Consider the following 72089-nt stretch of genomic DNA (forward strand, 5'->3'; position numbering starts at 1 on the left):
CTCCCCCTCTGTTCCCCTTCTACCTAGAGGGCACATATGTCAAGGAAATCAAACATGTAAAGAAAGAAAGACCCTATATATCAAAATATTCATATCAGCACTTTTTGCAGTACCAAAGAAACAAAAATGGAACCAAAATGGGGGTCCATTGAATGGAGAATGGTTGAATAAACTGTGGAATATTAATGTAATGGAGTATTTTCAGACTGTAAGAAAAAACCAATATGAAGAATTTTTAAAGTGGGAAAACTGCTGCTAAATATCTTTTTATTTTTTATTTTTTTAAGTTTAAATTTTTTTTTATTATTTAATGTTTTAGTTTTCAACATTGATTTCCACAAGATTTTGAGTTACAAATTTTCTCCCCATTTCTACCCTCCCCCACTCCAAGATGGAAAATATTCTGATTGTCCCATTCCCCAGTCAGCCCTCCCTTCTGTCACCCCACTCCCTCCCCATTCCCTTCCCCCTTACTTTCTTGTAGGGCAGGATAGATTTCTATGCCCCATTCTTTATATATCTTTTTTCTCAGTTGCATGCAAAAACAACTTTTTTTTTGAGCAACTGCTTTTAAAACTTTGAGTTCCAAATTCTTGCCCCTCTTCCCTCCTCACCCACCCTTCCTAAGAAGGCAAATGATTCAACATAGGCCCCATGTGTATCATTATGTAAAACACTTCCACAATACTCATGTTGTGAAAGACTAACTATATTTCCCTCCATCCTATCCTGTCCCCCTTTATTCAATTTTCTCCCTTGACCTTGTCCCTTTACAAAAGTGTTTGCTATTGATTACCTCCTCCACCTATCTGCCCTCCTTTCTATTATCCCCCCTTTTTTTGATCCCCTTCCCCCTACTTTGCTGTGGGGTAAGATACCCAATTGAGTGTGTATGTTATTCCCTCCTCAGGTCAGATCCGATGAGAGCAAGATTCATTCTGAATATCTCTTTAAATGCACAAAAGAGGACATAAGGATAGCAGAATCAAAGAGGACAGATCTGGAAGTTACATGTGGATTTTATTTCAAAAGGAACCCAAATTGTACATAGTGAAGATGCATAGTTTCATGTGCAATCAGCTTTTCCTATTCTACTTATATATGGAAATGCTGATTTTATTTGGTATTTAAGCTTAAGATAAATTTTTAAAAAATTAATTCAGAGTGAAGTAGGTATAATTAGAACAATATACAAATTTACCATAATAATGTGACTTGAAAGAACACAAATGAAGCAAAATTCTGAGTAATTGCCATGAACTATCTTGGTTGTACAATGGGAAAAGTATCAGATTTGGAGATTGGAGACCTGTGTTCAAATCTCAGGTCTATTATTTATTCACTGAGTGACCTGGGGCAAATCACTTCACCTTCCAGAACTTCCCTTTCCTGATCTACAAAACGAGGGAGTTGAACTAGGTGCTTCTAAGGTCCCTTCAAGCTCCGTGTCTATGAGCCTATGATCCTCTGGTCCCTGAGTTCAGAGGATGAAATAGGACTCACACATTTCAATAGAGAGGTAGGTGATTCCAATGTGGAATGTTGCAAAAACTGGGAGACATGATCACTCTGTCAGTTTGTTTTGCTCAGCTTTTTCTCTGTTACAGGGGAGGGCTCAATGTGTATGTGTATATGTGTGGGGGTATGTGCAGAATTGATAGTGACATAATAAAAAAGGATTTATTGATACAAAACTTATTTTTAAAGAATATGATTGTGCCTCCCTAAGAGAATTCACACTTTTATTTTTCCAGAATATGAACTACTTGGCTTCTTCTCTTCCATGACACTAAAACAATGAGGTATAAGGGGGTTTACAGCAACTCAGACACAGCTCTTATCTCAGGCTGCAACAAGGTGGCCCGGGTCAGGGATCCATCTTTGTCCTCCAAGTCTTTCCAAGGCTTTTGGCCAAAAGTCATAATGTGGGAAAAGAAGGAAAGATGGCACCCACGCAACTCATGCTTCTATACGTATCCTATATGTTGCTGCTATTGTTATTAAGTCATTTCAGTTGTGTCTGACTCTTCACGACCCCATTTCGGGGTTTTCTTGGCAAAGATATTGGAGTGGTTTGCCATTTCCTTCTCCAGTTCATTTTACAGGTGAGGAACCCGAGGCCAACAAAGTCAAATGACTTGCCCAGGGTCACATAGTTAGGAAGTGTTTGAGGCCCGATTTGAACTCAGGAATATGAGTCTTCTTGATTCCAAGCCCAGTGCTCTATCTACTGTGCCACCGAGCTGCCCATGTATTCTGTATATAAACACTGAAATATAAAGATGGCATTTTAGGACAGGCCAGAGACCAATAACCAGGTAATTGACATGTATCTAATACTTTATTTATATTTCAAAAAAAGGAAGAACAGGCATCCAGTAATGCCTCAGGAGAGGATCATGTGTTTGACAGCAGGAAGGAACCTAAGAGACCATTTAGTCAAATGCCTTCTTTTTACAAAAGGGGCAATTGAATCCCAGAGTGGTGAAGTGAGTGGCTCATGTTCACCACACAGGTCATAGGTGTTGGAGTCCAGATTTTTTAAGGGCTGTGTTGTGTGTGTTCTTCCCATGTAGATTACCTGCTAGCTATCTCTAGGTGTGCTCTATCTACTGCACCACCCAGCTGCTCATTTCCCTTATCTAAGCTTTATTTTCCTCCTTTGTAATGGAGACTAGCTATATAGTGCCAGCCATATCTGGCAAAAACAAATATCTCTAGCCTCCTACCTCCACCCTTCTCCAAAGGAGACTTTGATTCCTGCAGTGAGGGGAAGTGAGAGTTTGGGGCCAGAGACTGGCCAATCTTCTCTCTTCAAAGAGAGGGGGTACTAGGCTAGATTTATATCTGTCTGCTGTCCCCCTCCCCATAGATTGTTAGACTGTTAGACTGAGCTCTTGATTACTATTCTTTAATGAGAAAAGGGTGTCCCAGACTACATATCCAAGGCTCAACTTTCTTCTCACCCAATGCTAGTGCAACACCCATAATAAATGGCAAATAAATCCATTTATCCAAACAGAAATCAGAGAAAGTATACACATGAGATTATGTATCAGTGAATATATGAAAGGAAATGAACTCTCCCATTGGGAGCAAGTTTATTTCTATGAGAGGAAAAGACAGGTTGAGGTGGGGGGGCAGGGGTTGGGGGTAAAGGTGTGTGTGGGGGAGGAAGAGACACAGAGAGAGATAGACAGAATCTCAGATCTCATCCAAGGGGAAATTCCCCAAAGTCTCTAGTGTAACACACTAGGAATAAGGACATGATGGAGGTGTTTGTTGGTACTCTACATGTTGACTTCTTCCCAGAGTCCTTCCATCCCTTGAGGGATCTCTCCCTGAAGAGAATCTAGAACTATGTTCCCTCTCTCAAAGCCAGACACCAGGAGACTAGGCTCTCTCTTCTCCCAGCCTTTCACCAACTCTGCCCCTCCCCCAGTCAGTGAAGCATTGAGTAGTCAGTCTCCTCCAATGAGGAGAGTCTCCTGCAAAGTCACTGAGCTCCAGGTTCCATTCTTAACCCAGGTGCTCTGATTCCAGTAGCATGGCTCTTTCCACTCCACCATGATCCCACTCTAGCTAGCTGCAGCCTTTGGGGAATGAGCTGTTTACAACCTTAAGCATCAAAACTATTTTCGCTTCCACTTTGGATATAAATGTTTCTCAAATGATTGCAAAAGCTTAACTTGCTGGAGTACTTGACAATTTACAAAGCATTTTCCTTACAGCAACCGCAGGAGGTTCAATGATAATAGGATTTGGAGTCTGACAAGACCTTAGCAGCCTTCTGGAAAGTATCAGTTCTGGAGGCAATAGAGATCTGGATTTGAACCCATCTCAGACTTTTACTAGTTATATAGCTCAGGAAAAATCACTTAATCTCTCTGAGCTTCAGTTTCCTTCTCTGTAAAATGGGATAATAAGAACTTACCTCACAGGGTGGTTGTGAGGAACAGAGGATATCCGTCCCTCCCTCCCTTTGTGTGTTGTCTCCCCTTTAGATTGTGAGTTCCTGGAAGGCAGGAACTGTCTTTTTAAAATTTTTATTGGGCTGGATTGGATTGAATGCATGTGACTGCAAACTTTAAAGCATCATATATGTTAAGTTTGATTATTTGTATCTCTAGCACTTAGCATGTTGCCTAGCTCATAGGAAGCACTTCATAAATGCTTATTCCTAGTCAATAAACATTTATTAAGTGCCTACTCCGAGCCAGACGATGTTCTGGGCACTGGGAATGCAAGGAAAGGCAAACAATCCCTGCGCTGGAGGAACACATAATTTAATGAGGGACACAACATACAAACAACTATGCACAAATGACCTATGTACAGGATTAGGTGGGGCCAATAAACAGAAGGAAGGCGCTAGGATGGGGGAGGATGGGGAAAGGCTTCTTGTAGAAGGTGGGATTTTAGCAGGGATGGGAAAGGACATAAGGAGGGAGAGCAATCTAGGCATGGGGAATAGGGAAAATGCCCAGAAGGGAGAGATGGGAGTGTCTTGTTCTAAGAACAGCGAGACAGCCAGTGTCACTGGGTCACAGAGTAGGTTGAGGGGTGAGGGGTAGGAGAAGACTGGAAAGGTGAAAGGGGCAGGTTATGAAGGGCTTCATTCATTAATCCTTCCCTATTTCCAACCCCTCATTTTTACAAAGGAGGAGAATGAAGTTTACATAGGGGAGGTGAGCAGTGGATAGAGGGCCTGGTGTTAGCAAGATCTGAGCTCCAATGTGAACTTGGACGCTCATTAGCTGTGTGACCCTGGGCAAGTCACTTTGCTTCTGCATACCTCAGTTTCTTCAACTGTGAAACAGAGATAATAATAACCCCTACCTCCCAGTTGTTATAAAGATTAACTATGTCTAGCACATTGTAGGCGCTGTATAAATGCTAGTGATGATGATGGTGGTGGTGGTGACATGATGATGTCACTTGCCTAAGGTCGTATAGCTATGAGATGAGATGAGGGCTGGGCCCAAGTTTTCTGTCTCCAAATCCTAGTGTTTCTCCCACTGTTGAATGTAACACACCTCAGCACCCCCATTCTACAGATGAGGAAACACTGATTCAGAATAGCAGAGTGACTTCCAAGGTCACCCAGCTAGGAAGTGCCAGGCCTAAGACACAAACCCAGGTCTTCTGACTCAAAATCCATACTGCTTTCCTACACAATCTGCTGCCTCTCTGAAATGCAATGCAATCTTCCCTGCCCTCTTCAATTGAGTCAATGGAACACACTATAAACTATTCCTGATGACACCGGGTGATCATTATGATCACCCATTCTTGTCCACTGCTGTGATACAGTGGTGCCCTCAGGGCCTCCTGCGGCGTGTAGGGCTCTTCTCCCTTACACTCAGTGGTCCCAGATGTTCTCACAATCAGATAATCGAGCCGTTGGCCGGGAAGGCAGCACATGCTGCCAACAGTCCTAATGAGGGCATCAGCCTTTCTCTCCCTTCCTCCTCCAGGGCAGCTTGTAGGCAGCTCATAAAAACCAATGGAGCCCAAACCTCTGGGCTCCTGTTTTCTAAAGTGGTCCTTGTGCTGCATTGCTGACAAAGCTGGCAGAGGTGAGTAACAGAGGAGGTGAGCCTTCTATGTGGCCAAGCTGTACAGCTCTGGAGAAATCTGTTTGGTGAGCGGATGTTCCCCAGGGGCAGTGGCGGCCCCCAAGTCTGGTATGCGTTCCCTGCCTCTTGGGATCCTTTACATTCAAAGTTCAGCTCAGGTATTACCCCTTCCTTGTAACCTTCCTTGATTCCCAGTCACCCCCCCCCCAAAAAAAGAAACCCCTCCTCCTAATTGGAAGTAATTTCTCATTCCTCAAACTTGTCTCTAGCCATCATTGTTGTGTGACCCTCCCCCACGTCCCCAATCCCCACCTCCTCTGCTTTGGCCCCTATAACTGTGCATATCTCACAGATCGTTGCCCCCTCACCCTTTCTAATCTGTGCTTGTCTGGGAAACTACATAGAATGACTTACGGTGTAATACAGGACTATAGATTCATGCTCTAATGTCTGCTGCTGTCCTAACAGCCATGGAAATGAACAGGCCATTTCGTCCTAGAGCAGGAGGAATTTGGTGTGTCCTTTGCTTCTATGTGGGCCTTTAGGAAACATCAGACAAGGGGGATGATGATAATTCAGACAACTGGGTCTGGAGTGATTTGTGTTTTGAGTTAATGACAAATGTCTGTTTCAGAGACGCTATTAAATGAGCTAGAACTGACTGGTTTTATAGCTCTTCTTGGTATGGATGACTTCTCAGTTCTATATGGAACACCTGTAGCATCTAGAGCCTCCCTCCTCCATCACCCTCCTCCCACGTATTTATATTTATTAGTCATCTAGATTCTAGAGGACACAATAATTCAAAATAAAGGTATTTAATGAAATAGTAATAGAATATTCTTGCCCATAGGCTTGGGGCACAATTCACCCCAAACATCACAGGGGAAAAAAATGAATGTGCATTAGAACACCATAGTAGGCTGCAGAGTTTGTCATCAACTGGCTACTATGGAGTCTGCTTTTTCCTGGGTGTTATTCTCTGTTGGGCCTCCTTCCTGCTGAATATTACATTACCACGGCTTTCCATTGGGCTTTCCATGGCTTCTCTGCAGTCTTTGGCCAAGCATTAGCTAAGAGTACAGAGTCGACCTTTTCTCCATGAGAGGAAGAATAGGTTGCATTATCTTTCTTCTAGCTCAGAGCCCAAAGGCTAAACTGCTCTTTTAGGAAGACTGGGCCATCAGGCAAAAGGAAAGAGACTTTCTTCCCCAAAAGAGAAGGAGGTCTTTTTGCTCTGAAAGTCATAGCCTACAGAAGAAGTTGAGTTCTTTCTCAATATAAAACATTCAGCTAAATACAGAAGATTCAGCTAATTGGAACACATAGGCATTTATTTAGTCTATCTTTTGAATTTATTTCCTCTTCCTAACAAGATTAACATTTGTTCCAAACTTGATCTAGGGTTGGAAAGTCTTTTTAATTTTCACTTAACCTTCTATGGTGCTCTTATGACTCTAAAACCCATTTCAAGGGGCTTTGCCATAGAAATCCCCTCAAGAATTGTACAAAAGGTAGGCTATAAAATCCATTTTTCTTCCAAGAGTTTTGGAATTCAGCTAATCAAAGATTGTAAAGTCATTATCCTCCACCTTCCTTTCCTACATTTTAGCCTTTATTATCTAAGTGTAACTAGAAATAAATATGCCAGACTTTTAACCACCGTGGAAGGCTCTAGTACTGAGACCATAGTGCAGCAAGCAAGGGTTACTATAAACCCTTCTAAAGGTGGGTTGGCCAAGCAGGTGGTTCTAGAGCAAAGGTCCCCATGATAGCTTTGGGCATGAAGTCCAAATACTGTCCAATCAGTCCCAGCCTCAGGGATGGCCTCTCTGTTGTTGGTCTCTTGGTTGCCAAGCTGTTTTCAGGTACCATCTGCTGGGCTTCAGCTACTTAGCCTTTTCAGGACCATTTAACCTCTACAGGGCCACCTATTTCTCTCTGCTCCACTGCCAGGCAGCCAGCAAAGGCCAACAGAAACCTTAGGCCAAGACTCTTATTGCCACCTGTCTCTAGGTACTGAGTTGAAATCCTTAGTCTCAGACAACCATTTCTAATTTGAGTTAGAAAATTTCTTTTAACTCTCTTAAAAACTCCAGTTGTGAGGCTGCATCTCCAAAACCCATTTGGGAGATTCCACTTTCACTCCTCAAATCCTTAGGAGCTGTCTGTGGACTGGGGTGATGAGGCTCCACAACTGACTTGCCATAAAGTTAAGGACAAGATGGGCCATGGGTCTGATGCCTTATTCTTGCTTCCCATTTTTCCTTTTATTATTATGCATCTGCTACTGACATTTTTTTTTTGCCATGTTTAAGTCAGCAGAAACTTCTTCTTACTATTACATTAGCTTTTTGGGTTCCTATATGACATCATTAACTAATATTAAGCTTGCAGTCCTCTAATACATTGCAACATTTTAAAACAAATTTCTAGCCATACTTCCCTCATCTTGTATTATGCATTTGATATTCTTTCCTTTTAAACCCAGATTTGGGACTCTTACTATTTTATCTTTATTTAATTTCACCTTATTAGATTTATATCATTGTTCTAACCTACCAAGATCTTTTTTGAATCTTGTCTCTGTTGGCTAAGATGTTAGCATATACTCCCACTTTTGTGTCATCAGAAAATTTGGTAAGCATGCCTTTATCCAACTTATTGATAAAAAAATGTTGAACATTATTATAGGGCCAAGGACAGATTTTTTGGGCACTCCAACACAGAGCTCTCTGGGTGATACTGATCCATTAATGGCTAATTTGGGGGTCCAGTCATTCAACCAATTCTGAGTCAACCTAAGTATACAATTATCTTTCCCACATCTCTTTATCTTGTCCATAAAGTGGCATGAGACATTTTGTCAAATCTTTTGCTGAATTACAGGTATACTATGTCTCCAATACTCTCATCTCTCTAAATAATAGTCATGTTATAAAAGGAAATGAAGTTAATCTATTAAGGCCTATTTTTTATGAAGTCATGTTGGTTCTTTGTCTATATCCTCCAACTATTCCTTTAATAATATGTTCCAGAATTTTGCCAAGCATGGAAATCAATTTCATATAATATGATTTGAAGACCCTCTTTCTTTTTCTTTCAAAATCAGGACATCTTTTGTTCATTTCAAGTCTCCAGTAAAAAGATATGTTTTTGAGTTTTGATTCTGCTACTTTTCCCAGCTGTATGACAAGACACTTCATCATTCTGGACCTCAGTTTCCTTATCTGTAAAATAAGGAGTTTTGTAGCACATCTGTAACACCTGGGATCTGGAATAGATTTCAACCCTCCACCCCAGCCCCCCATCCGTTGCTCCCAGCTCCTACTGTCTTCAAGGCCTAGTACAACTTCTGCCCCTTCCACAAAGCCTTCCATGTTGCTCCTGGGTGAACATGAATTCCTAGGATCATAGCATCATAGATTTAAAGCTAACAAAGCCTTCATGGGTCATCTGGCCCAGTCTTATCAGATTAAGTGACTTATCCATTGTCATATAGACAGAACTTAGTTTTGAACCTTGGTCCACTGACCCTGGGTCTTTTCACAGCACCATGCTGCCTCTTCTCCCTCCCCCAGTTTTTCTACCCAATTTCTCTGGACCTCTTTTTTTGTACTTATTTTATTTCCTTGAATCAATCATTTGTATACTTCTTCCCCTCATCTCCCTTCCACATATTAGACGGTAAGCTTCTTGAGAGCAAGACGGATTTATAGTCATCTTGGTAGGTAGCCTCAGAACCTAGAACAGTGCCTTCTACATAGTAGGCACTTAAATGTTTATTGGATTGAAAGCAATTACCAAATAGTCTAGCTTTCAGATGAGTGACAGTTATTGGATCCATTCCTTCCATTAACTTCTTTAAAAACTATGTCAGCCAGATGGTCTTCTGTTGCATATTAGCGATTTGACCAAACCTGGGGCCAGAGGAGAAGGAGAGGCCCCATGTTGGCTTGGGGGGAGGGAAGAGAAGACACTGATTTATAAAGGTTCACCTTATATATGTAGGTAAAATAGGTAACTAACTGCTTGTGTTCTTTGATTTCAGAGACTCGGTGGAGGTTAAAAAAAATCTCCCCATTCCACTGATTCCTGAAATCCGACCGTTACAGTATGGTACAGATGAAAGACTGCAAGATTTGGAGTCAGAGGACTAGTGGGGCAGAATCCCACTTTCGTATTTACTACTACCTGTGTAACCCTGGGCACGGTACTATACTTTTGGGGCCTTAGTTTCTGTATCTGTAAAATGAAGGGATCAACTAGTTAACCCTGTCTCTATAGCTTTAAATTTTCAATTCTAGGGAGAAACTTTGATCCCCTCCCAGATGCAGATGGATGGGGGAAGGGAAGGGGGAATTTAAATATTATCAGTCAAATCCACTGAGTGGGGGTGAGGATGATAAGGAAGGTCACTGAATGCATTCAGACGGTGCCAGGGAGAGATAGGGGGCTGGCCACAATAATAATGGTAATAGACTTTTATGTAGTGCTTTAGGGTTATAAAGTACTTTTATCCCTCATTTCTCACAGTAACCCTGGAAAGTGATTGGGTGCTGCAGGGGTGATCAGTCTCCTTTTACAGATGAGGACTCCCAGCAAGTGTGGGGTAGAGCTGTGACTGACCCCAGGATTTGAGTCTACGCTCAGCTGTCATACCAGGGCCCCAAACTGCACCAGTGTAAAGCACCAGTCACGGAGCACAGAAGCATGAGGCAGGAAGGGCTTTGTGCCTTGCATCTAAATGGTTAGCATTTCCCTCTGACAAGAAGGCCCCAAGAGATGAAAAATATTTTTCCTTTTTAGAACCATATTCTTCCAGTCGCCATCACTAATTCCAAAGCCTGTCAAGGAGAAGGAGCAGCTGTTAAAAACTTCAAAGGGGGAAAAAATATCAGCACTGAGAAGTCTTTTTATTTTTCTCCCCCTTCCAAGAGAAGGCTCATTCCCCTCCCCACTCAGAGGGAGGGCAGACTGGAGACGCTTGCTAAGGTGCATTAACATTTCACCAAGGAGCTTTTGAATTGGGTTTTATTTCTTAGCTGAGGAGTGTTCAATGTTCTCTCTCCCACTTAATGAATACTTAACCCCTTAGAGTACCCCAATCAGGAGCCATCTTTGGGAATGGCTGTCCTACCAGAATAGCTAGCACTAGATGTCAGGCTTTGGGCTATGTTCCCTTGGGGAAGACAAGAGTGATTTCCACAGGGGCAAGGCTGGGCCAGCATCATAGGAATAGAGGTTTTGGAACTGGAAGGGGCCATGAGGATTAAATCCCTTCATTTTACAGATGAAGAATCCGAAGTGTGGTGGGTAATCTGCCAAAGAACGCTCAGGTTGTAAGTGAGGGTATTATTTCTTATTGCCTTGATGGAGTTGGGCAAGATACCCCCTTCATCTGGGTCATGATGATCTGTTAAATGTGACTAACCCATTCCCTACATACCTCACAGGATTGTTGTGAAAGCAGAGTATTGTAAACCTTAACTCATTTTTCTATATCCTTTTAAGGTTTAAGGTGTTCCCTCAACAATCATTCCTGAGGTCGTAATAGCAAAGTGGCAAAGGTGAGACAAAAATTCAGGTTTTCTGCTGTCCAATCCAGTGTCTTTTCTGCTTTATCATTCTGTGTTGGCTGCTTCTGGTGGTGGCCTTCATCCTCAGCCCAGTGCTGGGCATACAGTAAGTACTTAATAAATGCTTATTGACTTGACCCATGCTTGGCCTGGGTGGAAAGAGAGAGGATGGGCTAGGAGAGGTAGCATCCTGATTCTTATGTGGAGCAGTTGTAATTCTGCTTCTCCTGGCTCCCAGTTATAGACAACCTCACAGCTTCCCTTCCTTATGCTAACTGTTCCTGAATGCATATGCTCTCTTCTCTTCTTCCCCCTATGAATCTTGAAAGTAGCTTAGATTTTAGGCTCAGGTGGATGCAGAGGGGGATTCATCCCGTTGCTTTTTCCACCCCCACTCCAAGTCCTGCTCCCAGACAAAGGAGTGAACTCCACCACCCCTTTTTCCTCCTTTAAAATGTATTCTTTCTCTATTTTACCTCTAGAATTTGTTTTCTTCTTCCATAATCAGCTTGGTTGTTAGCTTCACAAGGGCTTCCCTGATTCTCCAGCTAAAGGTAATCTTTTTCCTGAGATTTCTCACAGAGCTTGATCTGGACCGCTCCTTTATCTCTTCCTAGTCTACCTTGTTTCAAACTCATTTCCTTTCTATTTGTCAGCCCCTACTAGACAGGGATTGCCATTTTTCATCTTTGAATATGTAACATTGAACCCAGGGTCTTGCATACAGATGGTATTTACATTTTAATGAAACTGAGTTTAATTTTTCCACCCTTGGTGTGATAAGACTCCATTTTCCTGCAATAAAGATTAGCCTTCCTTTAAAAGTCCCTTGGACATGATTGGCCTGGGCCTCCCTTGATGCAGCCTTCTAGTCACCTAAGGGCATAAAAGTCCCACCCATGTGGTCTCAGTTTCCTCCTATCTTGATGGGTGTCTGAAGACCCTGAAAGTCACCATATCCTGCCTTGCTAACCGGTTGCATTTCCATATTTCCATTCTTTGTTTTAGAACAAAGTACGCCTAATTTTTATTAATTGTTCAATGACTTGTAAATGCTTTATTTGGTCCCAATATTGAGCCTGAACTAACAGGATACTGGCATTAGTTTTGTCCCTAATATTTAATCACTGAATTTGTGAGGGGCAGGGATAGACCATGGTCAAACTGTGAGAGAGGCAGTCTTCCTTTGTGGCTGTAGACTCATAAAAAGTTTCTTTCTCTCTTCCCCTTCCCCAAGTAATCAATGTCCTCATGGTTTCTCTGCCCTTAGGAAGAATCATTCACACTTTGGCATGAATGATTGGTAATAGTGTCAACCCTGCTAGGGGAATTCAGTATCCAAGACTTGTGGAATGTCAGAAATAGAAGGGACCTTGGAAAATAAGACATAGATTGTTAAAGCAAGAGGCTACCTTAGAACACAGGGTTCCAGGATTTTGAACTGTGAGAGAGCTTAGAACATGTAATATCAGACCTGGAAAGGGCTTTGAGAACCCAACTAATTCTACCCTATCATTTTATAGGTGAGAATATTAAGACCCAGAAGTCACAGCGAATTAATGATAGAACTCTAGCCCAAGTATCTCAACCACGTTTAGGGTTGTTTACTCTATATTAGGGTTTCTTAAACTTTTTCCACTTGTGACCCCTTCAGCATTTTTTAAACTGTGACCTGTATGGGGTTCCCACCCACAGTTTAAAAAGTGCTGCATCATAGTCCATTTCCAGAAGTGGATTAACTCAATGTGAGAAGCACCTTTGAACTTGAAGATGACCTTGAAGTGTTGGCTATATTAGGAGAATGAAACAGCCTCCACCTCACCCCCTGCACCCCAACAAAAGCAAACTGATGCTTATTTTTGGAATATTTGTTGTCTGTCCAGTGAAAACCACCAGATCAGGGAACATCTGTTGGAGGCCATGCAATGCCCAATTCAGATGGCTACATAATTGAGAACATCACTTGTGCTCAAAGGATTATTTAAAAGCTTGCCCAAAGAATAAGCAGTTTCCCAGCTGTGTGTAGCCATAAGCAAGGGAGGCAACAGGGTGGAATAGAATGAGCATCAGGTCTGGAGTTGGAGGACTTTGGTGCCCATCTTGGCTCTGATATACTGGGAATGGGATCTGGAAGGGCTAACAACACTTAGGGTTTTAAGTGGTTGCTTTTCCCCATCAGAATAGGCTGTCTAGTGACATTGGGAAAGTCACTTTCTTCTTTGCGCTTCTGTCTGTTCTTCGGTAAAATGAAAGGGTTGGACTGGTTGAGTGCTAAGGTCATTCCAGTATTGACTCCTATAGATTCAACTTGTGTTTGTTGCCTCCTTGTTCACTGCTATGGAAGAGAAGCAAGCTTTATTTTCTCCCATTGTGACCAGTGGGCAGACAGGTCCATTGCAAGCCCAAGCTGTGCCTGGCTTTTCATTTCACTTGTTTTTGAATGGAATTTATCTGCTTAGACCTTGGATGGCTTTCATTATCTCATGCAAATATTGAATGCTCGCAGTGAAATTGCATTATGGCTGTTCCCAATTTGTTTTCCCACATAGATGGCTCATTTTTCAAAGTCCTGGACTGAGGCATCAAGACATGTCCCCTTTGTCCCTATGGAGTGGCTTCATGCAAATGACATTCAGAACTCAATCCCCTGGGAAATGGGAGAGAAAAGCAGCTGGAGGAGGGGAGAAGGAAAGGGGAGGAAATCAAGGGAGAAGGAGAAAAAAAGGAGGGAGGAAATAGAGGGAGAAAAAGAAATTGGATTTTTAAAATTTATATCAATCTTCACTGGAAAGACCTTGGGACTTGAAAGGAAGATGGATTTTAGTAGTTATGTGCCTTCCCCTCTGGCCTCAGTTTCCACCTCTCTGAAATAAGGGGATGGAATGAGATGATCCTTATGATGTTAGCAAACTCCAACATTCTATGATTTCATCCTTTGCTGCCAAGGTTACTCTTTACTTGTCCCGGCATTCACAGGCCCTCAAATACATTTTCCCTAAATCCTATTTGTCACTTTGGCACAGACTCAGAATCACCTGCCAAATCTAAGCCTGGTGTCCTTCGACACCAAAACAAACAAATATTAATATCAGTATCTCCTCCAAAGAAACATTCGTCAAAGGTGACAAAGGCTAGAATAAGTGATTCATTTAAAGCAATCAATCAATGAACGTTTACTAAGTGCCTACTATGTGCCTGGCACTGTGCTAAGCGCTGGTGATACAAAAGGAGGCAAAAGACAATCTCTGTTTCAAATGGCTCACAATCTAATGGGGGAGAAGACAAACAAACACATACAAACGAGCTATATAGGAAATAATTAATGGTGGTAAGATATGAGAATTAGGAGGGGTTGGAAAAGTTTCCTGTAGAAAATGGGATTTTAGTTGGGATTCAAGAGAAGCCAGTAGATGGAAATGAACAGGGGCAGCATTCTAGGCATCTGGGATAGAGAAAATGCATAGAGTAGAGGGATGAAGTGTCCTGTTCATGGAATATCTAGTGTCCCTAGATTGAAGGATACATGCTGGGGAGTAAGGTCTAAGAAGACGGGAAAGGTAGGAGGGGGCTAGGTTATGAAGGGCTTTGAATACCAGATTTTGGAGTTTATTGATTGGGGGGGAGGGGGAGGAGAAGGAATATGATCAGACTTGAACTTCAGGAAAATCGCTTCAGTGGCCAAAATGGGTGGATGGATGGACGGATTGGAGTAGGGAGAGACTTGAGGCAGGCAGACCTACCAGCAGGCTATTACAATAGTCCAGGCACAAGGTGATGATGGCTTGCACAAGAGTGGTGGCAGTGTCAGAGAGAAGGGGGCATATTCAAATAATGTTGCAAAAGTAACATTAACAGGCCTCCATAATGGATTTAGGGGTGAGGAATAGTGAGAAGCTGAGGATGACTACTGGGTTATGAGCCTGAGAGACTGAGAGAATGGTGTTGCTCTCTGCAATAATAGGGAAAGTAAGAGTAAGGTGGAGTTTAGGGGGAAAGATAACGAAGTCAGTTTTGGACATGCTGAGTTTAAGTTGTCTACTAGACCGCCAGTTTGAGATGTTTGAAAGGATGTTGGAGATTTGAGATTGGAGGTCAGTCAAAAGGTTGGGGCAGGATAAGTAGATATGAGAATCACCAGCAGAGAGACAATAATTAAATCCATGGGAGCTGATGAGATCACTAAGCAAATAGATGGAGGGAGAAGAGAAGAGGGCTCAGGCCAGAACCCTGAGGGCCCACCTGTGGTTAGAAGGAATATTATAACACTTCCACTTCAACCAACTGGGTGAAGGCGAGCAAGAAAGTCAGCATAATTGATTAGTGAAGCCAAAGGTATACCTTTGGAGCTCCAATACAGGCCAAGGTGCCATCTCAGTCCCCACCCCCATGTGCTTTTGACAAATGGCCAATGCCAACTGGACCAATTCTATGGAGAAAAGCAGTCATCTAAAGACCTCACTGTAGAGTTTCTAGATTAATTGTAGACCACTTCACATTCTCTTGTTAGGAGCAGAAAGATCATTTCACATGATGCATAGGATTACCTCAATGGTCAAGACCTGAGAAGAGAAGCCTAGAGCTGTTAAACATTTGAGTGGAAGTAGATCTTAGACTATTGAATTAAAGGCCAGAGTGACCTACCTTTCCTCCACTCACCCAGCTTGTGTTTAATGGGACGCAGGATCACATTCCATAAAGTCCATTGTCTTTTTTCTGGTTGGAAAATGGGTGGCCTTTTATGCTCCAGATCCCATTACATTTTCTCTAAATAGGCTGGATAGGTGGGCTCCTGAGTGCACAGCTCCTTGTTGGAGAGGAGACTCTAGCCTGAGTAAAAAGGGATGGGTCAGGACATACAAATATCCCCTTCCTGCATGAGAAATATTAGCTAGGACCCATGGCAATCCTTTTATAGCTCCCTAATTGATTCACTATCCCTCTCACCACAGTGGTTCTTCTTAGCCTTTTCATCTCCTCAAACCTCCCTCCACACTCTCAGCTAAATATCTGACTTCATACTTCACTAACAAAACCCAGAAAACTCCCTCTTCTCCCTTGCTCCTCATCTCATCACTTATATGTCTTCTCCCACATGTCTCCTCCTTCGCTCCCATTTCACATATACGGGTGGCCCTTCTCCTTGCCAAGGTAGACCCCTCTTACGCGCACTCTTGATTTCTTCTATCCTGCAGATTCTCAGTGTATCACCCTGCTAGAACTAATCTTCCATTTCTTGCCACTGGCTGCTTCCCTGCTGCCTACCCAAACATCTATGTCTTTATGATTCTTAAAAAACTCTTGCCCTCCCTGATAGCTACTGTCCTCTAACTCTTCCCTTCCATGACTAATTCCCTGAGAAAAGCAGTCTCCTTCCTGTCCTATCACTTTTTTTTTTTAAACACTTGGCAGTCTGGTTTCCAACCTTATCAAAACAGTTCTCTCCAAAGTTAAACCAATGATCTCTTAATTGCCAAATCGAATGGCTTTTTCTCAATATGCATCCTTCTTGACCTTGGCCTTTGACACTGTGGATCAATCACCCTCTTCTTTTAGGCACTCTTCTCTCTGGTTTCAGGGCACAAGTCTCTGCTGATTCTTCTACCTGTCTGACTACTTTCTCAGTTTCCTTTGGTGAATCTTCTTCCAGGTCACACCCACTAACTGGGTGTCCCACATAGATGCCTCTGTCCTTGGGTCTCTTCTCAATCTATATTATCTCAATTGGTGATCTTATCAGCTCCCCTGGGTTCAAGGATCATTTCTCAGATCTATTTACACAGCCCTAACCTCTTTCCCGAAGTCCAGATTCAAATCTCCAACTGCTTGTCAGACATCTTAAACTTAACATCTCCCAATCTGAACTCATTATCTCCCCCACCTCCCAATTCCTCCCTTGTTGCTGTTGAGGGAACCATTGTCCTCTCAGTCGAGAAACCCAGGCTTGCAACCTAGATGTCATTCCCAACTCCTTCTTTGCACTTGCCTTATGTATCTAATTTTTGCCAAGGGCTGTTGTTTCTACCTTCACAACCTCTCTCGTATTCACTCATCTCTGACACTGACACCATTCTGGTTCAGAGCCTCATCCCTTTACCCTTGGACTATTGCAATAGTCTTCTGGTTAGTCTCTCTGACTCATGTCTCCCTTTGCTAATCCATCCCCCACTCAGCTGCCAAAGTGATTTTCTTAAAAGTATAGGTCTGACTGCATCCCTTCCCTATTCCATAAACATCAATGGTTCCTTATTACCTCCAGGATCAAATATAAAATCTGATGTTTGGCTTTTAAAGCGTGGTTGTAAAGCAACCGGGTTCTTTCCTACCTTTCTAGTCTTTTTTATTCTTTTGTGTACTCTGTGATCCAGCAGTATTGACCTTGCTGTCCTTGGAATGGATCATTCTACCTTTCAGCTCTGCATTTTTAGAAATGTAATGCTCTCTTCTCAACCTTCATCTCCTTTGACTTCTCTGCAACCTTTGCCATTGCTGATCTTCTCCTCGATTTTCTCCTCTCCAGGTTTTTGTGACACTGTTTTCTTCTACATCTCTTTGTCTCTGTCTGATTACTCCTTCTCAGTCTCCTTTACTAGAATGTTATCCATATCACACCTGCTAATCATGGATGTCAGTCAAGGCTCGGTCCCAGGGCTCCTTCTCTTCTCCCTTCATGCTATCTCACTTGGTGGTTTCATCAGTTCCCATGGATTCGATGAACATCTCTCTGCTGATGATTCTTATCTACTTATACAGCCCTACCTTTCTGCTGATTCCCAGTCTCACATTGCCAACAATTAGACATCTCAGACTAGATGTTCTACAGATATCTTAAACTCGACATGTCAAAAACTGGATTCATTATTTCCTCCTCAAAACTTCCTTTCTTAACTTCTCTGTTACTGCTGAGGGCACTACCATTCTCCTGGTCTCTCAACCTCCCTTTCCCCCAAATCCAACCTGTTGCCAAGACTTGTTGATTTTTACCGTTGTAGCATCTCTTGTATAGGCCTCCTTCTTTGCTTTGACAAGGCCACCCTCGTCACCTCCTGCCTGGACTATTGCAATTGCTTGCTGGTTGGTCTGCCTGCCACAAGTCTCTCCCCACTCTGGTCCATCCTCCCCACTCAGCTGGAAAATTGATTTTTCCTAAAGGGCAGGTCTGACCATGTTATTCTCCCTTCCTCCAATAAACTCCAGTGACTCCCTATTACATCCAGGATCAAATATGAAATCCTTTGTTTGATTTTTAAAATCTTTCACAACATGGTCTTTTCCTACTTTTCCAATCTTCCTACATCTTAATCCCCCTCATGGCAATGCAATGGTCTCCTTACTTTTTTACCCATGTGATGCTCCATCAGCTAACTCATATAATTTTCATGGATCGTCCTCCATGCTGAGAACTCTCCCTCATCTCCACCTCCTTCAAGTCTTGAATGAAATCCCACCTACAGGCTTCTACAGGAAACCTTTCCCAATATACCTTAATTCTAGTGCCTTCCTTGTGTTAATTATTTCATATTTATTGTATGTATAGCTTGTCTGTATATATGCATTTGCATCTTGTTTCTTCCATTAGATTGTAAGCTCCTTGAGTGTCTTTTGCCTTTCTTTGTATCCCCAGCTCTTAACACTATGCAGGCCACATAGCAGGAGCTTAATAATTGTATTTTGGTTGTCTGATGGAATTCTTTCTGACTTCCCTCAAGACTCAGTTAAAATCCCACCTTCTGGAAAAAGCCTTTTCCTTGCTGCCCCTCCTCTTTTCTTTTTGACATCTCTAGTTTACCCAGTGTATATCTTGCACATACTTAATCGTTTCAGGGTTGTCTTCCCCCATTAGATTGTGAGCTCCTCAAGGGCAGGGACTGTCTTTTCTGCTTTCTTTGTATTCCCTGCACTTAGCACAGATCTGACAGATAGTAGGCTTAATAAATGCATATGAAGCATTTTGCAATTCCATCACAATGACTGGCTTCTTCAGCCATTTATTAATTACCTGCTCTATTCCAGCCTGTTATTGTTTGTCCTTTGTTCTTGAAGAGGACCGTGACACCAGGCAGGTAATATCATGACATATAAGTGAATTGGATTTAAGTGAGGGAGGGCTGTGCAAAGTCACCAGCCTCACTTTCTCCTCCAGAGCATCTGGGTTCAGTGGCTAGATATAGATCAGGACAACTGGAGATGGCCCTGGATACAGTGGGAAACTGTGGCCTTTTTAAGCTAAGGTCTTTAACTGATCTCAGTTTGATTGAGACAATGTCATTTAGTGATTAAGGTTAGGTAAGAAATGAGGCAAAGAATGGCCTCTTTTACCTAGTCAAAAAAAAAAAATCCATCTAGGTGGGGAAGACCCTCAGGGTTTCTGGCCAAAACAGAAACAATTGCTATTTACATTTATTCTGAGCCAATCAGGATCTAAATAATGATCAAGTGGGCTTGGCCTGGGACCTATTATTGGCCAATAAGAATACAAAGATTAAACATAAATTGGTTCTTTCCCTTAAGAAGTTTACATTCTAGAAGCTCTGTGGAAAAATCAAAAGCAAAATGAAATGTACTTTCTAGAGTGGAATTTCCTTTTTTTTTTTTTTGACGGAAAATAAAGTAAGGAAAAATGAAACAAAAAAAAAGGCTTAATACAAATATCTCATTGAAAAGTACAAAGAAAGCGACTCTTTTCAACCAGCTTCAACAGAAAAGAAAATCTAATTCAGGGACAAATTTATATTTAAATCACCAGTAAACTTCCCATGCAAAATAAGGCTTAAAATAACAGAAGCAAGTAGCAGAAGTGGAGGAAAAAAATGAGTTCCAAACAGCAAACAACAAAGAAACACAGAGGGCTTGCCTCCCCCACAACTGTGTGAGTTAAGGGAAGATTCCCACTTGTGGCTTGCATAGGGAGCATGTCCCCATATGTGTTATTAGATTGTAAACTCCTTGAGGGCAGGTACTCTCTTTTCACTCTTTTTATATCCCCAGTGCATAGTATAGTGCCTGGTACATAATCAGTGCTTAATAAATGCTTACTATTGCTATAAATGTAGGAAGTAAGACGAAGAGAACTCAGGTATACCCCTGAGAAAGAATATCACAAAAGGTTCTTCTCTCACACACAAAATACCTCATGTACTAGTCTAGAGGAAATATCTTTATTTGTTTCTTTCTAATCTCTCCCTGCTATTCACTCCTCTTGTTGTCATCCTGATCCTGCTAAGGAGAACCATAGCATCGTGGCACCCCTGGATTATGACTTCCACCCTAGGAGTGAGTTGATCCTTACTCTATACCTTCTTAAGTCCAACCCCAAGGATGGGGATTTTGCTCTTATCCAGAAGTGCCTAGTTTTCCAACCTCAAACGCTGTGGCTTTCATAAAACACAAGGTTAAGGTCAGTATCTGTGAGTACCTTTTGTATAGAGGGCCATCTATATAAAAACAATGGAAGTATGGGGGTGGAGTGTGAAAGGGCTGGCTAGTATATCTGGTTCTATATTCCAGCAACCATAGAAGGCACTTCTGGCTACTGGAGCAAGAGAAGCTTCCCCTGCTCCATCCCCTTCATGGGAAGTAGGGTAGAGTGAATGTGGAGGGTCTAGTTCAGTCGAAAGGAAAGTGACCTTGCCAATTCTGAGACAGGGAAGGAAAGACAGAGTTATCTCCATTCAATCATCCCTCAGTCTGAAACTTCCCTAGACGCTGAATCGACCCTGCCTACTCCTTTAGACATGGTCTAAAGAGGAACTTTCAGAATTTATGTTGGGAGGAGCAGATGAATACAAAAATGACTTCCCAGAGTTCACATGATAAAATGGAGAATGACTCCAGCTATCTGTCTCTGGACCTTGCTTCCTCTTCCCTTCTTCCTCTCAACTCTTGTAAAGGATTTCCAATGTCCTCAGTTCCATGATGGAAATGATTGGTGGAATTTTGGGAAAAAATATTTCCATCTCCATGGTGACTCTGAAATAGGGTTACATGTATTTATATGTCTATGTACATATATGCTCATATAAATGTACATATGTGCACACATACATATCTGTGTTACCATGGAGATGGAAATGTTTTCCAAGGATAGCAACAAAACAGCAAACAAAAATATTTTCCCAAAATAGCAATACTTATGTTCATATGTCTGAAATAAGTACATACATTTATACATACAAAATAAGCACAAGGCAATTTTGATGGGAAGGGCACTGGCAGCTGGGGGTCAGGGAAGACCTCATGAAGGAGGTAGTTTGTGAGCTGAATTTTGAAGGAAGTATGGAATTCCAAAAGTAATCATTTCTCTAAGGACCAGCTGTGTGGGTGTATGTGTTTATGTCTGTGTGTGAGAGTGCATGCTCATGCACAAACACACAAGTGTATGTATGCGAAGAGTTTCAAAACAGTCAATTTGACTACTTGGTCTTTTAATGTAGGCAAGACAATATGACTAAGTCATGTGTGATTTAGGCCATGCTTGGTGAGCCTTCTTTCCAGGTGTCATGCTCACTAATTTAAGATATCCAAAGGAGTGACTTTCTCCCCACCAGGAAAATTATATCTGCTTTAGCTGGCAGCCCAGGACGAGATCCACCTCAATGATGCCCTCTCACCTCCCAGTGGGGGTGATGTCTCCCCAGCTGGATGACATCGTCTTGTATGATGCTATCCCACAGTAGAATGTAAGCTCCTTGAGGGCAGGAGCTCTTTCACTCTTGTCTTGGTATCTCTTATACCTAGCCCAGTGTCTGGAACATGGTAGGCACTCAACAAATGATTGCTGATGGATTCAAGCACCCAGGTGGCATAGTGGGTAGAGTGCTGGAGTTGGAGTCAGGAAAGCCTGAGTTCAAATCCTGTGTCAGACACAAGCTATGAGACCGTGGGCAGCTCACTTAACTACTCTTAGCCTCACATTTCTTCTGTGTCACTGTGTCAGTCCTCCGTTTAACAAACTCCAGTGGCTCTCTATCACTTCCAAGATCAAATATTAAAGCTCTTAAAGCTCTCCACACCCTGGATTCTTCCTACCTTTCTGGTCTTCTTGCGTCTTAATCCCCTCCATGTGCTTTGTGATCCAGTGACACTGGCCTCCTTGTTCTTTCTCCCCCATGACGCTTCATCTCCTGACTCAGCATTTTCACTGACTGGCTTCCCTAGACCCACAAGTCCCTCCTTCATTCTCTCATTCTCTGTCCCTCTCTTTCCTTCCCCCTCTTCCTCCTTGCTTTCTGTCTCTCCTTCTGTCCCCCACCCTTGTCCCCTCATCTTTTCCTCTTCCTCTCCCTTCCCCTCCCTTTCCCCCCTTCGTTTCTCCCTCGACCCCCTCTTTACCTCTTTCTCTCCCCCTCTTTTTCCCTCCTTCTCTCTCTCCCTTTCTTTCTCTCTCTCCCCTTCTCTCTCCCCACTCTCCTCCCCTCTCCCCCCCCTCTTTTTCTCTCCCCCTTCTTCCTCCTCCTCTCTTTCCATCCCCTCCTCTGTCCCCCTCCTCTTTCCCACCCAAGCCTCCCTCTCTGTCCTTCCTTTGTCTCCCCCTCTACCTATTCCTTTCCCCCTGTCTGTCCCTCTCTCCCTTTCTTCCTCCCCCAACCCTTTTTTTTTGCCTTTTTTTGTATCCCTAGCACTTAGCATGGTACCTGGCACATAGTAGGTGCTTAATAAATGCTTAATAAATAAAACTTAATAAATAGTTGGTTGATTTCTCTCAAATACTCTTTTTCTTATCCCAGTCTGCAGGGCCCTTTTCAGATGTGATCAGAAGCATGGAGACTCTTGGCCCTTCCCTCAGAGAGGATGCTTATTTCTGCCTTTCTTCTGAATTATAATTTTTTTCCTTTGGGTGGTTAAGGAAGCAAAGACGCTTCCAAAATAAGTCTTCCCACTTGCAGTATAATTTGTTCATTGATCGTCCGTCAGGATTAGACAATGAACACCGAGTACAACTGCTTAACCTGAAGGGACCTGGAAGCTTTCCAGCTGTGTGGAAGCAATAGATCAGGTGTCAGAATCTGATTACACGCTGCTGTCTGAATAGAACAGTAGGGCTTTGCAAGACAAGGAGAAAGGCTGTTAAATGGGGCTGGAGATAGGGATCTTTGGATTCCCAGGAAATAGCATGTTAGTGTAAGACTTTTGGAGTTACCTTGTTCAACTGACCCCACTTTATAGAGGAGGAAATGACTTGTCCAAGGTCACACAGCTAGAGCTGAGATTCAAACCCAGGTCCCGTGACTCCACATTCTGCGTTCCTTACACTGTTGATTGATGTGTCCTTTAGCCAAGAATTCAGACAGTCATTGAGGCAGCTCATGTAGTGGAAAGAACATTGGATGGAGGATCAGGAAACCTGGTTTTGAGTCTTGGTTTTGCTGCTAACTCTCTATATGACCTTGGACGAATGTTTTCCCCATTTGTAAAATAAGAGGCTTGGATAAGATAGTCTCTGAGGTGCAGCTGGGCATTGGGTCTGGAGTCAGGGAGACCCGAGTTCAAGTCTAGCCTCAGAAACTTAGTAGCTGTGTGACCTTGGGCAAGTCATACAACCTCTGCTTGCCTCAGTTTCCTCAACTGTAAAATAGGGATAATAACAGCACCTCCTCTGCAGGGTTGTTGTGAGGATCAAATGAGGTGGGATTTGTAAAGTGCTTAGAACAGTGCTTGGCACATAGTGCGCATTTAATAGATGCTTGCTATTCCTTTCCAACTCTGGTATTCTCTCTTCTAATTAGCTCCTTGCATCCTTAGTTATGCTGCTCATCAACCCTGTATTGAATTCCAGAGTGGTGCCAATAGAGGAGTGGCATTGTTAGAAATCAGGACCTGCTCTCAAAGAGTTTACACTTTAGTTGAGGAGAAGAATGGAAATATAATATTTAAGGGGCATAAAAGTATGAACAAGATACTTTAATAATTTAATAATTCAGAGGGTGGGGGAAAGGGAGGGAGGGATGAAGAAAGGGGGAGGGGGGGAAGAAGGGAGGTGGAGGGGGGTGGAGAGAGAACGCTGGAATTGAACCAAGGTCTTGGATTCCAATTCTGGCTCAGAGAAGAGGCTGGTGATAACATCTCTATTGCCTTTATCTAACTTATTTCGCCTGACCAGCCTCATCTATTCTGTCTGTTGGCCAGTGACCACCCTGCTTTCCCCACACATATCCCCATATCTCACCTCGAGGCTTTTTTTTTTACTGGCTTTCCCATGGAAAGCTCTCCTTCACCATGTCTTCAAGGCTCACTTAGGTGCTGTCTCCTACATGAAAACTTTTATGATGTCTACGTCTCCCCCACCATCAGGGCTCTCCCTTTTAATGTCCTCTGCATTTACTTATCTGGGTATTTTGAGTTACCCCAGAAGAATGGAAGCTCCTCCAAGGCAGCGGCTAGTTTTCATTGTTGTCTTGGCAGCCCCAGTGCCTAGCTGTGCTCTAAATATAGACGGTATTATGACTAATTATAGGTATCATAATTCAGTATATAATGCCTTCTAAATATAGGCATTTATTTATAAGGCATTATATATTATAATAATAATATGTAATATAATGTAATATAATATAATATAATATAATATAATATATAATTATATATCATACATTGTATTTATAATTAAATAATATATCAAATGCTTATTGAATTAAATTGTGTGACCTTGGGCAAGTCATTGAATCCCTCTGGGCCTCAGTTTCCCCCTCTGTAAAATAAAGGTCTTGGACTAGATGACCTCTATGACCCCATCCAGCTCTAAATCCTAGGATTCTACGCTTTGGTGTAGGTAGCTTTTGAGCAGGACCCTGGAAGTTGGACTGGACTTCAACAGGTGGGGCAGACATCCCAGCCTTGGAAAGGGGAGAGGGTGGATGGTAGGTAAGCAGAAATTCAGGAGTAAATAGCCTCAATCCTGGAGAATCCCTGTTTGGCAGGACAGTTGTTTTGCCTTGCTTTGTACCCTCAGTGGTTAGTGCAGTGCCTGGCACACAGCAGATGCTTAATAAATGAATGTTCAGTGTAAATAGGGTTTGACATACTAAAACAGGCGACTTTGGGGGGGTATTTCTTTTTGGAGGGGGGAAAGCAGAGCAATTGGGGTTAAGTGACTTGCCCAAGGTCACACAGCTAGTAAGCATGTCAAGTGTTACATTTGAATTCAGGTCCTCCTGATGCCCGGGCCGATGCTCTACTCACTGTGCCACCTAGCTGCCCCTGGTGGGGGTGGGGGGGAGGTATTCTTGACACAGGACTGGGAACAAAAAGGGCCCCAAGGATGGTGTAGTGGAAAGAGCACCAGCTTTGGAGTCAGAAGTCATGGGTCTTTAGGTGACCGTGGGCAAGTCCCTTTCCCTCTCTGGGCCTTAATTCTCTCTTCTGCCAAAAGATGGCATTGGAATAGCTGGTCTCCAACGTCCTTTTGAACTCCAAATCCTATGATCTCTGAACCATGCTTCAGGGCTGCTAATAAATGGGACTAAAGAACGTCTGAAGTGTTAATGGCCGGTAATAACCAGGAGATCCTATAGCACTCACAGAGCAGAGATAGCAAGCCCAAGGCGGGAATGTGAGGGGAGCAAAAGCCTTAATACGGTTATAAATTAAACTGAAGGTGGGGTGGGGGTGGGGAAGCCATTGAAAATCATGGCTTCAAAGGGTGTACAACATTCCCAATTTGTTCTGCTCTCTGCTTCTTGAAGGCTCTAAATTGGAGGAAGAGGGAGGGAGGGAACCGAGAGAAGCAGGCAAGAAGGAAGGATGATAGCTCCAGCCTGAGCAGGTCACAGGAAGCAGGGGAGCGTCAAACAAAGACCACTGGGCTGGGAGTCAAGAGATCTGGCTTCTCGTCTTGGTCCCTTGGTCTGTGACTGTAAACTAGTCAGATCAGATCGTTTGAAGTAATAGAGGTAAAACACTTTGCAAACTTTAAATGATCCTATAAATGCTAGCTATTATTGTGAGTTGCTTCTCTCTAGGCCTCAGTTTCCTCATCTGTAAGTATGCGTGAGTATACTCTAGGACTGGCTTCCCCCTTCCCCGGGCCAGTGTAGACCCCTGCTGTATATAAAATGAGGCTGTTTGGTTAAATGGTCTTTAATATGCCTAATGCTTACTAAGTAACCAAGTCCCTGACTCCTCTGAGTCTTGATTTCCCCATCTGTAAAATAGGGATGGGCAACTAGGTAGTGCGGTAGATAGAGTTCTGGACTTGGAGTCAGGAAGACTCGTCTTCATGAGTTCAAATCCGGCCTCAGACACTTAGCAGCTGTGTGACCCTGGGCAAATCACTTAACCTGGTTCACCTCGGTTTCCTCATCTGTAAGGTGAGCTGGAGAAGGAAATGGCAAAGCACTCCAGTATCTTTTCCCAAGAAACCCCCAAATAGGATCATGGAGAGTTGGATATGACTGAAAACGACTGAACGACAAACAGTAACAGCGAAAATCAGGACAATAACATTTGTACCATCTTCCTCACAGGGTTGTTGAGGAAAATGTTGTCATCCTAAAGTGCTGTAGAATGAAGACTTGTTGGTATCATGCATTCTACTTAATCAATGACCATTTATTAAATGCCTACTACGTGCTAGACATAAAGACAGAAATGAAATAGTCCCTGCCCGTAGGTAGCTTGTATCCCTAAAGGGAGACTGCATATACAAGATCAGTACAAAGGAGGTAATTTCAGGGAGGGATCACTAGCCACTGCTAAGGTCAGGAGAAGCCTGATGATGCCTGAGGTAGTACTTGACTAGAAGCTAAGAATTCTCTAAGACAGAGGAAGAGGGAGAGCATTCCAGGCATGGAGGACAGCCCATACAAAGGCAGAGAGGGTGGGATGGAATGTTGTCTGTGAGGAGAAACGGGAAGAAGGACGGTTTGGTTCAGCCATAAAATGTCAGAAAGTGAGCTAAGTATGATAAGTTTAGAAAGGATCCAGGTTGGAAAGAGGTATAAATGCCAAAGGATGACATGATGACAGAACAATCAGAGCAGTGGGAAAAACTCAAATTGGACTAGATTTGTCATAATAATGGAATGAAATTTATCTTAAAAAACAACAACCCCCTTTCCCAAACAGTATGAGGGGTGTTAGAGGAGCTGGGATTGATCGGCTTCTAGCATCCCAGAAGGAAAGTTTAGTTTATGGCCTCAAGCATGAGTTAATTACTCGAAGGAGGATGCAGGATGCCTGATCTCGGACATGCTCTCAAATGACTGAGCAAGAATCATGGCAAGAGCATGGTCTCTGGAAATGACTGAACAACAGAAAAAGTGCTATCAGTCCCCTGTAAATCTTAGGCTATAGTCCCATTAACCCACCCTAGTTAGTCTTTTGTTCTAGAGACCTTCTACTCCAACCCTTTCAGAGAAAGGAAGTGACTCATCCAAGGTCACACAGCTAGTGATTATGAGAATTCCAGTTCTTACTCTAAATACAGTGCTCCTTTTACTAAGCCAGGCTGGCCATTTCTCAGAGTAAGGGGAATTCCCAGGTGATTTACTTTAGTCTGCTCCAGGTTCCCTGTTGCACCAGAAGACCCAGATTTGAATACCCATTTGGCCTTTTACTAGCCATGGGATCATAACCAACTCCATTTCCCCTCTCTGAACTTCCATTCCTTCTCCTGATAGTGCTCCTTTCTTAGGGCTGACTTAGGGAAAGCACATTGTAAATTGAAAAGCTCTAAAGAAAGGTGGGCAGCTGTCATTCTTATTTTTGTTAACCTCCACTTCAAGTGTGGACAGCACCAGGATAGAACAGAAGTCCCACCCTCACCCAGAGCCGGTAGTGAAAGTCGATGTCTAGATGCCGAAGAAAGCTGGATTATGGAGAATGAGGTAGAAAGAATGCCAAACCCAAACGATCCTTCTTTCTAACCACCAATGCCTCAGGATGACTAGCTAAGGAGCCGTGAAGATTGGGCAGGCTTAATGAGGCCTCCTTTACAAATTCTCCCCAGCAGCCTTGGAAGGAGAGGAATGTAAGTATTATTTTAAAAATTCCTGTTTCACAGAGAAGGAAACTGAGACTCAGGGCTTGAGGGCAGGCAGCGGCAGAGAGTGGAAGGTGTGCTGGACTTAGCATTAGAGGACTTTCAAGTGATTTAACCTCTCTAGGCCTCAATTTTCTCATTTGTTAATGAAAGGGTAGGACTGGGTGGCCCCTTTCACTCCTGAAGCTAGGATCCTATGATCTTAAGTGACTTGTTATACTCAGAGTAACAAGCAGAGCTAAGAAGTGGTCTCAGCCCTTGAGAAACTGAGGCCCAAGTAGGTGAAGGCCCAGTGATCCCAGGTCTCTGTTTCTAATGGCCCAGGCTGCCAACGACCTTACTTTTCTCCCTCTCCTGATATTCATTAATGCAATTCCCAGAGCCTCCTGGAAGTCTGTTGCCTCATCGAACCCTACACTCCGGGAGAAGACGAGGTAAAGTTATTTGTTCTCAAGTTCACCTGGAGGAGAAATCAGGACTGCCCCAGATGTGGCAGCTGCTGACTTCAGCATATCAGCAACGGCTGCCCCCAAATGGATTCTGAGGACAACTGGAAGAGCAATTATCGCTGCGACTTTAGGGACAGACATTTTAATGACTTTGTCAGCTGGGATTTGAGACCGGGAAGGATCCAAAGTGCATCTTTCAAGGTTGGTATTTCAGACAGAGTGACAGGTGAGAATGAGTGTCCAGGGCTGATGTGACTTGGGTGCTAGTACCACTTAGCGAATATTTGGGCCGAACGACTGCAATCTCCCACAGCATGATGGATATTTGGGCTTTCGGTCTGAGAAGAAGATGGGGGAGGGGGAAAGGGAAGAGAGCTAAAACTAGCAAACCCGCCGCCATGTTCTCTCCAAGAGCCAGTGTGATTTATTGTAGGCCGCGCAACTAAAATCAAAACAGCGTATGACTCTTTCCCTCATTGTGAGAAATTGGTGAAACGTGTCGGGTTCTTTAGAAAGAAGAGAGTATTAAGCAGAGAGACCAACTTTATATTATATAAAGAAACTATATTCAAAGACCCTACAGTAACTTGGCCTTTAAAGGGCCCCTTGTCAAAAGCCAATGATGACATTTTCTTGGGGAGGTTAGAGAAAAGCAAATGGGTGATGCTGGTAGTAGTGGTTATAATAGTTGACACATGTAACATTTCAAGGTTTGCAAAGAGCTTTATGTATGTGCTATAAATTGACTTTCACAACAGCGCTATGAATTAGGTGTTACTGTCCTCACTTTACAAATGAAGAAACTGAGACTCACTGAGGTTAAATAATTGGCCCAGGGTCATAGAGCTTGTAAGTATTTGAACTCTGGTCTCCTCAACTCCAGGTTTAGTACTCTATACACTGTGGTGCACTCCCCATAGACCTGGCATCTGTAGAGACCCCAGTGGTCATTTAGCGCAGTCCCTTCATTTCACAGATAAGAAAACTCAGGCCCAGGGAAGAGAAGGGGATTGACTAAGGTCACACAGTTAGCATTAGAGAGAATTCAACCACTCTTTACCTTTAGCCTTTCAATTTGGGTTACGAGGCTTCAGGTGTTTGTATAGACAAAACTCTCCATGGCACTGTAAAGCAGTAGAAAGGGTATCAGAGATAGTCAGGAGACCAGGGTTCAAGGCTAGATTCTTCTACTTACTAGTTATGGAGCTTCGGCCAAATCGCTACTCTGAGTGTGTTCATTTGTAAAATGAGGATCATAATATAACTCTACAATTTCTGCACATAGTAGATGCCTAATAAATTTTGGCCAAATTAATGCTTCGAAATTTGTAATGTACTATGTCAATGTGAGCTGTGTTTGAAGGAAGGAAAGAAGGAAGTTGAGAGAGAGCCAAGTGGTTTCATACAAGGAAAGAACCCTGGATTTGGAGTCAGGGGTCCTGGCTTTGAATCCCACCTCCACAATTTATCTAGCTAAGTAAGTGTTCACCCTTGAGAAATATGCTTAGTCTGTCTTGGACCTCACCTTTTTTAAACCATAAATAGAAGGGGAAGGGATGGTGTCATTGGATTAATGATCTCTAAGAAACCTTCCTGTTCTAGGTGTTGTGAATTATACAGGTCTTCCCATGGCCTGTGTGCATCGGAGGACTGCACCGGGTTGAAGCTGAGGTTTCGCTGTGTTTTTGTATTAGAAGTTCCTTCTTTAATGCTAGCTTCCACTGGTGTGTTTCTATCGTAGTTTCTAATGTCCTAGAGAGGAGACACATGCCCTCTTGAATATTTCCAAGTTTTAATTTTGAATTCAGATCAGAAAATATTTATTAAATGCCTACTATTTACAAGGCCCTGTATTTGATACTAGAGATGCAGGGAGAAAAACGTTGGCTCCTTCCCCAAAAGAGCATGTATTCTACCCAGGGATAAGAGCCTGGCAGCAGAGAGGACTTTCTGCGCAGATAATTATCATATAAGATAGGAAGGGAAAGCAAAGGTCCAGGCAAGATGCTCTAGGAATATTTGAAAAAAAGGAGGAACCCTTTTAGCTGAGATAATCAGAGAAGGTGACTTAGAGGAGGTGCCACCAGAGCTGACTTAGGAATGAAGACAAGGGATTCTTAACCATTTTGTGTCCTGGACCTTTTGGCAGTCTGGTGATGCCTATGGATACCTTCTTAGAAAAATGTTTACATGCATAAAATGAAATGCATAGAATTTCAAAGAAAACCCACTTTATTGAAATATAGCCATCAGAATATCTATACAAAAAAAATCTGTGGACTCAGGTTAAGAACACTTGATCTACAATTATGATTGACTTAGCTCTCCTCAGCAATACAATGATCTAAGACAATTCCAAAAGACTCACGAGGGAAAATGCTATCCATATCCAGAGAAAGAACTACAGAGTCTGAACACAAATCAAAGCATACTATTTTTACTCTATTTTTTTCATAGTTTGTTCCTTTTGTTCCATTTCTTCTTTTACAACATGACTAATATGGAAATATGTTTTATATGATTGCACATATAAAATCTATATCAAATTGCTTACTGTCTTAGGGAGAAGGGAGGGGAGGGAGGGGGAAAATTTGGAACTTGAAATCTTTTTAAAAAATGAATGTTAAAAATTGTCTTTACATGTAATTGGAAAAAATGAAATGCCATTTAAAAATGAAGAAAAAAATCTAAAAAAAAAAAAAAGAATACTTGAACTAAAGACAGAGAAGGAAAATGTGCAATCCTGCCATGGTAAGGTTGGAATGGTATACTTAGTAATCCTGTTTGGCAAGAACATAGAGTGTATGAAAGGAATAATGTGGAATAAAGCTGGAAGGGTAGGTTGGAATCAGACTGGAAAGGGCATTAAGTGCCAAGGTGAGTTTGTATTTTATATAAGAGGCAACAGGAAGTTATTGAAGGTGGCTTTGGGACAGATGAGAAGCATGGATCTGTACCTTAGGGAATTTATCTTATGTAGCGGATGCATTAGGCAAGAGGGAGAGAAAGAGACCAGTTAGGAGGTCATTGCATTAGAGGTGAGAAGGCTCCTAGCCTAGGGCGCCATTTTGCAAGTAGCCAGAAGGGGGTGGATTTGAGAGATGCTATAGGATAAAAGAGGACTCAGCAGCTTGAAGACAAAGAAGGCAAGAAGCATGACCTGCTGCTTTCTGGGGACAGTGAGGCTGCCCAGGAGAAGGATGGCAGTACCTCCTACTGAGGTCAGAAAGGAGAGAGTGAAAGAGAGATCTCTTCTCAGAGACAACATGATCTATAATGCCGATATTAGGCTCAGGTATCCAACCGGCTTTACCATCCATAACAAATCTTGAGCAAAGGTCTAATTTCAGGATGTGACCAGGAGTATGTTTCTCCTGTATTGCAGGTAGGATGCTCTTTTCACTTAAGTGGCAGATATTTCTAGTACTTTTCCATTTGCATGGAAAATGTCAAATTATAATGTATCATTTTCATTTCCCCATGCTAACAATCCTTTCTCACAGTCATTAGCAGGAAAGCTCATCTCAGAAGTAATTTCCTGATCATCACACTTTTGAATATATATTTTTTTAATTTGCTACCCCTGCTGGTATGCCAGTTGGAGTCTGTGCTAATCCACTAGAGATTTCTTTGTTATTTCTCAGAGATTGATACAAGTCAGACCTAAGACAACCTCTTATGACTGCATTGGTTTGGGGGCAGCGCATAGGAGGATGCAATCATAGAGCTGGAAGGGACTTCTGGGTAATTAACTCCAATAAACCCAGCAGATATTGACTTTAAAGTTGAAAGCATTTGTCACCAAAATAGTCTGATGTAATGTTTCATCCTGCTTTTCTCAGTGCAAAGCAGTAGAAAGACTTGGAGTCAGGAGCCAGGTGTCCTTGGCAAACAGCTTACTTGGCCTCTTTGAAACTCAGTTTCCTCATCTCTAAAGTGGGGATAATAACGTTAGCACTCCCATCCTGACAGAGTTGTTGTGAGTCAAGTTTGTGTAAATTGTGAAGCTCATTGGAAATATGACTTGTTGTTACTCAGTCATTGGTGGGGGTGGGGAGAGGTGAAAGACACGGAATGAAGAGAGTTGGGTTGGAATCCTAGCTCGGATGTTTATCATGTAACTGCTGGCAAATCACGTACCAGCTTCATCTAAATTTCCTCGTCTGTCTCATGAGGCCAGTACCTGCAATACTTATTTGCCTTAGAGGATGGTTGTGGGGAAAATATTTGATAAAAGTACTATAATGATATAAGGCTTTTTAGTTTTGTCCATACCTGTACTTTTATTGGTATAATGATACTGTGAGCTCCTTGGGAGCGCGGCTGTTTGCTTGCTTTTGCTTTTCTTTGTATCCCTAGTACGTAGAAGGGCACCTGGCCCATAGTAAGTTTTCCCTAAAAATGCTTGTTGACTAATAATGATGATAAACAACTCATATTTACCTAGCACTTTAAGGTTTACAAAGCATTTTACCTATCGTATTTGATCTTCAAAGGAACCCCCTGAAACAAGGGCTATCATTATTTCCATTTTACAGATGAGACAACTGAGTCTGACAACTAAAGTGACTGGCCCAGAGTCAGACGGTAAGTATATGAGGCAGGATCTCAACTCAAGTCTTCTTGACTTGTTCCCAGTGAAGAAACTTTCCTGGGGCAGATCAGCAACTTCCCTGCAACTTAGTCTTCCGGTTACCTGGAGCCATATGGTATTACCATAAGTAACTGGACTTTCTAGAACACACCTGGAGGGCATCCTATATGCCTGGTATCCTTCCACCATCTACACCCACTATAGTGCTGAGAGTGGGTGGTGGTGTTCTTCTGTCTTTCCTTCTCAAAGAGGACTGATGACCTCATGAGGGCCATGTTTTGACTTGCTTATGAATTGGATTTAAGTGAGGCTGGGTTGTACCAAGTCGTCAGCCTCACTCACTCTTCCAGAGTCATGGAAAGTCCAGTGGCAAGACAAAAGTCCTGATGACTGGTGGTGGCCCAGGGCACAGTGTCTGACCAAGCTCTAAGCACTCCACAGCGCCCCCTTCAGTCACCTTTATGGTTGTTGGAACAAATTTTTTTCCTCCACCCATTCCACAGGGGGAAACTCTTCCCATGCTTGGGGTAGAGATCCCTGTAACTCACCAAGAGATTGCTGGAGATGGTTTGGAATGCAGTGGGTGACCTTAGCCTTTCTGAATTTCCCGGGTTTGTCTGAGTCAACTCAGTGACTAAGGGCTAGGTAAGAATTGAGATAAAAGATGGTCCAATTTACCATCACAAAACTATCCATCTGGGAGGAGAAGACAAAGAATGAACAACACCCCCCTCATCCACTATACTGCCCACATGGGCACGTGCCAACCTGAGCCATCCACTCTCTCGTGCTGCTGCCCAGTACCTGCCATCTCTATCCTCCTGGTCCAGCGTGGAGAATGTTAAGAAATCCATGATGCTGATTCCCCAAACACACGTGGAGAAACAGTGAACTTTTGGGCTGAATCCTATGCTGGGCCTCAGTTTCTCCACTGCAAAATGAAGGAATTGGACTCCATGGTCTCTAAGGTCCCTTCCAGCTCTCAGTTTATGACCCTCCCTGTTCTGTCACTGCTCTGCCTCAGTGGCCTAGTCTGCAAAAGACAGGGAAAACCATCTCTGACCTTCACTCCTTGTAGGAATGTTGCAAAGACAAACGAGATTTATGAAAGCACTTGGCACACATTGGAGGAAAAGTGTGATATAAATGCAAGGATTTTTTCTGTGGAAAATATATTTCAGTGGGAGTTCCACTCCCTCCTTTCATGAGAAGTCCATGACTCAGTTTTGGAAATAAAACCTCTAGCTTTATTTTCCATGCTATGGAAAATAGATTACTCTCTCTCTCACACATATGCATACAGGGAGGCAGGTTTGAGGCGGTTTTTCTTCCCCTTTCCAGGCACTGCTTCCCCACCCCCGATTAGCTGCATTATTAACCTTGAGTAATACTATTAATGATATATAATAATATATAATAATAAAATAACTTACATTTATATAGCACTTTAAGGCATACAAAGCACTTTTCCTCACATTAACCCAGTGAGATCAAATGACTTGTCCAGGGTCATTTAGCTACTCAGTGTCCCAGCTGGGATTTGAACTCTGTTCTGCTAACAAGCAATTGTTCTTTCTGTTACACCGAGTTGTCCAAGCTACCATTTGTCTTTGTAGAGTAAGAGTTAAGGGGGAATACAGAACCTTAGTCCTCTTGGAGCATTTGTTCTTCCTACTTAAAATTAAAAGGGCTGTTGATATGTCACTAAATGTCATGATGTCATTTAGTGATTTAACAACAGACCTGGTCCCGGCTGGCTTCTCTGCTCTTCAGATTTCAGCCTTAAGGCCTAAGTGGCCACAGTCCCTTGAGCTAAATCAACAGAAATCCAAAAAAGGCATGCATAACATCCCTGAGTTGAAAGGAATACGGAGGTCAGCTAGCCCAATCTGGCCCGAAATGAGAATCCTACCTTATAGGAGCTTTGACAGATGATCCATCTCTGCTCAGAGACTTGATGTGATGGGGAGCCCACATGCTGCTTTTGGGCACTTCCGATTGCTGGGAAGTTTTTTCTTTTAACAAACGTGAATCTGATTACTTCCAGTCATTTTTTTTTTCAGTTCTGCCCCTCCCCACCCCAGGGCCAAGAAGAACAAGTTAAATCCCTCTTTCACAAAGCAGCCCATTAAATAAGGAAAAGGGAACATGGAGGAGGTAGGCACCTGCCTCTGTTATTTATTCCCAAATGGAGAGTTATGGTCTCTGTGCTCTGGCCTGGCTCTCAGTGCTAGTCAGGTCTCCCATGTGCTTCCTCTGCTCTTTGCTTCTGAAACAGGAACACATCCGTGAAGTCCTTCTCATTCCCTGTAATGAGGTGAGAAATGACCAAGTTTTATGCAGGTTATTATCTGTACAGACCCAAACCTGTTGACCTTTCTGGGCTATTCACTGCTGTTTCCGGGGCTGGATGTGCTATATGCAATGGTTTGTCTGAAGCTTAGTTTCTTAGTAACAGGGAGCAGTTTGGAGAGGCAAGAATATGCTCTTTATTTTTTTTTTTTTGCATTATGTGTTTTATATAATTTTTATTGAAATCTCTTGTTTTCACATCGCCTCCATTTCCCAATGTAGTCTTCCCTTATTCCCCTCTGAGAGAATAATCAAAGAAGAAAAAAAGTTTAACAAAACTAACCAACATATTAGAAAAATCTGATGTTATCTGCGTTTTTTCATACCTATAGCGCCCCACCTCTACAGAGAAGCAATAGGGAAGTGCTTTCTCATTTCTTAATTTATTCTCATATTCTTTATTTAGGACCAAGCTTGATCATTATAATTTCCCGACATTTAGTTTTGATCTGCATTTTCCTCTAATTGGCATCATAGAATTTAGTGTTAGGACCTGGAGGATCCTTAGAACTTAGAAGTATAAGATGTAAAAGGGACCCTGGAACATAGAATGTTAGCACTGGAAGAGATACAGATAGAATATCTTCATTTTATGGAGAAGGAAACTGAGCCCCTGAGTGGCCGGGTGATTTACCCTGGGTCTGGGTATTTGATCCTTACAACAATGAGGTTATTTTTATTAGAGATGGGCTTATTTTTATTCCCATTTTAAAGATGGGTAAGCTGATGCTGACAGTGAAGCGATTTGCCCAGGGTCATACATTAGTAAGGGCAGCTAGGTGGCACATGGATTGAGTGCTGGGCCTGAAGTCTGGAAGACTCCTCTTCCCAAGTTCAAATCTGGCTTTGGACACTTACTAGCTGCGTGACCCTGGGCAAGTCACTTAACCCTGTTTGCCTCAGTCTCTTTATCTGTCAAATGTACTGGAGAAGGAAATGGCAAACCACTCCAGCATCTTTGCCAAGAAAATCCCAGATGGGGTCACAAAAGGTGAGAGTTAGACACAGCTGAACAACAACATATGCTAGTAAGGATCTGAAGCCAGATTCAAACTCAGGTGTTCCTGATTCTAAATCCAGTGATCCATTAGAGGCAGCGCCAGAACTGGAGACCAGACTTCTGAATGCATGACTCTCATCCCCTATACAGTACTTTTTGTACTAGAAAGAGATTCTACCGGGTTCTCTCTTTTCTCCTTCTCTCTGCACCACTACTCCATTCCCTTCTGGGGCCTGCCATTCTTGTTGAATACACGGAACAAAAAGAGATCATTTAAAAATACATTGCCTTTGAAAATCCATCTCCACATCAAACAGAGAGCCTCATGAGAAGTGTCTAGAAACAGCCAAGGCGGAAGGAGAGCAGACCACCAGCTCCATTAGACTTAGAAACATAGCACTTTCCCCACAGGAGGAAAACTCAGGTAGCATGAAAAATGGGGTGGTATTTGCACCTAATTTTCTACCTGGCAAGATCCTGTGGCTGTGGGGAAGTCTGCACCCATGTCCTTTATTAACTAAAGGCTGAAAATGTCATGATGAGTCCCTTCCCCTCCCCTGCCATGGGCTAGGCCAAAAAGGAACATGCCATTTTGAGTCTTGTTTCCAAAACTAGCCACAAGAGAAATCCTAAGCATCATTTCTCCTGTCTTTTCAAGCAGTATGCACAATGTGTCATGTTACCTAGTGAATGAAATGAAGCTTAACCCGGCTTGTCATCTTACAGGTCGGGTACTTGTTCCTCCTGCTTGGTGATAATGGGAGGCTTAGATTTCATACGGATAGCGTCGACAGTGGAAAGAAGCTCACACCTAATGGCTAATTCGATTTGAACATATGTTTCCACTCACTTTTGGCGACCTTTGTTGTTCCATCTGATATGGCTCTGTTTTCTGTGGCCTGGCATGACCACGACTATCCATTTGTCATCCTTCCATTCCAGACCAAAGCCTTTAAAAGGGGCCAAACACTTGCCACAGTTTTTTGTGTTTTTTTTTTTTCCCCATGAAACATTGTTAATGGATTTTTAAGAGCCAAAGTCATTCAAAAACCAAAAGGCTTATGCATTTAAGAGCTGGAAGGGAAGTTGAGTTGAGGAAACTGAGGCCCAGAAAAGTACTATGACTTACCCAAGGTCATACAGCTAATAACTGGAATCAGAACTGGAATTTGAACCCAGTTCCTCTGATTTAAGATCTGTGTTATGAGAAGAAATCTAGATGGATTTGATGCTGTTTTGACTTTTGTGGGTATTGTTATTCTCCTTCCTTCTATCCCTGTGGATGTTGTAGAGGTTCCTGCAGGTTTTCCACAGCTGTGCCAGAAGAGCATGGGGGTCTAGGAGGTCCTGCCAAGCAGGAGAGGCTTTGAGTATAGCCCAATGAGGGGCTATCTGTCAGCCAAGGGCCAGCCTAAGGAGTGTCACCATCAGATGTCTAGCTACCAGGGAATGAATCTTTCCCTTTCTCTCTCTCTCTCTCTCTCTCTCTCTCTCTCTCTCTGTTTGTGGGCATTGGTTGAGGAAGAACCCACATGGGAAAAAATTCTTTGTACCTTCAAATACCTAAGAATTGATTCCTTAAAATAAAGAAGACAACTGACTGGGACCTAATGGGACAACAGGGAGTCATCTCTTGTGGATTGAATTTGGTCAGGCTTTGTAAGGAAACCAAAATATAGGAACAATTAATTTAAATACAAGTTCAACAACTCTGAGTGTTGATCATGTACGCAGTCAAAGACAGAGTGCCTTAATGGGTAGTGAGTCAGACTAGAAGTAAGAGTTAAATTCTGTTCCTGTTACATTGGTTACATAACACATACTCAGGGCCCCTAGGCAGTTCTCTAAGACGACGTGGTGCAGAAGGGTCCATCTGCATTGGCCAGTGGAATTTCCTATATGCAAGAAATCACAGACGCAGCCACCTAACCCACAAATCCCCCAAATCCCCATTGCAGAGCACAGTGTTGGCCATGGGCTGAGGAAGGCATAGGGACGGTAGAGGTGAAAAGTTAAATGGATAGGAAGCAATCAATCAATGTGTATTAAGCACCTACTATGTCTCAGTCACTCTAATAAACTGTAGGAATAATAAAAAAAAAAGCAACAGACAGTCCCCACCCTCAAGGAGCTTACAATTTAATCCCACATGGCTTCGGGACTCAGAGTCTAAAGATTTGGATTCTAGTCCTGGCTTCTGACACTCACTAGATATTCAATCTCTGGCAAATTGCTCTAAGCCTTATGGGCTTCAGTTTCCTCCTTTGCAAAATGAGCAAGTTAGATTAGCTGATCTCTAAGGCCCCTTTCAGTTCTACCATTCCATGAGAAACTTGTTGAAAATACGGACCCCTATATCCCCACCCCCATGGAACATCTTGTCTCAAGAGAGAATGAGTTCAAATATTCAAAAGCTATGTGTGTTGGTCAAGTTAGCAAGCATTTATTAAGGCCTACTGTATGTCTGCACTGTGCTAAACTGAGTGGGGGGTCGGAGTTCACAAAGAAAGGCAAGAGACAGTTCCTGCTCTCGGGAAGCTCACAGTTTAGAGGGGGGAAGATAACATGCAAACAACTATGTACAAATTATGATATATAAGATCTACATATATATGATACATTGGGAGTTGTTGGTGTTTGTCCTTTGTTCTGGAAGAGGACCATGACACTGGGAAGGTGATGTTATGACTTTCTAGTAAATTAGATTTAAGTGAGGCAGGGCTGTGCAAAGTCACCAGCCTCATTCTTTCCTCCTGAGCCATCTGGGTCCAGTGGCAAGATATAGGTTAGGATGATTGGAGATGGCCCCAGATGCAGTGGGAGACCTTGGCCTTTTTAAGGTGTTCCCATGGTCTCAGAGGGAAGGCGCTGGTGTGGGGTTCCCTTTCACAGATGCTGATTTACTTCCCTCCCCCAACTCCCAAATCCACCATAGCTCAGTAGATGATTTTATTAGCTGATGGAGCTAACAAAGAATGCATCTCCCAGTGGCCAACCTTCTGGCAGTGAGCCTCCTCACACTCCTCTAGACTGCTCCCCTGGCTACAGATGCACAATCTGTTGTCAGACTCATCCTCAAAGTCCTTCCAGCTTGATAGGTCCTCACAGAGCTTGTACTTGGCTGGCACAGCTTTAGAGAATCCAGGGTCACCCTCATACCACAGTGAGGCATCAGAGAATGATTTGGGGAGAGGATGAGAATAGCATAAATATTAATAATTATAATACAGAATTGAACATGAAGTACTCACCAAAAAAGGGTGTAAATCAAATGATATTCTGTACCCAATGAAAAATCTTTTCCCTAAATGGGAGGGGGAGGCCCTGTGGTGGCTAGAGAAGGCTTCTTGGAGGAGGGTGCCTTTAAAGCAGGCTTTGAAGGAAAGGGGGTTACAGTGGCCTGTGATGGTGGTTCTGGGTGGAGAAAAGGCCATTCCAGGCACTAGGAAAGGGCATGAGCTCTGGTTGAATTCATTCTAAGCTGCCATTCTAACTTCTCAGAAACTTTCCAAGTTCAAACTTGGCCCAGAAAACAGGCAAAATGAGGTGAGTTGTGTAATAATCATGCTATCTCCCTTTCTGTAGTACTTCAGAGTTTGCAAAGCATTTTCTTCCCAACAATTCTGGGAGCCAAGTAATTATTATTCCTATTTTATGGAGGAACAAACTGAGTCTGAGGGAGGTGGAGTAGCTCGAGGTCCTGTGGATGATACGTGTCAGAGCTTGGAGTTAAATCTAATCCTTCCATTTCCTCTGCTGGATCTACCATAGGATACTGTGGCCCTCCCACCCCTCCCCCACTTCCTCTCCCCTCCCCCCACCAGCTACAAAGGAAACGGGAGAAAAGAAAATGATTCACATGAAGAGAAACCCAAGCTGTGAGGAGTCCCACCCAGTTTTCTCTTGCCCTAGGTCCTCCTTAAAAAGGAAGGGTGTGCCTACATGAGTGATAACTAACTAAATAAATAAATAGATGAAGCACCCAGCCAGTTTCGGTCCTAAGGGTGTTGTTATTATTAATTTTTAATAAGCCTTTTCTTCACCTGTTAAGTGGCCACCAAAGCGCCCTAATCTCCCAGGCTGCTTTTGTTCATGTAGTCATTTGCCCTTTGGAAGACGCTGGAGCCGGCTCTCAAAGTCCTTGCCGGTGTCAGTCAAAAGCCAAGATAAACAGTGCCAAATGTCAGACAAACATGGGATCTGTTTCATAAGTGACTGCTCTGTCCAAATAGTTTGCATAATTGCAAGGCGAGGGGAACATCACAAAGGAAAATTAACCTGGGCTCCCTGCGGTTTATGAAAGCTGCCCAAAAGGGAGGTGAGCCGGCTGATCTCCTGCACTTTCCCCTGGCCCTCCCTCGCTGTGGAGGGAGGAGGTGTGGTGCTTCCGTGCACCCCTGGGGCCTTTTGCTTATTATATCACCTCAGTGTATAATGGCTTGGGTTATGTGCTAGGATTCAGAACTTGGTCCTTATCAGAAGTGTAAAGCCAATTTACAGGGCTATTACTCGGTAGCCCTGGGTTCTGCTCTCAATCAATCAACAAGGCTTTTATTAAACAGCTACTACGTGCCAGGTACTGTGCTGGGGAGGTGGTGACACGAGGATAGAAGAGAAGAACAGTCCCATTTGGCCTTGTCTGCGGAGGTGAAGGTGCCTAGCAGCCAGTTTGGTCCAAGCAACCAATTACTCCTGTAAGGCTCACAGATGGCAGAGGCTTAGGGGTTTTATTCTGAGACAGACAAAGGCACCTAAATGTGCCAGTCCAGAGTGAGCAAACCCACACACTTCTGAATACCCTAATCAGGACCAAGTCAGAGAAGCCCAAGTCCAGAGGTTGGTCTTTGCGGTCAGCCTATGGTCAGAGATACTCGTGAGTCACTCTAGCTGCATATAGCCATTTCTTCTGAGGGAAGAAGCTGATCTAAGCAGCCATTTCGGGGATTGTCTTCAATGATCTTTAGGGTCTTTCCTAGCTTTTGTAGTCTGTGTTCAATTCAACTCAACCATCATTTAAGAGTCCACTCCAGGCAAGGTGCAGGGTATACATAGTTATAAACATATGATCAGAAAAGGAGGGAGGCAGGTCACATATCTTTTTCTCCACATCTTTTTTAGCTTGTTATTTTTTTTTGTTTTATATTACTTTCGTTTCAAAATATATCCTTCCCTATTCCTTCTCTCCTGAGAGCCATCTTTTATAACCAAAAAATGCAAAAGAGACAAAAAAAAGTTCTAAAAAAATTAACCAATACAATAATTGAAACTGATAGTGTATGCAATGTTTCACGTCTGTAGTCCCTCACTTTTGCCAAGAAGGGAGAGAGATGAATTCTTTCTTCCTTCCTTGGGAACATGTTTGCTAATTATAGTTTCACAGTGTTCAGTTTCTCTGAGAGCTTTTTTTCCCTTTCTCTTATTATTCTTTCTGTTCCCATTGTCACTGAGTGTATAGCATTTTTTTGGGTTCTGCTTATTTCATCTTACCTCTCTTAATATGTCTCCCTATGATCTTCTGGAATCTTCATAGTATCATTTTTTTAGGAGTGGCAACATTACACTCTTATTCTTGTGCCACAATTTATTTAGTCATTTCCCAGTCTATGAGTTTCTACTTTGTTTCCGGTTCTTTGCTCAGAAAGTGCTGTTATTGATGTATATAGGACCTTTATTTCTATTGTTGACTTCCTTGAGGTATATGCCCAACAGTAGGATCTATGGGTCAAAGGGTATGGATGTTTGAATCACGCTCTTAACATGATTACGAATTGCTTTCCAGAAAGGTTGTACCAATTCACAGCTCCACTGACAGTGTTTTAGCAGGCCCTTTCTATAACTGCTCTGACAGTAACTCTTCCTGCCTTTTGTCTTTGCTAATTTGGGTGTAAGGTAAAACTTCAGAGTTGTTTTGACTTCATTTCTCATATCATGTGTGATTTAGAGCATTCTTTCAAATGGTTGTTTGTAGTTTGCAATTGTTTTGAGAACTTTATCTTCTTTGACTCCTTTTCCAGTGGAGCAGAATTGGCATTGAGGTAATGTAAAAAGAAAAAAAAAAGACTCAGAGAAAGACCTTCACAACACTGGGTAGGTCTTCGGTGAAGGATCTATGGAGAATGTGGGACAAGAATCACTCTGTATGAGAAAATATGGATGGGTTGAGATATATACTGATGGAGGAAGTAGTTGCATCTATGAGGTCACAGATTCATTTCAATTCTGAAGTGTATGCAAGACACTGACCAAGGTACTGGGGATAAAAATTCTCAATGATACTGGATGTATTGAAGCTTACATTCTATGTTTTAAGGTTCCCTCCACACCTCCAACTTGGTCATTGTCTATTAGGAAGTTTCTTTCACCTCTGAAATCTTCTGTTCTATGCCTTCAAGAGTCTTCAGCTCTGAGAGTCAATAATTTTAGGTTTCTTTCAGCTCTAACATTCTCTTTTTTAAGATCTCTTGAATAATCTGAAAGTTTGCTGGGTTTAATGGGTGTATCTTGAACAGGGGAGCCAAGGAGAAAAGTGCTAGCAGATATGGAGTCCTTTTAGAGATGGAATTCTCCCATGAACGACATTCTAATTTTTGAGGGGGTGGGTTCCCTAGCTTAGGAATAGAGATGTGGGTAGAACTGGCTCCACCATGCCCGGGACCCAACAAAGGACAGCCTGATTAGGTTCTGAATGAAAGCTTATCTTGAAATGGATAAAAAGATTCAGACATTAATAGTGTTTGTTGGACAAGTTGGGGGGGGGGAGGGACTGGGAAAGGGGGTGATGAGGAAGAAATGCCATATAATAGAGAAGAAAAACAAAGAAGGGGAGAGTCAGTCTCCATAATTCATATCATGCTAACATTCTCTATCTTCTCAGATCCTGAGGCAGAAAGAGCAAATGCTGGACCTTCTCACTCATGTATGCCATCTCCAGTAGTCACACTGCTCCAAGTTCCAGAAATCCACTGTGTGCATCATCCCTAGTTAAACCTATTCCTACTTAAATCTTTTTCTAAGGGTCTCTTGTTCCCAGGATTAACCTAAACAAACAGGCCACTCTTAAAAAGCATTTTAACTTTTCTGAGATCTTCTTAAGATGCATGGGCCAGTGCAAGGCACATTTTCAAATATCCAAAGAATCCTAAAGCAGAAAGGCCCTTCCCTACCAGCTAGCCCAGACCGAGTCCCAGAGAATTAAAGTGGTTTGCCTGTAGTCACACAGCTAGTAATTGGCAGAGCTAGAAATGAACCCAGTTCTTCTGACACGCAGTCAAGTGCCATTTCTACTACCCCAGATATTTTACTCTCAGCTCTCAACTAACATGGATCCTAAAAAAAAATGAGAGGAAGTGAAAGGAACCGAAGAAGTATCAGATCTCAAACTGTCCTATGAAGCACAAGTTACAGTTTCTTGTGCACTTCTTTTCCTTCATCTTTCTGTCTCGAAATATTTATGATTGTTGAATTCTTAATGAAAAGGAAAACTAAATACCCCCCAAAAGTGAGGAAAGGATGGAAATTTCTAATTAGAAACAGCCTATCTAGGCCTCCCTTCCCCCTTGACTGTAACATCAAAGAAAGTCTCAGGACCCCTTGTGTTACGCAGGAATTCACTCTCCTCCAACTGCTTCTTTCAGGGAATATAACCTGGTCTTCTGCCCAGCTATAAAACACACACACACACACACACACACACACACACACACACACACACGGACAGGTCTCAGTGGGACATGAATAGTCTTTAATACCTTTGCCTTTAGTCTGGTTTATTTAACAGCTGAATTTTCTGCTGTTTCCAATTACGGCTCTATATTGACCTCCCCAGATTCCCCATGGGGGATGGCTTCTTGCTGAAATACGCTTGCTTTCAGAATGACTGATCATGGAGCTGAGTTTCCAGACAAAGTGTTCTGTAGCAGAGAATTGAATTGAATTCTGCCTAATCCAAAGCTTCCTGCATCCGCACTCATTTAATCTCTCTCTGTCACTGTCTGTCTCTGTCTCTTTCTGTCTCTGTCTGTCTGTCTCTTCTCTCTCCCACTCCCCCACTGGAGTCAGCATGGTATAGTAGAAAAATCCCTGCATTGAGAGGGAGGACCCTTGGATCCTGGTCCCAGTTTCACTGGGTGAGCAAACTATGGGTGTCCTTTTCCATCACTTTACAGTGATGAGGGGAGTTGAACAATGGAGTTACAATGGAGTTGAACTAAGTGATGTCTTGAAGGTCCTTAATTGACTGTTTTGTTAGGTGGTGATTCTTTTACGTGACCATCAGAATCATGCGATTTTGGAGTGGGAAAGGATCTCAATGACTATCTCATACCTGTAAAGGATTTCCTGTGGCACAACCAGCTTTTCCTTGAAGGCTTCCTTTTTTTTTTTTTTTTGGAGTGGGGTATCCTCCATCTCTGGAGGAAGTGAATTTTACTTTTGATTATAGCTCTAATTCTTAGGAAGTTTTTTCTTACTTCAAACTTAAATTTTCCTCTTTGTAACTTCTACCCATTCTTTTAATCATTTGGGACCAAGTAGAGAAAGTCAAATCCCTCTTTCACATGATGGCTTATTAAGTATTTTAAGACAACCACTCGATTCCCTCTGAATCTACTCTAGGCTACACACCCTGTTTCTTTCAAACAGTTATCATATAGCTTGAGTTTGACTATTGTTTTTGTTCCTCTTTCCGTACTCTCCAGTTTATCAGTGTCCTTTAAAAGCTGTGGCACCCAGAAATGAACACAGTACTACAGGTGATCAGTGCAGGGCTCAGTGGAACTCTCTCCTCCTTAGTCCTGGAAGTGATGCCTTTCTCAGGATGGCCGAAGATCACATTTGGTTTTTTAGTTGCTCTTTTCCCACATTTGCCTCAGATTGAGATTGTGGTTCACTAAAATCCTCAAACTTTTTCAGCCTCCTATCTAATAGTGCCTCCCCCATTTTGTACTTGTGACACTGATTTCTTACATGCAAGTATGGCTTTTCATTTATACCTTTTACATTTCTTATTAAATTTAGATCCCTGTGCAAGTTTATTTCAAGATCTTTGTGGATTTCAATGACATCATCTAAAGTGTTAGCTATTCCTGCTAGCTTTGTATCCTCTGAAAGTTTGATAAGAATTCTGCCATCCTTGATTGAAAGTCATAGATAGAAAAGTAAAACAGCATAGGGTCTAGTGCTGATCCCTTGGGTACTTCACTGGAGACCTCCTCCCATGTTCACTTTTAACTATTAATGACTGTTCTCTTTAAATTTTTAAAATTTATTATTATGAACTTAATTATCAAGGAGCAAGAAGATTATATAAGAAACTGGGAAGTTCTGTTATATAGTTCGCTTTTTATAGATGTCTTAAGTATATGTGTATATGTATCTATCTTATATATATACAATTTAACAAGGAAGTTATGACTCATTTAACCAATTCCAAATTCATTTAACTGTTTATTGTTTAGCCCATATCTCTTCAACTTTTTAATAAAGATATCATTAGATAAATTATTAAGCATTTTGCTAAAAAATATATATATTTGCTATTTCTATCAAGAAATAAAGTATGGTTAGCCTGGCAAGATCTGTTCTAGATGAAACACACTGATCTTTGTTCAAAGGGTTCAGAGGGATCTTTCCTTTTCTAGATGTTCATTAGTCATTTCTCTCTCTTTCTCTCTCTGTCTCTGTCTCTCTCTTTTGGTAGCATTCATTTTCTTTGAGTTCCACAATCCTATCTCTCCCTCCAGCCCCTCCCCCACCCATTGAGAAGGCAAGCAATATGATACCCATTATACATGTGAAGTCATGCAAAACATATTTCCATATTAGCCATGTGGCAAAAAGTCCAGAAAATAAATATTTCTCTCCATTCTATTTTCTTCTGTTTATCTTTCTCTCTCTTTCTTTTTTAATCCTGTCCTCCTCAAAAATCTGTTTTGCTTTTGCCCACTGCCTGATTTAATTTGCCTTTTCTCTTATCATCCCCTACCTTTCTCTTAACCCTATCCCCTCCTTTCCTGTTGGATATGATAGATTTTTATACATAGCTGAGAGTGTGTGTATATGTTTATGTGGATTTGTGTACATATTTGTATATATACACATATGCATATGCATATATACATATATTTCTCCCTTTTTGAACCAGTTCAGATGAGAATGAGATTTAAGCATTGTTTGCTCCCTCCCATTTCTCCCTCAACTCTAAAAACTCTCCCTTGTGCACTTCTTTTATGTGAAATAATTTTCCCCATTCTTCTTCTCCCTTCTCCCTTTCCTAATGCATCACTCTTTCTCACCCTTCCATTATTTTTTAATGTAGATTTCTTCTAACTGCCCTAAGAATAAAGATCTTAAGAATTATGTGTATTATCTTCTCATATAGGAATATAAACAGTTTAACCTTATTAAGTCCCTTATGGTTTCTCTTTCCTGTTTACTTTTTTATGCTTATCTTGAGTCTTGTATTTGAAAATCAGTTTTTCTATTTGTCTCTGGTCTTCTCATCGAGAATGCTTGAAAGTCTTCTATCTCATTAAATATCCATTTTTTTTCTACTGAAGGATTATGGTTATTTTTACTGGGTAGGTTATTCTTGGTTGTAATCCTACTTCCTTTGCCTTCTGGAATGTACTAATGCAAGCCTTCTGGTCCTTTATGATTGGTAACTGCTGAATTTGTGTGATAATGACTTCATGATATCTGAATGGTTCTTTTTGACTGCTCCAAGTATTTTCACTTTGACCTGGGAGCTCTGGAATTTGACTATAGTTTTCCTGGAAGTTTTCATTTTAAGATTTCTTTCGGGAGGTGATTGATGGATTCTTCCCATTTCTATTTCACCCTCTGGTTTGAAGATATCCAGGTAGTTTTCCTTTATAATTTCTTGAACTTTGACATCTAGGCTTTTTTTTTCATCGTGGCTTTTAAAGTCCAAGAATTCTTAAATTATCTTTCATTGATCTGTTTTTCAATTCAGTTGTTTTTCTGATGATATAGTTCATATTTTCTTCTATTTTTTCATTCTTTTGACTTTGTTTTATTGTTTCTTGATGTCTTGTGGGGTTTCATGAGCTTCCATTTGCCTAATTCTAATTTTTAAGGAGTTATTTTCTTCAGTGAGATTTTGTACATCTTTTATCATTTGGCTAATTCTGTTTTTAAAGGAGTTATTTTCTTTAACAAATTTTCTTCTAGCATTTTAATTTCCTTTCCCAATTTTTCCTTTACTCCTCTTACTTGATTTTTAATTTTTTTTTTTGCTTTAAAAAAAATCTCTTTAGCTCTTTTGGGAAATCTTGTTGGGCTTGTGTCCAGTCTGCATTTTTCTTTGATGTTTTTTACATGTAGAAGTTTTCACACCATTTTTTTTCCTTCTGAGTTTGTGTTTTGGGCTTCCATTTCACCATAGCAGCTTTTTATATTTAGGTTCCTTTTTTGTTGTTGTATGCTCATTTCCACCAGACTATTTCTTTACTTTGAATTTCATGTTATAGTTAAGCTCTGCTCACCTCAGGGAGGGGTATGTGGTAGAGGGCAATTATTGTCCCAAACTTCAGGCTTTCTTTTTTGCCCTGCTTTTTTCACAGCTAGTTCTGGGGGTGTATAACTTTTCAGTGCTCCCAAGGTGATGTGATCAGGGAGAAAAGTCCTCTCCTGGTCTGTAACCAGGAAGGATTCCTGCTGCCTTGCAACTACAAAGCTCTAGCATTAGTGCATCTCTCTGCCCTGGAACTGCAACCTGAAACTGAGTAATGGAGTTGGCAGATGCTTGTACCCAAAGTCCACATAGTGATCCCCTATAGTCTCTTTCTGACCAGTTGCCCAGTGCCCTTACCATCTCTGATTGGAGAGAGCTGTTGGGACTGCTGCTGCTATTGCCTCAGTAGCCTCCAAGGCCCAGCTGGTGTTGCCATGGTGCTATTCTCTGGGCCAGCCCCAATGTCACAGACCTTTCCTTCTAACTTCTTAAGTTCTCTTGGGCTGGAAAACTAACCTTTTGTTGGTTATGCTGCTCCAGAATTTGATTCTGTACATTATTTTCAAGTTGTTTGAAGGGAAAGGTTGGGAGAATTCAGTCAGAATGTTCCCTCTGCTCTACCATTTTGGCTTCTCATTAACTATCTTTTTAATAATCCCTTGTATAATTTTGACAGGAATTGAAATTAAGTTCACTGGCCTGTATATGGTTTGTAGATTCCAATCTCTTGCCTTCTTAGAAAATCAGGCTATTTGCCCTTCTCCAATTGCATGGCACCCATCCCATGCCCCATGATCTTTCATGCAACTCTGACAGTGGTTTAGTCATCACTTTTGCTAATTCATTCAGTACCTGAAGATGTAATTTGTCTAGGCCAGGTGACCTGAATTCAATGGAAGCTAAGCCCTCTCTCACCATCTTCTTTATCTTGGGTATTAACTCCCTAGTCCTTCTGTTCTTTCTAGTCCAAAGACTATTCTCCTTGACAGAGAAGACTGAATCGAAATAAGAGTCAAGCAGCTCTGCCTTCTCTCTGTTGTCATTCATCATTGTCCCCTCCTCTCTGAACCATGGTCCCATCCCTTCTTTGACCTTCTTCTCTCACCCAGGACAGCTTTAAAACCTTTTATTATTGTCCTTGGGGCAGCTGGTGGCACAGTGAGGAGTGCTGGGCCTGGAGTCTGGAAGATCCAAGTCCAAATACCCCTTCAGAGACTAGCTGTGTGACCCTGGGCAAGTCACTGAACTCTGCCTCAGTTTCTTCATCTGTAAAATGTGCTGGAGGAGGAAATGGCAAACCACTCCAGTGTCTTTGCCAAGAAAATTCCAAATACAGTCATAGAGAATCAGACATGATTGAAATAACTAAACATCATTGTCCTCACCTTTCCTTACCGCCCTCAATTCATTCTGAGCTTTAGGACTCTTGTCATTATTCTTATAGTACTCTTACCTACTCTTATTTGCATCTTCTGTACACATGTTGTTTAAAAAGATAACAGCTACAATAACAACAACGAAAAACAACTAAGTTGATACTAGGCCCCAAAGCAATCAAAGAGAGGGGAAAGGACCCATGGGCACAAAGAAGATTATTGTGGCTATTTTGAGTGTGTGTGTGTGTGTGTGTGTGTGTGTGTGTGTGTGTGTAAAAGAAACGAAGAGAGTATCTGTCAATTGGGAAATGCTGAACAAGTTATTGTGTATGAATGGGATGGAATACTATTCTACTATAAGATTTCAGAGAAACTTGGGAAGACTTGTTTGAACTCACATGGAGTGAAGTGAGTGGAACTAGGAGGATAATTTGTACAAAGACAAGCAATTTTGCAAGACTTGAGAATTCTGATCTTATTCTTCGTGATTCCAGAGGACTGATGACAAATAGCGCTACCTACCTCCTGACAAAGGAGTGACGGACTCAGGGTATAGAATAAGGCAAGTATTATTTGGGGTATGACCAAAATGGGAATTTTTTTTTGCTTGATTATGCACATTTATTCCAATAGTTTTGTTTTTCTTTTCTTTTTCCTAAAGGGAGGGGAGAAAACGTAGGGTCTTCCTGACGCCAGGTCTGGGGCTCTCTCCACTGTTCCATCTGTACCTATTGAAGATATTGTTGAGAACATTCCTGCATTGGAAGGAAGTTGGATCAAATAGCTTCTGATAGCCTCTCTAGTTCTGCGGGTCTATGATCCTTACTCCTCTTCCCTGTCCACTATGGTATGATGAAAACGATTTCTAATTCTCTAAGCCTTTATATTTTATTGTCCTGCAACTCTTTTGGTCAGATTTCTGATTAATACCACTCCCCCTTCCCCTTTTTTTTTTACTTTTCTCAGTATCACCGATACTCACTACCTATGTGACTTTCAGTAATCCACTTAACCTCAGAGGGCTTTATTTTTTCCATCTGTACAATGGAGGGCTTGAACAAATTGTATTCTGAGGTCCCTTCCGCCTTGAAGTCTATGACCCTAAGCAGAGAAGATGTGGGATTTGGAGCCAAAAGACTTGAGTTTGGGCCCCAACTTTGGGCAGGCCTCGACACTGTGCTAAGCTGAGCCTCCATCTACTCCTTGGTCAAGTGAAGGGTTGAGGTAGAAGATCTTTAAGGTTCCTTCCCAGCTCTAAACCGTATGGCTCTGGGTTCCTGGGACCATGCTGTGATCGATCAGGGTTTTATGGGCTCAGGAGGTACTCCAAGGGTCTGTCTGATTATTTTGTCCTGGCCCTGCCTAACCACTCACTTGCAAAGGTTAAGTGTGCTTTTCAGTCACCCTGGCATGTTCTCTCAGCAATGGATCAATGAACAAATAATCAATGGTGGGTGTTTTTGTCCAATCTCGACTCTCCGCCCCCTCCTCAGGCCACAGGACATTTTATAGATGAGCTGCCAAGTTCTCTGAACACTCGTGCAGTCTCTGCTGCAGACCCCTGCAGGACAATTTTAAACCTCTCAGCAACCCTGATTCCTCAGGAGCCACTAATGGATATGGGGAATAAGCGTGGATTGGATGCCGTCCACTTAAGAGGCAGAAATAGAATGTTTGAAAGGCAGAAGGGAGCAATTGTTAACCTTGCAGATGACATTTGCTTCTCTGGAGGATGGAAAACAATGACTTTAAACACATCCTTGTCATCCCCTTGGCAGCAGATTTTGGCAAATGCCTGATGCTGGTCAAAGCTATGCCTTCATGAATTGTAGCTTAAAAGGCAACCATTTCCAAAGGCACACTTATTAAGTGGTAGGGCTGAAGCTAAGGATGGGGGCAGGGAGTTATTGGCAGGCCAGAGGAAAAGAAAATGCTCATGAACAAAAAAATAGGGGAGAAGGTAGACAAATTAGCATGCCTCCCTATCCAAGTAAGGCTGAGAGGACAGCATAGGTAAGCAACGCCACTGGAAAGAAAAGATGAATGTGGTTAGTGAGGCACTTGGCTCCCAGACTCAGAAAAGAGTGTTTGGAAGAGAAAAGGATTTAAATTAGATCCAAGTGAACCTGAAATTCAAGACCCTCCAAAATCTGTTCCCCCCTCTCCCCTGCCCTTCCAAGCTTGTCTCCCACAAATCCTCCACTCCAGACAGACACATGGACACATGTACTCATGCCCTCCAACCCTCTAACCCTCTAAAGACATGATGGGCTTTCCTGCCTCTAGACATTTACTACCTTGGCCATTTCTTCTTGAACACTTCTCCCTTCCCCATCCCCATTTTTCTAAAATCTTTGAGGATCAGCTCAAGTACCACTCCCTAAACGAAGCCTTCCCCGACCACTCAATTCAAGTCAGTTTCCCAATCTGCAAATGATAATCCTGCACAGTTAGCAGTTGGAGTATAATTATTCTCATTTCACAGAGGAGGAAACTATCTCAGGGAGAATAAGTGGACTCATTTACAAATAGGGTTCTTCATCTGCAAAATGAGGGGTTAGAACCTGAAAATCTCTAAGATCCTTCTCAGCTCTGAGACACTGAGGTCTTGTATCTCAAAAGTACCAAGAATATATGTGAAATTTGGACCCTGCCTTTAGAAAAGAAAGGCTAGAAAAGAACTGGTTTATACAGGATTTCAGGTCTAGCATGAGAGAGGGTTTGGCTTCTTTAGTACGCAAGGAACCAAGTCTATTAATGCTGGTTAAAAAAAAAATGGGGAAAAAATGAACTGGTCCAAGACACCCAAGAGACCAGGGAAGCAGAAGTATGAGAAGAGACTCAAGTCTGAGACTGTGACCTGATTACTTTATTTCCTGGTTGGGAGCTGCTAAATGCTGCCCAGAAGATGCATGAAGGATGGCTATGATGAGGTGCTCACAGCAAAGAGGCAGAAATGGAAAAAGAGATAGCACCAATGCTAATTGAATAACAGCGACTCACGTTTGCGAAACAGCAGCTATTATTTCATAGCCTCATGACAGTACTGTGAGGTAGGTGCCATTACTGTCCACGTTTTGTAAATTAGCAAACTGAGGGCTCAATGGGGGTGCTTAGAAAAGGTGAGAGTCATTTGGGGGGTCCCCAAAAGAGAGATAATATTCTAGCTCCGACACATACTAGCCATGGGACTAGAGAAAGTCACTTAGAGTCTCCCTGTCCTCACTCTCCTATAACCTATAAAATGAAAATCATTATGCTTGCAAGATGATTGGGAGAAAAGTGCTCTGTAAATCTTCAGATGCTCTAACGAGTTAATATTATTCTTTGTGGGGTTCTGATAGGGATCACAGAATCCTAGTGTACAACTCCAGTTGTAAAGGACCTTAGCAGTCATTTGGTCCAAACTCTTATTTTACAAGGACGATTGTGAAATGGTTATATTTAGTGCCCAAAGGGATGAAATGATTTGCACAAAGTCACGCAGCTATTTACTGGAAAAGCTGGAATTATACTAGGAACTTATAAACGTGACCCTGACCTGGGAAGGATTACTTCATTTACTTAGCAAAGATATTCACAAAGACTCTCAACTATTATCGGGGCTGTTTACTGTTATGGACCATTAGGCTTCAAATTGGGCTGAACTAGTTGACTTCAACACATAGGATTCAGGGCTGGTATGGACCTTAGCGATCATATAGTCCAGGGGATTCTTAACCTTTCTGAGGCAGGGACTGACCCCTTGGGCAGGCTCATGAAGCCTGTGGACCCCTTCTCAGGATAATGATGCTCTTAAATAATTGAAGGAAACGTGTAATTTCAGTTAGTGGATAGTAAACATAACAACACAGCTTTTCCCCCCATCCAAGTTCACAGACCCCCTTTAATTTATCCACAGACTTTAATTTATCCATGGGTCCCAGGTTGGGCACCCCTGACCTAATCCAATCCCTTTCTTTCATAGGAGCAGACTGAGGGCCTGAGAGGTCAGCTTGCCCCCAAACATATAGCTAGCGGGTTAAAATGGCAAACCACTCCAGTATCTTTGCCAAGAAAACCCCAATGGGCTCACGAAGAGTCAGACACGACTGAAAATGACCAAACAGGCAGAATCAGAATCTGAACCCAGGGTACCTGAGCTCCAAATCTAGAACTTTATGTCATCAAATTGAATTCAATTAAACACATATTAAGTGTCTACTGTATGCCAAGCCCTGTGCTGTGGGTGTTTTCCCCTTGAGTAGCTTGGTATACGGTAAGCATTTTGGTGCTTGTATCATGGTATTACAAGATCATAAATTTAGAGTTGAAAGGGCCTTAGAAGTGCATTGTTTTACAGACAAGGAAACTAAGGCTGACAGAGGCAGGGTTTGAACACAGGTCTCATGATTCCAAAGCCAGTGACCTTTCCACTCTCCCGCCTTTCTGTATCATTCCTCGTGTGGTTATAGAGTCCACACACACATAGTGCAGATCTGTGTAGGGAGCACGCAACGATCACACCATTATGGGAGATGTAGTTTAGTCTTGTTCTGCTTAAATTGTCCCTGCTGAGCTTTCTCTCTATTCCCATCCCTGGTGTGTGGAGGCCACTTTATGAGAACAAAGTGCTTTGTGAGATCACATGAACCTAAGACTGTGGATATTTCTTTAAAAAGTTAATTCCCTACACTCCTCACCTATAAGTAATAGGAAAAGAAAAAGAGGGCCTCAGAATCAAGAGGGGAGAAGAACATTGAGACAGTAAAATATCAAGATAAAATTATAACTGAGAAAAAGCATTACCAATTACAAAGCCTAGATTTGATCAGATTGGCAATTTTGATCTATTGTCCAGTGCCAAATGTATGGTAGCAAGGAAGCCTGAGCAGGTGTGCATATCCCCACAAAACCAAATAGCTGTCCAGGATATTCATCCTGCATCATTTAATAAGCACTTCTTAAGTATCTGCTACAAGCAATAAACCATGCTGGGCACTGGGGGAGGGTGGAAAAAGAAAGGAAGGAAGAAAGGAAGGAAGGAAGGAAGGAAGGAAGGAAGGAAGGAAGGAAGGAAGGAAGGACTCACTCTCTTCTTCCCAAAGTTCCTCTCTCAACCCAATTAATCTTCCAATCAGTGAATAGACCTGAGGAAGTTTAAAATGTGTATACAAGATGGTCTACACCCTGTGATCTCTTTATCAGAATCGTTCTTAACCTTCTTTGTGTCGTGGAATCCCCTTGGTAGTCTAGTAAAGCCAAATGGACCCCTTCTCAGAATAAGATTTTTAAATGCGTAAAATAAAATATATAGGATTACAAAGGAAATATAATTATACATATATAAACCTTATTTGTAGATATAAAACTTTATACATGTGTGTATACATATACACACACATACAAGTTAAGAGGAACAAAGGCATTAGATAGTGAAACATCAAGATAAAATTATAAATGAGAAAACTATATATATATATATATATACATATATAGTTGGTTGATATATATAATGTATATACACCTGTATAACTATACCTATAACTATGTATATGCATGTATATTTATATCTATCTATCAAGACAGTGTGTTCAGGGACCCCAGGTCAAGAACTTCTGTCATCATGAATCCCTCACTATGAAGTGCCAGTTTCTTTGGATCAAGAAAGAAACCAATGTAATTGGCTCAGAACATCAGTCATACCCGTTGGGCCAATGCATAAACTAGTAGTTGTTCCATATGGGAGCTGGGTCCAAACCAGTGGTAGAAGATTTCAATACTGGAGTAGAGGTTTAAGCTTGAGCAAAGCCCCAGAGATAGAATTACTTTGGGAAGAAGAGAAAGCTTCCTTCCTTCCTTCCTTCCTTCCTTCCTCTTTCCCTCCCTCCCTTTTTTCCTTCCTTCCTCCCTCTCTCTCTTCTTTTCTTTCTCTCACTCTCTTTCTCATTCTCTCTCTCTTTCTCATTCTCTCTCTCTCTCTTTCTCATTCTCTCTCTCTCTCTCTCTCTCTCTCTCTCTCTCTCTCTCTCTCTCTCTCTCTCTCCCTCTCCCTCTCCCTCTCCCTCTCCCTCTTTTTCTACCTTCCTCCCTCTCCTTCCCTCCCTCTCCCTCCTTCCTTTCCCTCTCCCTTCCTTCCTTCCCTCCACAAAGGGTGAAAAAGGACTTCTAGTAACTAGGAGCTATGAGTATACCCTTTGGCCACATATGCTCCTTGAATCTGAGCCCACTCTCCTCACAAAATTTACATTGTCCTCGAGATTTATAGTAACTGTTTTTTTTACTATGCTACTTTAGTAAATATCCTTTTCCAAAAGCTGATTGAGGCTGCTGGCTGATAAACAATGGAAGGCACACTGGTGGGGTCCTGAGAGTGATAATACTAGAAAATCTCAGTACCTTTGGGTTGCTCTTAGAACCCTTAGGGAAGAAATAGTCAGTACCATTCTGGGGACTCAGCCCACCAATGCAAATGGGAGTAGCCCCAAGTAGGGCACTACATAAAGATGAATTATGAGAGACAGTGTAGTATTGTGGAAAGCATGCTGGATTTGAAGTCAGAGGACATGAGTTTGAATTTTAGTTCTTGCTCTCTGTGTGCTCTTGGGTAAGTCATTTCATTTCTCTTGGCCTCAGTTTCCTCCTCTGTAACATGAGGTTACATTAGATCTTTTGGCCTAAATACAATGATATTCTAAGTAAGACTCAGCCCCCATGCGCACAAAGTTCACAATGTTTATTGAAGGGGTAGGAAATAAGAATGAGACATGTATAGAAATTATTTTGATATCCAAATGGACAGAAGAGGACCAAACAAACTGCTTTGAGAGTTCCCAGGATTTAAAGATCATTTCGAGCTGGGGAGAAGAGGAAGATCTGATCATGGAAGATATGGCACCTTTGGGTAGTCATCTTAAAATGGCTGCAGGGGGGTGGAGGAAGGGCATTTTAGGGATGGGGAGGAAATATAGACTGCCCAAAGATGCTGTTATCTTATCAGTTTGGCTACTTCCTAAAATAAATTCTAGGGGATTGCTTGAGGCACAGAGAAATTAAGTGACTTGCCCAGGGTCACAGAGCCAATGGCAGAAGATCAGATTTGAACTTTACCTGAGTCTTTCTCATTAACTCCATGCCCAGTATTGTGGCTATTTGTGCAATTAAGCTTAGTTAGGTTCGGATTCACTCCTGCAATAAGACACACTCCAAACAGAATAATGCTTTTATTGAAAGACAGGGAAGTGCTATATTGGACCCACAACCATATTAATCAACAATTCCCAATAACACAGTTAACACAACAACAAAGACATAGACAACATAGAAGCTTCACCGTTCAGTGGAACTCCAGCAACCAAGGTTTCTTCAAAGCTGGGGAATCCCTAATTTGCAGCTCCTCGAGGCCCAGAATGGGAGAAATCCCAGGCAAAGCGTCCTCTCCGTGGGTGAGATTCCCAACTCGACTCACCCACGTGGAGACTTAAATAAGGCCCTGAACAAAGAAAACTTACTGCCAATTACTCCGGATGTTCCCATTGAGAGGGGAGCCAACCCTCACAATGGGGTCACGTGAGATAGCATTCTTGGGAGCTGGCTAGGCCCCTAGAATGGCAGTTTCCCCAAATGTTTAACCTAAAGAATGTTAATAATCCTTTGTTCAAGGCTTATCACGTCTCCAAGTGGGAGAGTCCGAAGGTTTGTCATTTTTTGCTGGAGGCTTATCACATCTCCAAGTAGGAGAGTCCGGAAGGCTTGTTAAAGGTGGAGAGAGCTCATGCAGAGGACAACCTGATGCATACGTGCTGGGCCTGCACTATAATATGGAGGATCTTTCATATGTAATGATTTCTCATTCACCATTATGTGAGGCTGCCTTTGTGGATCAAATACAATGGAGGCACAAAATGTCTGGGGGGTGGGGGTAAGGTTCAGTTTGGCAAGATCACAGAGAGGCACAGTCAGAGGTGCTGGTAAAGTTGAGAAGGTAAATCAGAATACTTTTGTCACTTGGATGGATGAATAAATGAATAAAAAGTACTGTGAAGAATTCTATGCAAGAGAATGGGGATACAAATACAAAATTGACAGTCCCTGTCATCAAGAAGCTTGCATTCTAGTAGGGGGAGACAGCACCCAAAAGACAGGGAAGGGTGCTTTGGTTTGGGAAGACACAGAGAGAGTAAATGGTGCCAATAGGGGAGCCAATTGATTTTATACTTTCCAGAAGCAGTGGTGGCACTGATTTGATTACTGTTCTCAGACCAGGAGGCCAAAATGTGGGTTATGCTCCTAGCAGCACAGTGATTAGTACAGAGATGGCTAAGGTATGTGAAACATGGCCCAGGCCCCATAGCAGGCCATATGTTTGCTCTGCTAGCATGGCCCAAGGGCAATGGTTCCAAAGCTGAGACCTTTCCTTCAGGAGTCACAGAATTAGCTGACTTTGAAGATCTCAAAATGATCTTAGGGCACAGAGTGTCAGATCTGGAGGGGACCTTAGAACACAGATTGTTAGAGCTAGAAGGGACTTTAATAGAAGGTTAGAGCCAGAAGGAACCTCAGTACATAGAAAGCTGGAGCATGAGAAAAACAAACAACTTTTGAACCAAGAGACCTTAGAACCCTGAATATTAAGACTGAAAGGGATCTTTGACCAACAGAATGTACTGTAGAATTTGAATCCTGGAAAGGACCCTGTGTGAAGGCCAAATCTGTCCCACCACCTGTTTTGTACAGCTCTCTACTTAAGAATGGCTTTTTACATTTTAAAATACAATAAAACTTTATTTTAAAATCTATAAACCATTCTTAGCTCCTGAGAGCATAAAAGCAGGTGGCTGCTGAGGACATAGTTTGCTGACCCCTGATCTAGTTCAACTCCCCTCCCCCATTTAACAGATGAGGAAACTGAGGCTCAAAGGCATGAAATGACTTGCATGAGTATTAAATGTCAGCAACAGAATCTGAACCCAGGTCCTCTGGTTCCAGGTCTAGCCCTTTTCTCATCCACCATTCTGTGTTATCCGCCTGATGTCCCCTTCATGAAAGAATTCTATGAACCCTAGATATAGCTGAAGGAGTTTTGCATCACTTCTTTGCCACAAGAAGACAGCCAGCAGCAGTGGTCAGCTAGATGTCCTCTCTGCTGCGGAAATCTTCATTTAACCTTCAGGGGTGGAGAGGGAAAGATGGGATTCTGTTTGTTTTTCTATCCTGGCCCTAACCCCAGTATCTACTTTCCCCAGAAATAAATTCTCCCTTTGTGCCCTGGCCCCCATTAGAGCCCAGCGCTGTGGTTACAGGGGCAAATGCACCAGGGAGCTAAGGCATCTGGCCTGAGATGCATTCCTATACTCCCATTCCTTGCCTGGTTCTTTGCCTGCATGCTTATTTTGTTTCTTTGAAAACAGATCCAATCAGGAAGAATTCTATGAGACTCACCTCAAGCGGATAAGTTCCAGCCCTGCTGTTCTCATTTGGATTCATGACCACAGCTGACACCCCTGGGCTGTTAGGATTGGAGACTTTCAGAATGAGGGAAAGGCACAAAATCATGGATGCATAGACTTTAGAACTGGATAAGAACCTTCCACACAGAAGGCAGAGTATCAGAGCCAGGAGGAACTTAGTGTTGTTAATTTAGTCAAAGTTCCTCAGAAGGTCTCCTATGACATCAGTGTGGGCACTCCCTCTAATGGCCCAGCAATCAACTGACAAGTATTTATTAAGTACCTACTATGTGCTAGGCACTGGGGACAAAAAGACAAAAGAAACAATGCATGTCCTTCTGGAGTTTACGTTCTAGTAGAGGAGACCACACACAAAAAAAAAACGCATAGGTGGCACCTCCTCTGGGCTACTTCCCCAAATTATGTTTGTACTCATGAATTAGATCCCCCCCAAAGCAAATGTAGCCTCAGATTCTAAGGGAAACCCTGTGGGCCTTACTACTAACACGGGCTTGTTGCTGCTGCTTGTCCTTCATTCTTGAGGACGACCATGACATCATGGAAATGATGAGATGACACACAAGTGAATTGGATTTAAGTGAAGGAGGGCTGTGCAAAGTCACCAGCCTCACTTTTACCTCTGGAGCCCTCTGGGTCCATTGGTGAGATATAGGTAAGTACGACTGAAGATGGCCCCCACTAACACTGTATATAGCTTATGAGCCCTCTACCAGTGTGCTTACCATTAACAATGAGCCAGTAGATGCAATTAGCTCTTAGAAAGGTATTTACTAAGATGACATCATAAAAACAATATCTACAGAACAATCCCTGTCCTCCCCCTGGAATCCTAGGTCACACTCTCTCAGAAAAACATGCAGTATCTGTGGGAAATGTGGACTTAAACTAAGAGAACAACAGTATGAGACACACAAGAGAGGATACGTGTAGGGCCTGGAAATACTTTCTGTCTTTGACAAGTCTTCATGTAGATTCCCTTATCTGCAGTGTTTTTTGCTGGGCAGGTTGCTGAGCTGAGTCCCCAGGTTTATTCTTCTTCAAGGCTCTTTTCTCTGCTTCCAGGGGTCTCATTTCTCTAAGTTGTTCCTCCCTTGAGTTAGTGCTTTTCTGTCTCTCTGGAGCGTATCTTTATTCCTTCAGTTGTACCTTACTCTTCTGAAGTGAAGAGGTCTTGCATTGCCTTGAAGGTTGTTTTCCTCTATGTAACTTTCTTTTAGATGCCATACCCCAAATCGGGGAAAAGACAGAAATTCTGTTCTCTTTCTCCCTCTTCTCCACAAAGGGCTCCTAAGCCTTCATCGTCTTATACTCTATAAAACTTAACTATTTCAGGTCCAAGAGCTGTGAGCTTAGCCCATCGTGGCGTTCCCTTATAATTCCCTCGAGATTTCTTTGTCTCTCATAAAGACACGGCTGTAATTTTACAGTTAGTTTAATACCTTGTTATCATATTAAAACCTCATTATCTGTGACAAAATCCTCTGACTGCTTCAACTGACTTGGGGAAGGATAATTGCATTCCCCCACTTCCTAACACATAAATACAAGATAGTTTTAAAGAGAAAAGAATTAGCAACTGGAGGGATCTAGAAAAACCTCATATGGAAGATGTTACAGAGTCAAGCTTTTAAGGAAATTCTAATTCAAAGGGATACTAAGAGGTGGATCTGAGGAAGGGCTACATTTCATGTATGAGGAATAGCCAGTAAAGGATGGAAGGTGTGAGGAAGAGCAAGAAGAACAGACAATTTAGATCATAAGTATGTGAAAAGGAGTAATGTTGTTGTGTTTGTCATTTGTTCTTGAAGAGGATCATGGCATCAGGGAAATGACATGACTTGCAGTTGTCTTCAATTTGAGTGAGTGAGGGCTGTGCAAGGTTGCCAGCCTCACTTTCTCCTCCAGAGCCATCTGGGTCCACTGACCAGATATTCATCAGGATGACTAGAGATGACCCAGGATGCAATGGGAGACCCTGGCCCTTTTAGGGTAAGATCTTTTCAGGTTCTCGCTTTGAGTGAGGTAATGCCCATAACAAAGCTGGAAAGGTAGGCTGGAGCCAGGTTGTGAAAGGCCAAAAGAGGAGTATATATTTTATCCTAGAGGTAATAATGAGCTGTTGTAGTTTATTGAGCAGAGGAGTGATACGGGCAGACCTGTACTTTGGGAAAATCTCTTTGGCATCTCTATGAAGAGTGGATTGGAGTAGGGGGAAAATGTGAGTTAGAGACCATTTGGGATACTATTGTAATAATTTAGGTGATAAAGTAAGATTGGAATAGAACTTTCGGGCTACTCTAAGCACCATAGACGTATTATGGCATAGGAGAAAGAGTGCTGGGTGTAGAATCAGATGACCTGGGCTTGAAGCCTGGTTTGTGCCCCTTACCTTTGTGACTTGGGCAAGTAACCTCACCTCAGTGGTCCTCAGTTTTAAAATCAGATGCTTGAAATAAATGACTTCTAAGATCCTTTCCAACTCCCTATCTATGAATTTTTGGCCTATGAAAATATTAATCATTGTAACAACAGTAATAATTTTTACAGTTATAGATGGTTCTGTAGGTTTCTGTGAAGGTTTATGGGTGAATTCCCCTTTCCTATTACTCCTGGATTTAAGAGAATGTCACAACAACCTTCTTCTCTACCACTTCCCTTTAGATATTTCAAAACAACTGTCAGGTCCCCCATAAGTCTCCTCTCTTCTCCACACTCAGTTACCCCAGCTCCTACAACTAGTCCTCCTATGGCAGTCTTTGGTCCTTCTACCAACTCATCAGCCTTTACCTTAAGAACCAAGGCTAGGCCCAACCTGTAAATCATTCCAAATATTATTTTTCCTTTCATTCTTGAGGCCTGCGGGCAGCCCAGATTGCTGGAGGTTCTGCCTGAGCTAATGCGTTCCAGGAATCCAGGCTTGGTCCCTGAGAAACCAGGGAATAATTTCTTTGGAAAGCAGCTGGGCAGAATCTCCCGGACTCTATAGATAATACACTAATTGTCATGTCTGCCACAGAATATGTTAGGAACTTCAGGGTCATTAGTAAAGCTCCTTATGCTGTCATGGCGAGAGGAAAAGGACTCGCAGACATATCATTGCTCATCTAAATTTTTAATAATGTACCGATCTTCAGACCATTTTGGGTAATCAAAGCCAAATTAGCTTGATACTTGAAGCCACGGACTAACAAGAGGAGCAGAAGATGTAATATTTCTTTAATGAAAGTTTTATAGGTGATGAGTTTCTGGCTGAATGTTAAGGGCCCTGAGTTAGAAAGCCAGGGTTTTGGTAGAACACTTGGGACATTGACCTCTTCTCCCTGGAGACCCGAATCTGCAAAATCTGGCCAATTAAACCAGCACAGAACAGAAGTCCAACCCCCTGTAGTTAAAATGAAGGATGATTCCTGGGCTCAGAGGAGAAGCCTATGTAGGCACTAAGTCTATTCTCTGAAGGAGTCTCAGATTAATCCTCTCTTGTCTACACCCTTCCAAATCTTGCCTCCCAACCCAACTTCTTGACGTCTTCTCGGGTCACCCTACTCCACAGTGATCTCTCCACTCTCTGACCTCTTAAAGCACTGATTGTTGGTACCATTCATGTGACAATTAATTAGCAATGCAGCATCTTTGGAATATCTCATCTATGGCTGTTTTCTATTATTAATTTTTTTATGTATTCATGCCCTAGTTGCCCAACCAAATTGGAAAATTCTCGGGATCAGGAATTGGTCTTTGTGTCTCCCAAAAGTGCCCAGCAGGTATTCAGTAAATATTTATTGATTTGCTTTGCTTAATAGGCAGTAGCTATTTTGCCACCCAGGTTGAAACGGTCCCCTCTTACAATAATTAGGGCAGCCTGCCCTTGAAAGGCAAGCTCATTATAGTTTTGCTTCAGGGACTTGTTGTAGTAGTTTCAGTTGTGAATGACTCTTTGTGACCCTATTTGGAGATTTCTTGGCAAAGACACTGGAGTGGTTTTCCATTTCCTTCTCTTGCTCATTTTACAGATGAGGAAACTGAGGCAAATAGCGTTACATGACTTGCCCAGGGTCACACAGCTAGTAAGTGTTTGAGGTCAGATTTGAACTCAAATCCTCTTGACTTTAAATCTGGCACTCTATCTGCTTTGCCACTTAGCTGCCCCTTTGAGGAACTGGTGTAGGATAATGGGGAGAGCCCTGGAACTGACTTGTAGTCCCAAATTTGATACTTCTTGATCCCAAGGCACAGAATAACAGCATCTTAGAGTTGGAAGGGGTCTCAGAGTTCATTTCATCCAACCTCCCACCCCATGGAGAATGAAATAAACTGATAGATGTGAAATGCTTTTAGTGCCAGATCTTTATCCCTCCTGTAGTATCCCATAGAGGCAGTCAGCCAGTTGCTGCTTTGTCCTCTGCGAGGACACACAACTTGGTGTCTCATAAGCCCATTTCGTCTTTAAGCAGTGCTCAAAGTTACATTTTGAGCTGAAGTCTGCCTCTTGTCAATTCCATCCAGGGCTGCTGGTTTTGCCTTAGGGTGCCATAATTCTACTCTTCCTCCATAAAGTGTTAGCTCCCTCCGTTCCCTTTTATCTTTTCAACTGCTCCTTATAGGATGAGGTCTGAAATCCAGTCATGACCGCATGCCTCTGTTTAAGTCACTTAACTCCCTTGAAACTCAGTTTCTTCCTTTGTAAAGTCCCTCCTTACTGGAGGTGAGCTGCGTGAATACTTCCTTCTCAGTGCTGTTACCATGGGATCTACCGCCACAGCTTTATCTCTGAAGATGACTCCCAAATCTCCATCCCTATTCCAGATCTCTCCCAGGCCTCCAGGCTCTTGCTAACTGGTGTCAGATAGCTTTACCTAGATGGCTCTCTAGAATTTTAAATTTATTGTCTAAAACTGAATTCATTGCCTTTCTGCCTGAATATGTCCCTCAGATTCTTAATCTCCATTAGCGATGCCACTATCTTCCTTGTCTCCCAAGCTCATAACCATGGTATCATCTCTGCTTTTCCTGTTCCTTTATCTCCCAATCAGGTGCCGAGACCTGTTGCTTCTACTGCTAAAATATTTCTTGTATCTAGTCCTTCATCTCTATCCCCATTCTAAACCATCCTAGTTCAGGGCTCCATCTCTTCTTAACAAAAGACTCGTGCAATATTCTAAGTATCCTGCCCTGTCCACTCCTGCTCCAATCCACCCTCTACACCATTGTCTAAGTAATCTTTCTAATATTTCAACAGTTGTGCAATTCTTCTACTCAAAAAACCTTCAGTGGCTCCCCATTACCTATTAAATCCCTGGGTTTAAACTCCTGACCCTTACATTCAAGGCCTTCTACAATCTAGCTCCAACTACTTCTCCAGTCTTATCTTCTACTATTCCCTTTCCTATACTCTATGTTCCAACCCAAATAGAATATTCTCTATTCCCCTTTCCCATCCTGTCCTCTATCTTCTCTATTCTTTTGTTTTCACTGTTCTCCATGTTTGGAATAAATTTTCTTCCTTTTTCTTCTGTTGAAATGCTTCCCTTCAAGGCCTAACTCAGATGCCACTTCCTTTATGAAGCCTTTCTTAATTTCATGCCAGTGAAAGTGCTCCCCCTCACCTCAAATTTCTTTTAGTGCTTCACCTGATTCTCCTTTGCCTCCATTGTGGCCTACCATCTTGTATTAGATATATTTGCGGTTCATGTTCTTTATTGAATCAAGACTCCTAGAGAGTATTGACCATGCCATTTTGCTTCTTCTTATTCCCATGATAATTTGCACGTTGGTCCAGATATGTGATCTCATTAGTATGTGAGATCCCTACATAGTAACTCCTCACAGCTATAGATTGACAAGTCACTGTAACTCATAGCCTTAAAGAGCTGCTTGAGGGTACTAAGAGGTTAAGTGACTTGTCTGTGGTCACACAACCGGTGTAGATCAAAGGCAGGTGTTTAACCAAGGCCTTTCTGACTCCAAGGCCAGCTCTTTATGCATTCTGCCATAGATATCGTTTGAATTTGTTGAGTGAATTATCAGATTGTATGAAGACTAGCCCCCATGTTGTGCCTACGAGATGCCAATATATCAAATCACTTCAATCACATTGATTATTAGATATCATGTAAACTAAACACCCAGTTGGTGTAGAGCTTTTTTCTTATCCCTACCAAAAATGTACCAGAACTGAGACCCTAGAAGAATCAGATCAGTCATCACAGTAGAAAGAGAAAGGCAACATGGTACCACGGTGCAATGAAATGGGTTCTGCATTTGGAGACAGGACACCTTGGTTCGAATCCATGCCCTTCTCCTTACTTCTTATGTGACCTTGGGTGAGTGACTTAGCTTCTTGGGTCTCAGTTTTCTCAACTGTAAAATGAGAGGTTTGGACTAGATGGCCTCTCGGATCCCTTCCAGCTCTCAGTTTTGAGCCTAGGAATGGTGTCATCTGCCTTTTTTTTTTCCTAAATGAGAAAGTGCTCATGAGAATAGACAGAAAGAATCAACTGAACTTGGTCCACATGTGCAGACAGCATTCTACCAATACGTGAGCTGCACAAGCACAGGGAACATAAATCTTGAAGGCATCACATCTGGTGGCCTGCCTTGAGAAAAGTCCTGCTTTAACACCCAGATGTAGCTACAGTCAATTCAAAAAAGAGTTAGATTGATATTCAAAGCACATCATGATGAATTGTGACCTACCAGGTAGAAGACATTGTGACTACAGAAGGCATTCTCACGTGGTCGTTGCCAAAATTTCATCAAAGTCTTAGTGTTACCATAGGTCAATCCTAGAAAGGGGAGATGAAACCAAAGAATTGATTCCAGTAGTTGATTATGGGTGGTATTATATTCTGCCCAGTTTTTGAGTGATTTAAAAATTTGTCTTGCCCTCACAGTCTTGGGACTTAGAAGATATGGGCCTTAGTCCCAGTAAGTCAAAAGTGTGTCATTAGGCAAGTAAATCCTTTATAGGCCTCAGTTTCCCTATCTGTTGGATCTTGTAGATATGTGTATGGGGCAGGGGTGGGGATGGGGAGAGGGTAGGATAAATCAGGGTTTTTTAACCTTTTTTTGTGTCATGGACCCCTCTGGCAGTCTGGTGAAGCCTATGGATGCATCCCTTCTCAGAATAATGTTTGCTACCCATGATTGTAGCTGAAGGAAATATTAAATTCAGTTAGAAGTGAGTGAAAATAAAAATATAATTTTTTCCCCATTCTCATTAGTGAATCCCTTGAAATCTATCCACAGTCCTCAAGGAGTTCATAGACTTCAAGTTAAAAGTCTCTGGTTTAGATGATTTCAAAGTTTCCTAACAGGTTTGATATTCTCCATTCTCAATAAATACAACAAAATTTTATTCTATATTCTAAAGTACCTTCCAACCTTAACAATTTAGAGTTAACATTCAAAGATTCCTTCTGCCTCTTAGGTTCTGTGTCCTAAGGCCTCCCTGGGTCTCATATTCTATTTTGTCTAACACTGCTCCAAACCCCCACCAGATCTAAGCTCCAACACTTCTGTGATCATATGTCAATTAGGGCTTTATTTCACAGCAACTTTTCTTTACCCTGATTGAAAAAGTTCAACATCTGAGGTCCTGGGTGGTTAGGCCTGATTTGAGCAGCTGGAAAAGTGTTTCTATCCACCTCATTCAAACAGCAAAGTGTTAATGAGAGATGAAGAGAGGCAACTGGACTTCAGCTGCCTGCTCCCACAGCAGCCAACAATCTTCTTTGAGAACCATCATGAATGTAAATTTTGAAGGAGACGCCAAGGTCCACATCTGGGGGCCTCGCCTTGGGAAAGTCCGCACTGAGATTTATGGTAGAAGGCTGTAACGGGTTATGCAATCTCTCAAAGATCATTTCACTCACCACAAACTTTCAGGACACATTCAGCCACAAGATGAAGTATCGTTTGATGATGGCGTTGAAACTGAATGTTTCAATACTGCCCATTTGGATTTGAACAGGGCTGCATTCTCAGCCCCAGTCTCCTCTAAGCCCAAGCTATAAACTGGGCCATTAATTTAACCACAGAAAAATGTCAAGATTTCAGACTCGGCTAGATTAGGAACAAATTTTTCATTAGACAAGCTGTTCTCTTCTCAGAGGATCCCAGTGCCTCATTATGCACCAGGTGGTGTGTATATTATAGGGTGGGTTTTTTTTTAATTGAAAGGAGAAAAAAAAGTGGCTCTGTCAACACAAAATCAAAATACAGGGAGAGAAATGAAAAATCAAATTATTTGTTCAGAATCTTTGGGGACTCAGGATAAAATTTTGCCTCTTGTTTGAATTTTGGGGTGCTAGGTCGACTCAATTGATATTTGTCATTGGGTAGGAAAAAGTGTCCTAACGATGGGCTGCACTTTTTTCTTGACATTCAGCTATTTGGTCTTTGATCATTGTCCATAGAATCGGTGCCAGATCCTCCCTCTTTGGCTGTGATACCTGGCAGAGAAGACCACATTCTCCCAATACAGTGCTTCTAAAGAACAGGCTTGCAGGAGGAGATGGTTATTCCACATTCTTTCCAATTTGACCATTTGGTAAAAAGGAGTTGTCTGAGTAAAAGATCATCGATAAAAGGGGTTTCCATGCTGTCGCTTCAAGCAGACCGTGAGCTTGGTGAGAGCAGCTACCATGGTTTTGTCTCTCTGTATCCCCATTGCTTAGCCCACGGCCTGGGGCCCAGAATAAGTACTTAATAAATGCCTATTGACTAACTAACTGGCCTTATACAGCCAGTCTCCAATAAAGGCCCCCTCAGGTTTTCTTAACTACGTTCAAGAGCTGATTTTAAAAACTGCAAGTTCTTAGAATCTAGTTTCTTGGAATTAAAAGTTGCCCAATTGGGGGCAGAGCCAAGATGGCGGCTGGAAAGCAGGGACTAGTGTGAGCTCCCTGCTGAGTCCCTCCAAAAACCTATAAAAATGGCTCTGAACCAATTCTAGAACTGCAGAACCCACAAAACAGCAGAGGGAAACAGGGCTCCAGCCGAGGACAGCCTGGATGGTCTCTGGGTGAGGTCTATCCCACACGGAGCTGGGAGCTGGGAGTGGAGCAGAGCAGAGCCCAGCGTGAACCGCTTAGACCAACCAGACCAGGAGCCAGGGGGAGCGGGCCCTAGCACCCTGAATCAGTGAGCTACGGCAGTTACCAGACTTCTCAACCCACAAACACCAAAGACAGTGGAGAAGGTTAGTGGGAAAAGCTGCAGGAGTGGAAGGAGTTCACCCTTCGGCCACTGCCCCTGGGCAGTGGAGGTAGGGCAGCTACAGCTGCTGTTGCTTCCAGCCCCAGGCCCACCTGGTGGGAGGAATTAAGTGGTGAATCAGAGCAGGAGTGCACAGCCTGCTGAAGATCTAAGCCCAGTCCGGGTTGGGGGTTCTTGGGGAAGGAGGAGTGCTGGTGTGGCAGAGCTGGCACATCCCCCTCAAACATGGAACATAGAACTCTTTAGTCTACAAGCAGTCATACCCCGCTGAAAAACTCAAGGGTCAAGTTAGTTGGTTGGGAATATGGCCAGGCAGCAAAAACACACCCAGATTCAGTCTCAGACTTTGGATTCTTTCTTTGGTGACAAAGAAGACCAAAACGTACAGCCTAAAGAAGTCAACAAAGTGCAAGAGCCTACACCAAAAGCCTCCAAGAAAAACATGAACTGGTCCCAGGCCATGGAAGAGCTCAAAAAGGATTTGGAAAAGCAAGTTAGAGAAGTAGAGGAAAAATTGGGAAGAGAAATGAGAAGGATGCGAGAAAACCATGAAAAACAAGTCAATGACTTGCTAAAGGAGAACCAAAAAAATACTGAAAAATACACTGAAGAAAACAACACCTTAAAAAATAGACTAACTCAAATGGCAAAAGAGCTCCAAAAAGCCAATGAGGAGAAGAATGCCTTGAAAGGCAGAATTAGCCAAATGGAAAAGGAGATCCAATGGACCACTGAAGAAAATATTGCCTTAAAAATTAGATTGGAGCAAGTGGAAGCTAGTGACTTTATGAGAAATCAAGATATTATAAAACAGAACCAAAGGAATGAAAAAATGGAAGACAATGTGAAATATCTCATTGGAAAAACCACTGACCTGGAAAATAGATCCAGGAGAGATAATTTAAAAATTATTGGACTACCTGAGAGCCATGATCAAAAAAGAGCCTAGATATCATCTTTCAAGAAATTATCAAGGAGAACTGCCCTAATATTCTAGAGCCACAGGGCAAAATAGAAAGTGAAAGAATCCACCGATCGCCTCCTCAAATAGATCCCAAAAAGAAATCTCCTAGGAATATTGTCGCCAAATTCCAGAGCTCCCCGGTCAAGGAGAAAATATTGCAAGCAGCCAGAAAGAAACAATTTGAGTATTGTGGAAACACAATCAGAATAATCCAAGATCTGGCAGCTTCTGCATTAAGAGATCGAAGGGCTTGGAATATGATATTCCGGAGGTCAATGGAGCTAGGATTAAAACCTAGAATCACCTACCCAGCAAAACTGAGTATCATGCTCCAAGGCAAAATATGGACTTTCAGTAAAATAGAGGACTTTCAAGCTTTCTCAGTGAAAAGACCGGAGCTGAATAGAAAATTTGACTTTCAAACACAAGAATCAAGAGAAGCATGGAAAGGTAAACAAGAAAGAGAAATCATAAGGGACTTACTAAAGTTGAACTGTTTTGTTTACATTCCTACATAGAAAGATGATGTGTATGATTCATGAGACCTCAATATCATAGTAGCTGAAAGGAATATGCATATATATATATATATGTTTATGTATATATATAAGTGAATGTGCATGTATGTATATATGTATGTGTGTGTGTATATATATATATATATATATATATATATAAAGAGAGAGAGAGAGAGAGAGAGAGAGAGCGGACACAGGGTGAGTTGAAGATGAAGGGAAGATATCTAAAAGAAATAAAATCAAATTAAGGTGGCAAGAGGAAGCAGTTCTGTAGGAGGAGGGGAGAGGGCAGGTGAGGGGGGAATGAGTGAATCTTGCTCTCATCAAATTTGGCCTGAGGAGGGAATACCATACATACTCAATTGGGTATCTTACCCCACAGGAAAGAAGAGGGAAGAATATAAAAAAAGGGGGGGGATGATGGAGGGGAGGGCAGATGGGGGTGGAGGTCATCAAAAACAAACACTTTGGAAAGGGGACAGGGTCAAGGGAGAAAATTCAACAAAGTGGGATGGGTTGGGAAGGAGCAAAATATAGTTAGTCTTTCACAACATGAGTATTGTGGAAGGGTTATACATAATGATACACATGTGGCCTATGTTGAATTGCTTGACTTCTTAGGGAGGGTGGGTGGGAAGGGAGGGGAGAGAATTTGGAACTCAAAATTTTAAAAACAGATGTTCAAAAACAAAAAAAAAAAGTTTTTGCATGCAACTAGAAAATAAGATACACAGGCAATAGAGTGTAGAAATTTATCTTGCCCTACAAGATAGGAAGGGAAAAGGGGATGGGAGGGGAGTGGGGCGACAGAAGGGAGGGCTGACTGGGGAACAAGGCAACCAGAATATATGTCATCTTGGAGTGGGGGGGGAGGGTAGAAATGGGGAGAAAATTTGTAATTCAAACTCTTGTGAAAATCAATGCTGAAAACTAAATATGTTAAATAAATAAATTTAAAGAAAAAAAAAGTTGCCCAATCTCCATGGTTGGGATTTTTAGAGGTAACTCTATGAATCGATGGAGTGGTAAGAATATTGAATTCCAATCCTTACTCTGTTTCTCTCCGTCTGGTTGTACAACTTTAAACATGTACCTTCTCTTGTCTGGGCCTCTGTTTCCAAATACATACAGTGAAGAGATTGGCCTAGATTGGCGTTTTCCAGTCTTTTCTAGTCCCTGTATCTCTCATCCATCAGTAAACCTTCCTATGTTTCTTATTCAGTATAGAAAGACATAAATGATAGTTTACCATGCATACAAAAAAGTAAATCAATTTTGACAGAATAAGAATTATTTACCAAATATTCCCCATGTCCCCTAGACAAGCTTCTCATGCCTGTTGAGGCTGTGAACACCCCAGGTTGGCAACTCTGTGGACTAGATGGTCTCAGAGGTTCCTTCTGACTCTAACTTTCTACATTTCAAGGTCTCTTCTGTTCTGACATTCATGTTCTAAGGTTTTCTCTTAGCTCTAAAATGTTCTCACCCCCTGATTCCTTCCTGTGGGGCAGGCCTACATTTTTCCCAGACCAGAAATAATTAAAACCAATACAGAATTTCTTGACACTCTGTTCTTTTTTGTTCTTATTTCATTATGCATGTACAATTACACAAAATAGTCCCTAGCATTAGTTGCTTTAAACAGATTCAATTAAGTGTTCATTTTGGTTTCTTTTGCCAAGACCCTGTCTCATAATATCATTTTTACACTGGAATGTTGCGATGCTGGTTTTCATAATCTTGGCCAAGGAAAAACCCCCGGACAGGAGGATATTAATGTCTGAAGGCTTTTTGCTAAGAATTACAAATGGGAATATCAGTCCCCAAGATTCATCTTTATGGCTTTGGAGAAAATTCATTCTTAAAAGAAAAGGATAGATTTCTCTAGAGATAAAATTGATTTACTCTGGCAGCAGAGAAAGGGCATTGAAATCACAATTTAGATTCCTAGATTCCAGGCCTAACTCTACCACTAGCTAAATGAGACCTTGGATGAATGTTTTCCCCTCTTTGGGTCTCAGTTTCCTTCTCTGTAATAGGAGTGGTGTGGACCAGATGATCTCCAACATTCTATGTTCTATGTTCTAAGGGCTCTTCCAGTTTTGACATTCTAGAGATTAAGGTCCATCCCAGCTTTGACATTCTATATTCTAAGGTACCCACCAGCTCTGACATCCTGTTTATCAGAAATACAAACTCCAGGCTTATACAGACAGCATCAGTCTCGGGAGGCTGTCCTACTGATCCTATTTCTTTAGGTTCTTTTGTTTCCCTTACCCTTAACCCCAGATTTCCCTAGAAACCTCAGAATTTTGTGCTTGCCTAGGTCTCGGCAAATGTCGGGGAAAGGGTCCCAGGTGCTGTGTAATGACTCACTTAAGCAAACACTAACAGGCACAGAACGGTTTTTTTTTTCTGGTTTGTTTCAAATCTCAAAGAAAGAGTATGGAAAAATAAAAAAGGATTCCCAGGAATCTGTTTCAATTAAGATACTCTCTTTTCCTCCAGCCAGTCTCATTTTCCACCCCAGGGATATGCAAAAGGCTCCAGCCCTCTTGTTCTATC

Source organism: Trichosurus vulpecula, chromosome 3, assembly GCF_011100635.1.
Source record: "Trichosurus vulpecula isolate mTriVul1 chromosome 3, mTriVul1.pri, whole genome shotgun sequence".
Lineage (NCBI taxonomy): Eukaryota > Metazoa > Chordata > Mammalia > Diprotodontia > Phalangeridae > Trichosurus > Trichosurus vulpecula.